Here is a 72,089-nt window from a genome sequence, read left to right on the forward strand (position 1 = left end):
GAATTATCACAACACTCTAAAGTTTTCATAAACAGTTTCTGGTCACTACCAAATACCATTAACACTGGACCATAACGAGGAAGTAATCCCAAAACTTCATCTTACACATAATGCGAAAAGTTACATCCAGCATAACCGCCTCCAATCAAAGCTACCTCGCGACTCCCCTCCCTCGCCCAAACTCGAAACTATATCTCCTCGCTAGGCGGCCAACCGTCTCGATTCTCATTGGCAGTCAGCACTTACGACCAATGAGAACTCACTTCTTGGGCGCGGCTCGCGCCAAAATCTAGCAAGCACCAACCACTTCTCTGGGTTCATTTACGTCATCAAATTAGGTAACACAAAACTCTCTAATTAAATAAACAAAACAAATAAACTATAAGCTTTACTCTATATCTGGAAATTTATTATGTAGTCGCGAATGTTCTGGCTGTCTTGTACATAAGCATACATACTTGGACATCCAACATTGACTAGTAGGGAAACCATTAGTGGATTCGTTCCCACGTTACAGAGTTGGAACACTTGCCAGTTCATTTAGAGAATTACATGAATGATTTTTAATAGTGCCGAACTTCCCACATACTCTCACGCACTCATTCTCATTCACACGCACCCTAACACACAATACACATATTTACTTAGAACTCTTGAAATTATTATAATAGAAAAGTCACAGAGGTTTTCTGAAACTAAAAACTTTCCCAATTTATATATGAACACTGAAAGTGTTATCAGATCATCGTACATAGTCACTGAAGGTGAACAATTGCATCACTGTATTTATTTAAATTATTGACTGTCGGAAAATTACGTTTTTTTATGGAATTTTACTAGCCTCCAAAATACAACTATTTTTGATCTCAGACTTTGACATATTGTTTATTTTCACAACAGAAGGATGTACATCAAATATGACATTCCTCAGGTTATTCCTTTATTAGTTATTAATATTTTTAGTTTCGTATAATGTAAGTGGCCTGCCAGTGCTACTCCACTGCTTTCACACGCACAGATGCAACAGATGGTCGTGACGTCAGTCTGCAGGACACAACTGGTCCGTTACTGAACGTATAATACTCTACCGGCTTACATTCCAGCCCACATACATTCTGAAGTATAGCTTTTAATAGACAAACGGACGATCGCGAACTATTTGTGACGCCACGGGCCGAGCAGTTCTAGGCGTTTCAGTCAGAAATCACGCTGCTGATATGGCCGCAGGTTCGCATCCATCCTCGGGCATGGATGTGTGTGATGTCCTTAGGTTAGTTAGGTTTAACTAGTTCTAAGTCTAGGGAACTGATGGCCTCAGGTGTTAAGTCCCATAGTGCTTCGAGCCATTTGAACCACTTGAAAAAGCGTTACAACGAAAGGACTGGACAATATTTTGAAAATAACTAATAGGAGTGTTAGTTGAATGAGCGCTGACGAAGAACATACAACAAAAGAATTAAACATTGCAAAAATTGATAGAGTTGTGATGTTGGAAACAAAGAAGGAATTACGAGGCTCAAAACTAATTAATAGATGCGTTGTGAGACACAGCTGAGTAAACAGAATCGAATGGGTAAGAACTGTATTTGCATTTATGATATAAAGTACCTATAGAAAATTGATGCAATCCAATGGCTGGTAAATGAAAGATTGATACTTGTGAACTTAAGGATATTGAGAAAGATGGTGAAGGTAGTTTGTGAATATACTCCATAGGACGTGAGTGGAGGGAAATGCTTGTAACCTACTAATGCATGTGACAATGATAAATGGAATATTTGAAGCAGATTATTTTATAATTGTTGGGGATTTAAATGCCAAGATAGGTATATTGATCATCAAAGGAATCTTGAGGCCACATGCAGAACATACTGAAATTAAAAACTGTAAGTGTGTAATTGAGAGATATTTCTGCCAAACATTTAAGAATAACAAATTAGTTTCTGCACCAAAATTTCATAAATTTACGTGGAGTGCTCAGGGTACTAGGTCTTTAACAGACTATGTTATAAGAAACTGGAAAACTGCTCCTTTAGCAGAAGCCCCCTGAGTCTACGGAGGAGATAGCGTTTGTACTTACCGTGAAACGTAGGTGTTTCTCTGGACTATCATTTGTTTACAGAATATTTTACCTTTTTTCTGTAAGTCATGATATTTATTTCGCTATAATCTTTGACATCTCACTCTCAATACCACCTATTTCGCAACATCCTTACTTAGTGACTTTGTCAGTATGAAGTCTTTGGCAAATAAATAACAAACAGTTAGTAACATAGCTTATACAGACTCCTGCACAGGAAGCTGTTTAAATGATTCAAATGGCACTGAGCACTATGGGACTTAACTTCTGAGGTCATCAGTCCCCTAGAACTTAGAACTACTTAAACCTAACTAACCTAAGGACATCACACACATCCATGCCCGAGGCAGGATTCGAACCTGCGACCATAGCGGTCGCGCGGTCCCAGACTGTAGCGCCTAGAACCACTCGACCACTCCGGTCGGCATCTAGGAGCAGGTAGATTGCTAATTTAAATCTGTTTCGTAGCTGGTTAAGGGGTTACTTACTACAGATTTGGTGTTTAAGCGGAAAAAATATAGACTAAATATCTCAGATCCTATCCATACTTCTACATCCAATCTACGCAAATTGCAGCAAGGTGTGTGGCAGACGGTACTTTTTATTGTATTGTATAGAACAGTTTCCTATTCCATTAACGAATGCTGTGTGGGAAGAACGTCTCCTTATACGCCAGTATACGATCTCCTATTCCCCTAATTTTATCACAGTGATATTGATGGCTTTGATACAGATGTGGTTGAAGAACGTATGTAGCTTCAGTCCTAAGGTCTGAAGTCTGAGTTTTTTCTAAAAATTAGATTTTGGCGAGATATGCGCCACCTTCCTCCGTTGTAACCAGTTCAGGTTTCTCAACGTATCCATCACCCTCTCCCCACAGTCAAAATAAATCTGTTACCATTCATACTGACGTTCTTTGTACAAACGGTATGTCCTCCGTCAGTCTAGCCTAGTACGAGTATCCTATCAAGGAATATAAGTCTCATGTTTCCTATCCGACAGTTTCTCACAAGTGAGGGAAGGGAGGGGTTTACTAGTTATTGGGAGCTCTAATGCTAGGCTCGTTATGGAGCCCATTACACAGATAGCGTTCAGGGCAGGAATCAAAGACAATGTGCACTCGGTTATGCTGGAAGAGTTCTAGAATAATTCAAAGTAAGTCTACGATCAATGGTGTAAATACCCAGATCACGGAATTTTGGTTGCAGGTGGCTTTAAACTGCCGAGTAGAGACTGGGATGTCTATGGATTCATGCGAAATACTTTTGAACACGTTTTCTAAAAATTATCTTGAGCAACTAGGTCAGCATCCCGTAGGCAATGGAAATATCTTAGACTGTGTAGGTACAAGCATGACAGACCTTATCTACGATGCCAGTATAGAAACGGGTATTAGCGATCCCATGTTAATATAGCAACTATGATTAGAAAATTTATGATGGTGGAAACTGAAGAAATGAATTAAATTTGTGGTACGGCCGTGCAGCAATGTTGACCACAGTGCTGCGGTGGTGTAATGGTCAGCATTTCTACCTAGTAATCAATGAGACGCGGACTCGAATCCCGACCATAGCACGAATTTTAATAAATTTCTTAAGCTTCCATCATCATCGTAGATAAAGATGAGACTTAAGTGTCTCGGGGAAAATTTAATTTTATGTTTACGAAAGTTAATAAATAAGTCAAGAAGGCTAGGAGAGTGTTTCTGATAAATAGAGCAGATAAGCAGTTATTAACATATTACTTAGACAGTGAATTACCATCACTTACATCCAGTAAAATGGATGTAGGAATTGTGAGCAAAGTTTCAGCAGATTGTAGATCTTTATCTGGAGAGTTATGTGTATAGTAAGTGGATAAAGGGTGGGAAAGACCCACCATGGTTTCATAACGAAATTTGGCGGATGCTGAGGAAGCAGAGGCTGTTGCACTCTCGGTTCTAAAGGGAACGCACAAATGACAAGCGAAGCTTCCTAGAGATTCATACGTCTGCTAAAAGATCTGTGCGCGAAGCATACAACAACTACCACCTTCAAACCTCAGCAAGGGATCTGGCAGAGAACACGAGATAATTGTGGTGTTACGTAAAGTCGCTAAGTTGATCTGAGGCTTTCCATTCAGTCCCTTGATAACCATTCTGACGAGATAGTTGAAGACGGCAAAACGACAGCCGAAGTTTTAAATTTCACGTTCAAGAAATCATTCACACAGGAGCATCGCACAAACATACCGTCATTTGACCATGGGAGAGACATCCTTATGAATGAAATGGTAATAAGGATCCATGCTGTAGAGAAACAATTGAAAGATTTGAAACCAATTAAACCTCCAGGTCCGAATTGAATCCCTGTCTGATTTTATAAAGACTACTCCACGTCATTGGCCCCTTACCTAGCTTGCATTTATCGTGAATGTCTAGCCAAGCGCAAAATCACAAGCGACTGGGAACAAGTGAAGGTGAGTTCAGTACATAAGAAGTGTGAGAGAGCGAACACGAAAAATTACAGACCAGTATCCCTAACTTCTGTTTGCTGCACATTTCTTGAACATATTCTCAGTTCGAATACAATAAATATTCTTGAGATTGAGAAACATATGTCCACGGATCAGCAAGGTTTTAGAAAGCATCACTCGTGCGAGACGCAGCTTGTTCTTTTCTCACATGATATACTGAGAATTATGGATGAAGGGCGACAGGCAGATTCCGTACTTCTGAATCTCCGGAAAGCATTTGACACGGTGTCCCGTTGCAGGCTGTTGACGAAGAAATGAGCATAAGGAATACGTCTGCAGATATTTGAGTGGCTCGAAGACTTCTTGAATAGTATAACCCAGTCAGGGTGTATACGACCCGGGACAACCGGGAAATCCGGGAAAAACCCGGGAATTTTTTCATCCGGGAGAAAACCGGGAAAAACCCGGAAATTTTTCGGAATTCCGGGAATTTTTCATTGTTTTAGCTTTCGGTTAAATTTTTGTAATTTTGACTGCAGAATTGATTTTCTAGCAAAGATCGTTATTGTATCCTGCTACTGGAGAATGATACTGCAGCAATAAAATATAAACGAGAGGGAAAAAAATTTTAGTGGCAAAAGAAAATGTGCAATTTACAACGAAACCCCGTGCACGCACAAGCGTCTGCAAATAGCAAAAATATGAAAAAGGCAGTAGGGCGCAGACTGTAATTCTTCGTAACAATGAACTGCTTCCTATGAGCATTGCGCATGCGTATTTGACTCGCGTATAAGTAGTACCTTCTCCCGCTCCCCGCTACGGCGCTACTTGTAGTTTGGCTGTTTGAGTTGTAGTGGGGAGGGGGTTAACCTGCACGTGACCCATGTTTACGTTAAGTGATTTCGCTGCTTCTCTTCGTTTACAGCTCCCACGTCACATGAAAACAAAACGGATTTCTGTGGCCGTGAGCTATCAAGTGAATTAAAATACATTCACATGATTACGGAGGGCAAAAATATATTATTATTTTATTTCCAAGTTAGTAGCAGTCAAGCATTAATCGCCTTGCAGAACAATATTTTTGCAAGTTCGCTAAAGAAATTTGGCTTGATTAATCTTTCCGCTGAGGCGATCATTTTATTTGAAACGAAGTGTTTCATTCTACAGTATTGGCTAGTTCCAACTGTTCGCTGAATTTCAAGTGCACGTTATCATCTTTTGCCATGTATGGCATTATGCCATAATAAAGAACCAAAAATGAGATCGCATAGTACTGGTACTCCAAGAAAATTTACATCCCAAAAACCACAATGAAAAGCTTAATATCAGATGGGACCTGCTTCATCGTGAATCTGGAAAAAGCCAATTTGCACTTCAAGCTGAATTATGCATTTTAGTATGGTTTACAAAATTCCGATGCTCTTTGGAGTATCGTCTAATGCCCTGTTTCTTTGATGGTGTAATCTAAGCTCTCTTAGTGCTTTATACACACGAACATGCGGGCTTCCTACACCACTGCAGTTACACACGCACAATAATGTCTGTTTTCTGGCGCTCTCTGGCAACTGGTAAATCGAACCTATTTCTAACAGTCTCCGGGTAATATTGCGAACGGTGGTTAGAAAAGCGTTACTTTCAAAGTAAATTTCTTTTTACCCAAGATGAATTATGTTACGTGTGAGAAACAGGGATGGATATCTAAATCACAGAGCGTTCGAAACTGAACAGTTTGAGGACCAGCCACTTACAAAAATTTCGAGCCGCGAGACATTTATGTCATAATTTTAAATTTACTGGCATATTTGTGTGATGTATCTTAAAGTATAACACACGCAAAAAAAGATCAATATTACATGTGAAAGCTTAGCTTCTGTTGTAGCGTGTTAATCTTAGAGACCAATATTATATGTGAAAGCTTAGCTTTTCTTGTAGATATGCGGTACTGTGTACATTAATGTAAACCGTTAACTTTTCCTCTTGTGTGTTCGCGCTATGTAACAAGTGATGGTGCTATTGGCTGACTAAAACACGTGTCCTATGCTCTGAATAGCTGCTGTCGTCGTCTGGCGAGATTTCGTGGCTTGAGATATGACTCGCTTACAAAAGGACATATCAACCTCGGTTTCAACGCTCCGGAAACTAACGCGTTGTGTTTGGTGCAATTCGAATTTATACTTTCGTAATGCGAAAATATGCAGCGTATATGTTGCTGCAAAACAAAGGTCTTTCCAAAACTTCTCTGCCCCGTCTTTTCTTTTTTTTCCGGGAAGATCTACGCGATTGTATAAAACATTAACCATTCCAAGGATTGATAAGTTTTACAGTTGCGAAGGAAAATCTACGGAAAACGTACTGTCATTTAGCACGGAAAAGGTGTATTTTCGCCCGGGAAAAAGCATATTTTTTTAAACGGGATATCCGGGAGAAATCCGGGAATAATCCGGGAATTTTTTTTCCTTGTCCCCGTATACACCCTGCCAGTGTGTTTTACCTGTGGCGACTGATCATCGGAGACAAGGGTATCGTCAGGAGTGCCCCAGCGAAGTGTGATATAACCGCTTTTGTTCTCTATATACATAAATGATTAGGTAGCTTGGGGTAGGGGGGAGGGGGTGGAGGCTCAGTCTGCGGTTGTTTGCTGATGATGCCGTGGTGTACGATAACGTGTCAAAGTTGAGTGACTTTAGGAAGATACAAGACGACTCAAAGCAAAATTTCCAATTAGTGTGATGAATGGCAGATATCCATAAATGTGGAAAAATATAATGCCGATGAATAGGAAGATCAAACCTGTAAGTCGTTTAAATATGGGGGGAAGTGGGTAAAGTTGCAAAGCGATATGTGATGGAACGAGCATGTGAGACCATTGGCGGGAAGGTGAATGATCGACTTCGGTTTACTGGGAGAATCTTAGGAGCCGGCCGGATTGGCCGTGCGGTTCTAGGCGCTACAGTCAGGAACCGAGCGACCGCTACGGTCGCAGGTTCGAATCCTGCCTCGGGCATGGATGTGTGTCATGTCCTTGGGTTAGTTAGATTTAATTAGTTCTAAATTCTAGGCGACTGATGACCTCAGAAGTTAAGTCGCATAGTGCTCAGAGCCATTTGAACAATTTTTTAGACTCTTAGGAAAGAGTGGTTCATCTGTTAAGGAGACCGCTTATAGGACGCTGGTGCGACCTATGATGAGTGCTGCTCGAGTGTTTGGGATCCGTACCAGGACGGATTTGAAGAAGACATCGAACCAGTTCAGAGGCGGGTTGCTACATTTGTTAATGGTAGGTTCGAACAACACCGAAGAGTTACGGAGATCCTTCGGGAACTCAAATGGGAATCCATTGGCTTGTGGAGTATCAGTGTAGATGATCTCTACACATAGTTTCTCCCAAGTATTTGTATGACAATTGTGAATCCAGCTATGAACCATTTATCTTCTTATCAGACGTCACTACACTTTTACGTTTCATGAAGCGCAAAAATTTGCGTTTGTCCACGTTTAGTGCTTGTTAGCAGTCACTGCAGATTTTTTATGCAGGTCTAACTGGATACTACTACAATTCTTCTCAGATAGAATTTAGGTAAAATTATTAATATAGTCCCTAACATCAATAGCCCTCCAGCTGCGGGTGGTGCATACTTATGTGTTTGGATCTCTCCATACAATTATGTGGGACTCAGTTGTAACATGTCAGATGTAATCTCTGATCCACATGTACACAGAAAGTAACTGTTTTCTGTTGCTCTGGAACATCGGGAGTCTTATTTTACGCTTTCTCAAGTCTCACGGCTAACGGAATTAAATACCTTATGACGTGTTGGGTTTCACTGTATTATATACACCAGGTATCATGCGGTTGTAAGCAACAAGCTGTTGCTAGCAACTTTTAGTGGCATTATGAAATTTATCTTTAAGCAGTAACAGAAGTCAATAAACATGATTTTAACTGTAGTACCATGAGTCATGTCATAAGAAAAAATCATATTTCACAGAGTAAGCCACACCCCCACCCCTCCTCGTACCAATCGCCATCGCCATATTTAAACGACTTTGTCAGGGAAGACACTGGTAACACCGTAGTCGAACATTACAGGTTTGATCAAATGGCCCTAAGCACTATGGGACTTAACATCTGAGGTCATCAATCCCTGAAACTTAGAACTACTTAAATCTAACTAACCTAAGGACATCACACACATCCATGCCCTAGGTAGGATTCGAACCTGCGACCGTAGCAGCCGCTTGGTCCCGGACTGAAGTGCCTAGAACTGCTCGACCACAGCGGCCGGCCAAGTTTTATCTCCCTACTCATTTGCTATACAACTAATGTAATTCTTTTCAACTTCGAGATGTCAGCTGTGAAGGACGCCATCGCCTGATACCACTAATGGCAATAAAATAATGCAGTTGTGTCTAAACTATTTCTTCAATTACTATTCAACAAATGTGCAGTCTCAACAATGTAAATATTTTAACAATTTAATTCAATTCTGCCTAAGCAGTGTTGACCATAAGCCTCTACTCTGAGTATGTTGAAATGTGCTCTATATTCTGATGATGTTACTAATGCCCCTGAATATAGCGAAACTAGTGAATATTCCCTGAATTGTGAAAGTGAAAACAAGTTCTCAGGAAAGCTTCAGCGATAGCGATAAAGAATTGAATGAAGAAGAATGCATATGCAATGAAATTGGTGTAAGTAATTTTCCTCCTCCACCAACTTTCCCTTTTTATTTCAACCTCGAGGGCATAAAACAAATTTAGATACAAATGCTGAATAATTTGAGAATTTAGAAATACGTTTTGATATGGTTACTGGTGTTCTGGTAACTGAGGCCACTATGTACGCTTACCAGGAAACTCCAAGCTGTCCAAAAATACAAACTGCAAGTCAAAGAAGAGGGTGAATGTTAGCGAAGATGAAATGACAGTTTTCATAGGTATCTTTTTCTTACCTGAACAATAATCGTACTGGTCTGCACGTGAGACATTTCGTGTTACGAGTTTTTTCAGTAATCATGCTACGAGACTGATTAAGGCAGATTGTGAAACATTGACACTTTTCGGATAATTCTGATGTAACCCGAGACAGGCAGCCAAGTTACCGAATATTTAAAAAAAAATAATTTCAGTTCAGCTTTAGTTCCAGGAAGAAATATTAGCATGTATGAATGTTTACTACTAACAGTATTGACAGATTGCCACTCACTACGCAGCAGAGATTCTGAGTACCACCTAGGCAGAACAAAAATACAGCCAAACAAACAAGCCTCTGCCCAAAACGGCCTTCATCGGAACCAGACGCAACACAAGCACACGAATTCGCAACCTACACAAACACTTTCACAGCTCCGGCAGCCACAGATGGCAGACACGCCTGCGAATGTGTGTGTGTGTGTGTGTGTGTGTGTGTGTGTGTGTATGTGTATGTGTATGTGTGTGTGTGTGTGTGTGTGTGTGTGTGTGTGTGTGTGTGTGTGTATGTATGCCGTCCAACTCCGATGAAGGCCCCTCTTGCCGAAAGTCCACTTGCCTGACAGTTCCACACCTGTTTCTATCAACGACTCAGCATCTCCACCACATGGCGAGCAACAGTCCATCCTCTTCATAATACTGTTATTATTCCATCCTCGGTTTTCCATTTTTAAAAGTTGTTTATTGTCATTATAATTATTACAATTCAAAGTAAGGCCTTCCCGGAAACAGTAAAAAGAAATGAAAAGATCTCGATTTGGTATAAAGTCATTTGTTGCATGAACTGCAATCAGATCACACGTGGAAGCCTGTGTTGGCAAAAGTACACCATACTTCGATAATATAAGGAATACCTTGTCTGCCAAAACTACCTTGCATCTAATGGATTCTCTGTTAGAGAGGCCACTGTCTAACAACTGACGTTTTTACGTATTTTACACGGTAAAATCAGAAAAAAAGCATACGGTAGGAGGGTTAATACAACATGAATAGCAAGGGTCAAAAGTACCCTTCTCTGGGCACACCAGAAGTTGCTTCTAATTGTGTTTATTATTGTTCATGCAAGATTCTTGTCGATATCCGAATACTGTATATACATAAAAATGGTTATCTGATTAATGTTTCACTATATTATGTGACAGATGTTGATAATCCAAACATGTGAAAAATCAAACATCCCTTCTTTCAATATTTTTTACCTCCTTTAAGGACCTCAGACTAAATAACAATACAGAAGTATTAGTCAAAGAATGATGTAGTAACTGGTTTCCTGAATGGGAGAGTTAAAATTTACGCAGAATTTTTCTTTGCATCATCCACTCAGAGAATTACATAGTCATTCCACTTTTAACTGCTCCAAGTAGGTTTTACCTATAAACCCTTTGACTGACCACCAGTTCGAATATATGATGGCCAGTCATATAGTCAAAAAGTAGTAGTTCTATACCTCCCTGTAAACAACTGTGTTGCCTGAAAGAAACCTCAGAGCTTAAAATATTATCTGCCGCGTGGTGTGTACATATCGCGAACACTAACAGAGCTGGCAGACTGCCATGAAACACATATTGTACTTTGCTTCCACGTCTGACAGTCTTCGTTAGTAAATACGTATTGAGTTCTGTGGGTCAGCGAGTCATCTATTTATCCCATACCCATTCAAATATTTTGCATTATTTTGTGTACTAAGAGATCATGTAGGACTGCACCAAAGGTTTTCCACATGTCAAGGTACTGGAAATTAAGTTGGGCTTAACTACCTTTGGATGTCATGATCTTGGTGCAATGACATACATATAACTAATTGTGTTCGATGACAGGGATGTTTGAAACATTTAGTGTATGACTGCTGAAACAGAGTTATCTAGATGAAATATCTGCACAAACAAAACAATTTGGAAAAATAACGTCTTCCTACCCTTTGGACTTCTGGCAAACAAATATATGTTCATCTCGAACCGAGAAAGCATATTTTATTGGTCTATTGTACTATGCTGTTAGGGTCTCGGGAAATTGTTGCTGGTCCCTCCGGAGGTTTATCTCTTCTCCTGGAAGGTTATTGAAGGCGCATGTTACGTCATGCTGCGTCTCGTTGCCGTGATGAATAGCCATGATGAATAGTCTCTCGGCCATGCAGGCTCACAGATCTTGATTTGATGTTACTAATGTCAATGAATTCAGCATGTGCCACAGCTCCTCATTTCTTATTTGTTATAGACTGTACTACCGGATACGTTCCTATCCTGTTCTGTTACATCTTATATGATGGCAGATTTTCAGACGACGGTCCAGAGTGCGTATGTGCTGCAGTGTCGTATTTTCAGTAAGTAGCTGTACAGCTGCATCGGTGATGACAATTTGGATCTTTCTTTTCAGTTAGGAAGGAATTGAAAAGTTCTCCTCTTGTCCCAGCTCTCTAGCCAGTCTATCAGTTTTTCTTATATTATTTTCTTCTTCTTCTTCTTCGATGAGGCTCTAGTGCCCAGTATTTTCTTTACCTTATCGTATTCACTTTTTGTGAGCCAATACTGTCCACCCCTCTTTCTTACGGTTGTCCTAGTGCCACCCGCAGCGCCTCAGTCGGTGTTCTATGCGCGCCTGTCAGGCGCAGGAGCGCACTTCTCTGTGCTCGCCGCACAGTGCTGTCCTCATATTCCTGGTTCCATGAGCGCAGACGCTCCACCCATAGTCCACAGTAGTGGTTACGCTTGCGTTCTGGTACGTTCTTACTGCACTTAGAGGTGGTAGGAAACTTCTTAAGCCAATTGTTGCTATTTCTTTCAGGATTTTTAGGACTCTCGGGCAAATATTCCAGAATCCGAAACCAGAACAGCTGTTAGCATGAGTGACATAAAAGTAGATATCTTAGGTGTTGCGTAACAACTCAAATCACTCAAGAAAGGCAACTCTTCCAGTCCACATGGCATATCAATCAGGTTCCTCTCAGAGTATGCAGACCCAATAGCACCTTTCTAGCAATCATATGAAACCCCTCACATTACGAATGGTTTGTTCCTAAAGTTTGGAAAGTAACACAGGTCACACCAATATTCAAAAAAGGAAATAGAAATAACCCATTGAATTACAGAACCATATCACTGACTTCAATTTGCAGTAGCATTTTGGAGCATATACTGTGCTCGAACATTATGAATCACCTTGAAGAAAATGACTTATTGATACATAACCAACACGGATTCAGAAAACATCGTTACTGTGCAACACAACTAGCTCTTTATTCCCATGAAGTAGTGAGTGCTGTCGACAAGGGGTATCAGATCGATTCCATATTTGTAGATTTCCAGAAGGCTTTTGATACCGATCCTCACAAGCGACTATGAATCAAATTGCGTGCATATGGAATATCGTCTCTGTTGTGTGACTGGATTCGTGATTTCCTCTCAGAGAGGTCACAGTTCGTAGTGATAGACGGTAAATCATCGAGTAGAACGGAAGTGATATCTGGCGTTCAGCAGGATAGTGTCATAGGCCCTCTGCTGTTCCTGATTTACATAAATGATCTAGGTGATAATCTGAGCAGCCCCCTTAGATCGTTTGCAGATGAAACTGTAATTTACTGACTAGTAAAATCATCAGACGATCAATTCCAATTGCAAAATGATCTAGAGAGAATTTCTTTATGGATCAAAAAGTGGCAATTGGCGCTAAACAAAGAAAAGTGCGAGGTCATCCACAAGTGTACTAAAATAAATCCAATAAAATTAGGGTATATGATAAATCGCACAAATATAAGGGCTGTCAATTCGACTAAATACCTAGGAAATACAATTACGACCAACTTAAATTGGAAAGACAGCATAGATAATATTATGGAGAAGGCGAAACAAAGACTGCGCTTTGTTGGCAGAACACTTAGAAGATGCGACAAAGGCACTAAAGAGACAACCTACATTACATTTGTCCGTCCTCTGCTGGAATATTGCTGCTCGGTGTGGGATCCTTACCAGGTAGGATTGGCGGAAGAGGTCGAAAAAGTGCACAGAAAGACAGCCCGTTTCGTGTTATCGCGCAATAGGGGTGAGAGTGTCACGGATATAATACACGAGTTGGGGTGGCAGCACTTAAACAAAGGCTGTTTTCTTTGCGGTGAGATCTATTTACGAAATTTCAATCACCGACTTTCTCTTCCGAGTGCGAAAATATTTTGTTAACACCCACCTACGTAGGGAGAAATGATCATCACAATAAAATAAGAGAAATCAGAGCTCTAACGGAAAGATTTAGGTGTTACTTTTTCCCACGCACCATTCGAGAGTGGAATGATAGAGAAGTAGTATGAAATTGGTTCGATGAACCCGCTGCCAGGCACTTAAGAAGTGTGAATAGCAGAGTAACCATGTAGATGTAGATGTGATGATGATGATGATGTTTGGTTTGTGGGGCGCTCAACTGCGTGGTTATCAGCGCCCGTACAATTTCCCAACCTTTGCTCAGTCCAATTTCGCCACTTTCCTGGATGATGATGAAATGATGAGGACGACACAAACACCCAGTCATCTCGAGGCAGGTGAAAATCCCTGACCCCGCCGGGAATCGAACCCGGGACCCCGTGCTCGGGAAGCGAGAACGCTACCGCGAGACCACGAGCGGCGGACAGATGTAGATGTAGAACGATTTGGACATGTGCATGAATGTTCTGTTTTTCGTCAATGTTTATACCAAGGCACCTATACACTTATTTCACAGCTTGGTCATTTACTCCAGTTGAGGGGTTTCTCGACCTGTATTTTCCTTTTAGTAAGAAACTTCTGTGTTCTGCTGTCCTTAGTTTCTTTCCTACGTACATACCACATAGTCATACAAGAGCTGCCCTTTTATTTTCCTGTAATTTAGCCTTTCTGCCAGCAGCTGCTATAATTAGCAGATCGACTGCGTAGGTGATTCAGCCTCTAGTGTCTGTTATACTCTGCAACTGGTTCAGTAAAGGCACTATACCAGGTTGGGAAAGTAGCGGCCCGCGGACTGCAAGCGTCCCGTTAATGGTTTCTTTGCAGTCCGCCAAGACAGTAATAGTTACTTGTAACCATTTATACGTCTTCTCAAATGCAAAGTTAACTAATGGCCGTATCATTTTAAAACTTGCGGGCCTCCAGTAACCTCTGCTTCAATAAACTGGCCTCCGGGCTAAAACGATTGCCCATTCCTGCTCTTTGGGAACGTCTCAGAGCTCTGGACTACAAACACAGCCCTATGGGCAGCCTTGGGTGACGTTTCCTTTCTGGGACATTCCAATTGCATCTGCATGTCTGTGCAGCAATCTGGAAGGCTGTTATGGAGACATCTGCACAATCCATCTGCTTCAGTCTTTTGAATAGGCGAAGCCACCATTCACTATCGAACACCCGAACTGTTCAAATGGCTCTGAGCACTATGGGACTTAACATCTGTGGTCATCAGTCCCCTAGAACTTAGAACTACTTAAACCTAACTAACCTAAGGACATCACACACAACCATGCCCGAGGCAGGATTCGAACCTGCGACCGTAGCGGTCCCCCGGTTCCGGACTGAGCGCCTAGAACCGCTAGACCACCGTGGCCGGCACCCGAACTGTATTGATCTTATATCTAAAACGTACTTGCCGTTTGAGGTGTTCGCGATACGCATTGTGTTATTTATTGCATCCTCGGTAATATTACGTGCTGCAAGGGGGTCATGCCTATTATCTGTGATCCATCAGGCAGCGTTACAGAAGCTTTTCTCGTGCTAGGCGAGAACGTTAACGAAACTAATCTGCCTGTAAGTTTTCGGTTCTCTCTGGTTCTTGCGTGTCGTTTTTTTAGTATAATAATATTTGAATTTTCCAGATTCTGAGTACCCGTCACTGCCAAAGACATTTATTTTGGCGTCAGCGTCAGGTCCACTTCTTTGCAGTGGTGGTATCATGAATTCTCCTTTTAGAAGATCCCAATTCGCTTTGCGTAGAATGTGTAGTTGCTCGGGCTCCATGTTAGTGTGTACGTCAATATCTGCGTCTGTAATTATGGAGTAAATGAGATTATGGTAATTCGTAAGTCTGTCCAGGCCTGCAAAGCGGTCATTTTTAGTAAAATAATGTTAGGATTCTGTATATTCATCTCTGCCAAATACATTCGTTTGATAACAATGTTGTATATGGTGCAATGTGATGAACTAACTGATACAAAATTTGTGCCATAATTCTTTCTGGACTCTTGAGCAAATGGAATTATTCACGTGCTCCTCTAGTAATTCATTGCGAAGATACTAACGGTACTATGTGTATTCCAGAGACGCATCGTCCGGCAACAGTGTAGGTACTGCACAGGTGTCTCTCAACCTGTCGTCACCGTACCTTCTGATTTAATAAAATACGAAATTCTTTGTTACTGAAAGTGTGGTAGTATTGTGCAGCACACAATACGGACGTTCCGAGGAAAGCTGTGAGGAATGGGAAAGAACCACCATGACAGTCATTTCAGAATTATGCCCGAAATCAGAGCTTTTTCCCAGCAAGATAGCGCGTAATGTACGTTCCATAAGCTCTAAGAAGAAAAGTTTAACGCTGCCTCATGTATCCGTTAAATTTTTCTTCCTCGATCTTTCGGAACGCACATTTTGCACCATCTCATTCAAAATCAGTCGTAAATAATCTATTAAACGGTTTGAAGCTAATGATGGACTCAGAGGGTTGGAAATGAATCATGTATGAAAAGTGTTTTGCCAGGGGAAAGGTAAAGGCCAACACAATGGCTGTGGTGTGGTAAGGGAACCCAGGGGTAACACAACAGCAACACCACTCACAGTTAAAATTTTTGACTGGAAATTTATTTAACAATTGGCAAGCCCAATGCCCAATTTGATACAGCAGCCTTAATTAATTGCATGTATTTATGATAATTAAATCTTAAGAAAAATTTCTTTTTCACATCTCGCTCAGCTTCAACAATCTCAGATACATTTAAAACAATGATCTCTTAGAAAAGATGGAAATTAGCTTAAACAAATCTCAAGAAAATATTATTTTAAGTAAGATGTTTCCTTTACATATTTAGCAATTATTAAGGCAAGCAACATCTTGAACGTCTAGCAGCTCCCTGAATTCGTGCTTAAACTTGAGGCTAACGAATAGTGACGTTAAGAAAATGAATGATGAAATTTATAAGATTAAGAATGACAAAACAAATCAGAGAGTTAGTCACTTTATTTCTGAAACAATCATTTCTGTAGACACACAAGTGGTTAAACTTATAATACATACGATCGGTACTGGCTAGTAACAATTACAGGTATTAAAAAGTTGCTTAACGAATTTCGAGCACTCGCACAGAATGTAAGAATATTCTGATAGGGACACACTTAAACACACTTCTATTGCCATATGGCAAGCAAATTAAGCGGGACAGTTTAAGACACTTTAACACAACAGTTATGTACATAATTTAGTCCGCAATAATCCAGGGCCAAGGCGGCGACCCGTTATTCTTTGTGACACCAACATTACAAATACGGATGCTGCACTGAGCAGTTTCCTTCGTCCATCAACCGATCGGCCCGGACCATTTGGAGCACCATCAACAACTTGAATTGCTTGCCCAACACCATGGAGGGAAAGGCGACCAATTACAGGACCCGAGAGGTAGTTATTAAAAGAGACTGAGTTTATAACACTACTAAAGAGCAATAGTTAAAAATGGTTCAAATGGCTGTAAGCACTATGGGACTTAACATCTGAGGCCGTCAGTCCGCTCGACTTAGAACTACTTAAACCTAACCGACCTACGGACAACACACACATCCATGCCCGACGCAGGATTGGGACCTGCCACTCTAGCAGCAGCGCTGTTCCGCACTGAAGCGCCTAGAACCGCCCGATACCAGTGGCCGGCAGCTTTAGTTGGCAACACTGGAAGACTTATATTGCTTAAAGGATCGCCTGGCTCATGAGCATTGACTAATGGTTAAACTCCGTTGTCTAACAATAATAAAACAATCTGCCATGTTACTGCCAAACAGCACTTATAAGGTTGAATGTATGTAACTACAGGAAGCACGACACAAGGGAGAGCCGGCCGGGGTGGCTGAGCGCTTCTAGGCGCTACAGTCTGGAACCGCGCGACCACTACGGTCGCAGGTTCGAATCCTATCTCGGGCATGGATGTCCTTACGTTAGTTAGGTTTAAGTAGTTCTAAGTTCTAGGGGACTGAAGACCTCAGAAGTTAAATCCCATAGTGCTCAGAGCCATTTGAACCATTTGAACCACAAGGAAGCGTTTACAGTCCTGAATGCTAACAGTCCAGATTATCACAAAGCCACATGCAAACGTATGCTTGAGCGTACTACACTGTCCAGGCGGCACAGTTCAAAGGATTAAGCTCGATTCATAGGAAACATTTATAACAAGCTTCAGATCCAACTCGTCCCTTAATAATCAGTCGTTACATTCTGTTCTGTGCGATGGACAGCAAGTCTCACCGTTTTCAACCGTCGGAATTGGTCCCACCCGGCATCGTTAACAGTGATGTGAATAAACACGAGGCCACCACTTCACAGCCGGCCAGTGTGGCCACGCGGTTAAAGGCGCTTCAGTCTGAAACCGCGCGACCGCTACGGTCGCAGGTTCGAATCCTGCCTCGGGCATGGATGTGTGTGATGTCCTTAGGTTAGTTAGGTTTCAGTAGTTCTAAGTTCTAGGGGACTCATAACCTCAGATGTTAAGTCCCATAGTGCTCAGAGCCATTTGAACCACTTCACAGCTCCATGAACCACGTCAGCGAAGGATAATCGTAGCCGACCTTGGCAGCAGGCGACTGGCTCTTGGCCGGCCTCGAGACACCGTCCTCGAGACCCACATCAAAGAGAGCCTGTACACAGAGAGAGTGGCCATAGGTGAAGTTGCCCGTGATTGGTTGATTAGCTTTGGCAGAAAAATGGCGCCAAACGTATCTTGCGCTTCCTAAGTTCGCTGTGCTTTTGAGTTGAATGGAAGTTCAGACGACTTTTGGAAACGATTAAATGGTATTTGAATTATTGAGAGACTTGTTATGCGTTTTGCATCAATGTTCGATTTAGTTATATATCGTTTTTACTACGTAATTAGCGTTTGAGATCTTAAATACGAGTTGAAATTATGAAGCGTTTTTTGATGAAGTCGGTAGGCCTACATGTTTGAAGCAAACACGTTAGTAATTGTACAGTATTGTTTTTGACATATGTAATTCATTCTGCGGACGTTCGTAAACGATGCAAGGTTGTGCTGCATTTTGTTGTTCCAATAGAGGCGAAGGTGGATTTCGCATGTTAGCATTTCCACGCAATGAAGAAAGACGAAAGCAGTGGGCAGTCGCAGTCGACAGGGCTGACATAAATGAAGCAGGAGCCTTGTGGAAACCAACCAAGTACTCTCATCTGTGCGAAGTAAGTCGTTTTTGCTTTTTACTACATATAAAACAACTTGCAATATACATAGTTAAATTTGAAAACAGACCTGTAAATTGGCTGTGTGAAAATTAGTATAACACATTATACTTATAAACAAAGGCTTTTAACGAATGATTTCGCCATATTGTCTTGTGCTTTTGATTCGATCAGTGTGTACTCCACTACTAAACTACTGGCCCGCAGTTTGGCAGAAAAATGGCCGCCGTATCGTCCGGTTGGCTACTCTCTCCCTATACAGGCTCTCTACCACAGCACTCCTCTCGACTCCCTCTCGCGACCGCCGACCTCACGCGTCTCCTCGTCCGCGCCGCAACCCCAACCTCTCGCGTCTAATTTCTCAACTCGACACCTCAAAATTCTCCCAATGATTTCCGTTCCTAAGGTAGGCGTCCCCTCATATTGCACGAACTTTTTACCGACCGAGGGATATATCATTCATACTTCCAGCGTATTTAATCGTCACGACCACAACTGGTAAGTATGGATAAAAGCATATACAGTTCTTCCATTTATAATTCACATTTTCAACCTCACAGATGAGTAACTCATGTTTATGAGGTGATTTTACTGAATAGCCGGCCGCAGTGACCGAGCTGTTCTAGGCGCTCCAGTCCGGAACCGCGCCACAGCTACGGTCGCAGGTGCGAATCTTGCCTCGGACCTGGATATGTTTGATGTCCTTAGGTTAGTTAGGTTTAAGTAGTTCTAAGTTCTAGGGGATTGATGACCTCAGATGTTAAGTCCCATAGTGCTCAGAGGCGTTTGAACCATTTTGCTGAATAATGCTATCTTATGTTTTGAGACATGTGCAATAAACGACAGTTTGTCACTGTAATTCATATGGCTGTTGATAATTTATTGATTGTTTACACAAGTATTGCAATATTGTAGTATTCTTGAGGAATCTTTGCACTATTATTAACGGTGTTACCTTTACGTTTTCCGCGTTATGTAACGATAAAAACACCTGAAAGTTTTAATACCACAAGCGAACTGCCTGAATGAACCTGACAGTATTTCTTCTACTGACTCTGGAATTATATGACTTAAACAACTGTACGAGTACATGGCAGAGACATTCTGGAAGTTGTCACCAACATCAATAATTCGCCTGGAAAGGAGTGTGCTCTGTGTGTTGGACCGTATCACAAGTCAGAAACTTTTCTCTCTCTTTCTCTTCGCAGCTTAGAAATCCGGACAACGTTCACAGCTCAATAAAATGCTTCTGTCTGCAGGGACCTGCCTCCAATTCTTTCAAATTCCACAAAAACTCTCCTGTTTAACTTGCCAGCCTAGCGCTCCTGAGGGAAACCGGATGGTGGGGAACGGCGTGTCCATGTCCAAGACGGGTTGGTTTTAGTAGAAATTTTTGCATTGAGCTCTCTGATCAACGGTGGTTCGGGCGTAAAATTTACTTTCCAAAGAAAGAATCTTACCATTCACTTACTGCTCTTGGCTCATGTCCAGTAATCAGGTTGCCACTACTCTCCACCTTTCCCAAACTCTACAGAAAGTTCACCTGCCAGACCGGGAAACGCTAAGACTACAGTTTTAAACCTAGGTTTGAAACTTCCTCAGAAGTTTGAGTCAAACTTCTCAACGACAGTGTCGCTGTCAGACATGGCGAAAGCAAACTGCAAAATCGACGAAGATACAATGTTCCTTGTATGTGTCTGAAATAGCTAGCGGAAAACGTAGAAAAATGGGATATTTGTCGATCGAGCTCCACTATGTCTATAAATATAAACAGCTAGCCACTGTACTGCGCATTGTATGGGGTACTCCTTTCCATTATTGGCGATTTTCTGTCATGTTACGTTGGTGTAATGAGCTGGAATAGACTTTCTGTGCCGGTACGTATCGCAGTGTTTCTGATCTCATCCTCTTTGCCCAGACGCCAAATACACACACGTGCAAAACTGTAAGACGATAATAACTTCCACGTGATGTGTCATGGCCAAGTAGCATAGTTCAATGAAACCTGGGCTGCACATAGAGAGAACTCCTACAGTGTACAAAGACAATTATTACACTGAAGACACCGCGGCTTATGCTAGTCCCCTCGACATTACAAATGGTTGGACATGGCTTTTAATAGGGTGAGTGGGCGCTGGGGCAAACTTGGGTTAGAAGTTTTTGTGTTAGGGCGTTCGATTCCTCCACCATCGCGGTAGAAAAATGCTGGACGAATTGTTGGTGTATTTGAACGTGCTGCAATACTTTTGCCCACGGCATACTGTACGTGGTCTATGAATTTTTTTGTTGGTTATGTGAACGTGCAGCATCCTGTACGTAGTCTATGGGATTTAAATCGAGGGAACGGTCAGATCAGTCCACTGGCTGAATATCCTCTCTTTCCAAGAGTCGTGCACCTGCGCTGCTCGAAGTGGTCGCGCGTTGTCGAGCAAACAAATGTTGTCAGAGACGAATCCGCCACGAGAAAGACACACACATTGAAAAAGTGTAGTGTAACGATAACGTTTACTATGTTGAAAGATTTGGAGATCAGTACGCTTATGCAACATTATGTAGCTCCGCGCCTTGACACCCGGGCCACCAAAACGGTTTAGTTCGAGTGCGTTCCTGGCTGCATTGCGTGTTACAACCTCCCGCCGTATGAGGGCACGTCAGAATGGCTACTAGACTGAATCTGGTCTCATCTGAGAAGAGCATATCCCACTCCTTATTGGACCAGCTCCTATGGTCTTGTCATCATCACAAACAGACTCTCTGCTTAAAGGGCCACAACTTACTGGTCGTCGGGGAATGTGACCACCCCCATACAGACGCCGTGTCACGGTAGAAGGTGAGATGGCGTGGCACGGAGTCCTGATGAAAGTAGTCGCAATTCCACACAGTGTTGGACATGGGTCCCTTCCTTTCTGTGGCACTGTGTAGCGGTCATCTGCTGCTGTCGTTGATAGCAGTCGACCGCCTCCTCTCCTTCGGACAGCAGTGCAGACAATGCAGTATGCAATAAAAAATTCCTGCCCTACGCTCGCCATACTTGGTTATCTGTCCTGTTCCCCTGTGATTCTTCCCCGTGTGAAGCCATGCAATTGTTGTCTTCGGACCATGTTATAATGGAGAACGCCACCACGATGCTTGGTGAACGACACATACTGTCTTTCTCCACACAACCAACCGCCTCGTGTTGCAAGGCTAGCCCATTAGACGCTATAGTCTCGCTGACGTCACTTCATATGACGCCCAACTTTCTCTGCACGACTAAGAGACCTGTGGTAGCACGTTCCCAGAGATCATTTACCTCATATAGCAAGTGCATGTCCACCCCATTAGCTGAATAACCCCACACTCGGGTACCTGACGACAGAGCTCTCCCGACTCACCCTTCGCCATCACATTTCTCGGTTACACGTTACCAAAGGTCATTTACCTCATGTAGCTAGGGTATGTCCACCCCATTAGCTGAATAACCCCTGCATTGGGGTACGTGATGATCGAGCTCTCCGGACTCACCCTTCGCCATTACATCTTTCGCTGTCGGGCATACGCTGACGACCTCCTCCTTGTCGTCCGCTCCCGGTCCGAGATTCGATCAGACCTCGAATTGATTACGCATTATGGGTTCCCATTTATAACCTCCCTACATAAATTTATTCACATTTAACGCACCAACAAAATTCTTTTCTCATTTAATGTAAGCTCGAAACAGAAAAATTCCTAAACCTCGTAATAAAAAATAAATTCAGTAACCTGGTAGAATTTGGACGACAGCAGCGCTGCGTCATGGCCCTGTAAGATCATTCTGAATAAAAAAGCAAAATGTTCTTACCTCAATAAAAACGGCGAATATATCTGCTCTTATATAAAAAATTTTCCGACACAGCTCTGTGCAATGCTGGCCGATAGATTTGTCATTTATGAAAGGAAGCAACTGATTTTACTTTTGCAACAATAGGTATGATGATGGATTGAAGAAATTAGTAAATTCTTTAAATTGAACTACATGTTTTTTTAATTACTTTATATCACGAAGATTATTATTAGGACATTTTTAAAGGATTTACATGGCACTTTACATAACATTACTAGATATGCGCGAGGCTGCTTTCACCTTATACAATAATACTCAGGCTCTGGCATCGCTGCACCGCGACCGGCCCAGCCAACATGGTACACCAGACCAGAGCAGACAGGCGACTGCTCGCTAGCAACAACTTACTGCTACCGCTAGACAGTTCGTACTGCAGTCAACACTGCACTTTGGTCTCAGATTCTCTTATACCTTACATATCGCAGGCAGCACGTACCTCTTACATAACCCTCCACAGAGGGGGCAAAAATTTGGCAGCGATGGTGAGTCAATTGGACTTGCCATGAGCAACAAATTTTTCTAAAATCTACTTAATGAACGAAGTTAGCAGTCACATAGTGTATACATATATATAAGTGCGTAACATGAAATGAAATACAGTGCACATGCACTGAGTACAGAACATATCAAGCAATGACAAAATGTATACGCAATGAGTACAAATCATATTAACAAATGACATAAAGTGCATACGCAAGGTAGAACAGAACATATCAAGCAATGACAAAATGTACAAAACATATTAACAAATGACATAAAGTGCATACGCACTGTAGTATTTTTTTTTTACCATTTTACTAGAACTAGGATAGGAAAGGGTAGGATTGCATCATGGTTGTAGCACATGAGGTTGCACGTAGCTGCACTGAAAGTCCATATCTTTCTACAGAAGCACAACACCAAGTGAGACAATCTGAAGTTCTCTTCCCTGAAGTATTAATCAGTGTAGCCAAGACACTGAAATGTCGTATGAATATTCCATGTTATCATTTTGGTAGTACATTAGGTACACCAAACAGTGGAACCATAATAACAACTCCATTGTTCAAGGTGGTGGACACCATGATGTGTCAACACCACACTCATTCACCAACGTAGAATTAGTGCAGAAACCAAATATAGTGCTCCATGATCATAAGGATAGACAGGACAATCGTATATTGCAGTAAATTCTGCTAATTAGGTCAGAAAGTGAAGGACATTAAGTCTCATGCTAGTCATCATTGTGAATTACACTAGTCTATCAACCGATTTGACTAATTGTTGGCACTCATTGCCTGGTTACAGAACACTTCTGTACTACGTATGAAGTATTACAGAATAATGTTCATAAGTCATCTGATTACAGTGAACATCCACACTCATCGGCCAGTTACAAACCATTTTTATACATCATTAATTGCATACCATTTACATAATTCATCTAGTTATAGTAATCATTGGCACTCATAGGCCAGTTACAAACCATCTGAAGTCATCATTCAAAACAGGAGCTAATGAATGGCATAATATTAACATAATTCACCTAGTTATAGCAGTCATTGGCACTCATTGGGCAGTTACAAACCATCAGAAGCCATCATTCAAAACAGGAGCTAATGAATGGCATTGTATTAACATAATTCACCTAGTAATAGTAATCATTGGCACTCATTGCCTACTTACTAAACGTATAGCAAGTATTGAGTATTACAAAACATTTTTATCATTCAATTGACATATGACATATTTAAAATAATTATTGGCACTCTTTGGCCAGTGACTAAACATATAACAAGTATTGAATATTACAAAACATTTTTCATCATTCAAGTGACATACGACATATTTATAATAATGGTTGGCACTTTTTGGCCAGTGACTAAACATATAGCAAGTATTGAATATTACAAAACATTTTTCATCATTCAAGTGACATATGACATATTTAAAATGTAATACACTGTAACTATTACTCAAGGTCTGAGGTTAGAAAACATCATTCAGAACTCATCATTCAAGTGACATAGGACATATTTAAAATGTAACACACTGTAACTATTACTTAAGGTCTGTGGTTAGAAAACATCATTCAGTATTACTGAGAACTCTCTTCAACTGGTAGCATTATTTGGGACTGGTAATACATTTTTTTGTGCTAGCAATGCATTGCGTTGGGATCGATAATTAATTGCTGGGGCATGAAAATATTTGCTTTTGACTTATTGCTACAAATGAGGATAGGTAACGTCATTCGTCATGAGTCAGCTGTAGCAAGGTTATGAAACAAGTAGAGTATATGTGATCACATTCATGAATGACACACACAAATGGGTAAAGAAAAAATGCAAGTACTAGAACAGGTTTAATGACTAACTGCTTATAACACATTAATTTCATGAATAGCTTCTCCTGGAAAAAATACGAAATGGATTATTAAGCTGAAAGAAGAAACGTATATTATGCTGAAAAGTAGTGAACTTCGAATTAACAGATAATGAAATGTGTACTCAATATGTATGTACTCTAGCTGTCCTTTCCAAAACATTCAGTCATTATACCATGCGATATAAGTCATACTGTCAAAACGAACTGCAACAAATACTTAAGTAACTACATAGCATTTCTTAACTAATAGTAAATATATAAACTTCATCATTATTCTCATCTGCAAAGAAAAGCTTCACTATTCATATTACCATAACTTCATTACTATCATCACCTGCAAAGAAAAACTCCATTATTCATATTAGCATATTCTTCAAATAACTATTCATCACCATTCATTATCATCTGCAAAAAAGACACTTCATTATCCATTATTCATATTACCATTTACTTCATATAACTATTCATAGTATAGAGTTCCTTATTTCTAGCATATTTCATCACTAAAACTAAGATGTGTAGTTCTGTCTCACAGCCTGCATCAATCGCCTCGTATTCTGAAAGAAAAAATTGGTTAAGACTGCTATCATACGATGTGCATAGTATATTCTTGTTAATGCTTGTTAATTCTGATCCATTTACTCTTCATGACGAGGTATTGCATCTTCTTTCGTTCATTCCGAATGTGAAATTCCAATTTCATAGTAATCCACTGTGGTTTGTTTAATTTATTTCTTTTACACGTTATTGCTTTCTGAAAATGATGAACAGTGATTAATGTCTTGCATGTAAATGATATACCCATTAAATAAAAACTGGTTTCTAGTGATATAATTAAGCATACAGCATAGCATGATAGAAAACGTATTATGTCAAAAACATAGACAGTTTTCAACTGCAAAAAAAAATGTACACAGAGTATCATAATGTAGTAGCAAAAAAAAAAAACATGTAAAATAGTCACGATGCTGAGATATCATAAGGCAAAATGTCAAAGTCAACTGGTGTTTGTTATATATTAAAGATTTCGTAGTGCGTACAAACAAAACAGGAAAACAATCATACATACACGAAAAATGGAAAATGTGCACGGTCTGATGTGTAACGACAAGAAAAGCGACCTGCTAACCTTACCTTGCCGGGCACTTGCCAAGAAAAAATACGATAATCATCAGTAAGTAGTCACATAAATATAATACGTAAGTGGTCATATAAAAATCAGGAAATGGTATTATAGTGTGATAAATCATAAAGTATGTTCATTCAATAAAGTGTTTAATATTGGAGACATGGTGATTGGCTTTACATTTTCTGATTCTCAGAGTTTCGACGTGTACTACATTGGGGTGAGGAATGCTGCGAATTCGATATGGACCTGCCTGTAGAAGCTCAGATTTACTGTATCTACTTTTTCCTTTGTTGGATAAATAGTGTGTACGTACTAATATCTTCTGTCCAATGTGAAAGTCACGGCGTGTACAAACCTGTTTTTGCTGTCTTCTCCGGCGCTCTGCTGTACGTTTGAAGTTGTTCAGCACAATGTCAATTATTTCATGGTGTCGTAGTCGACGAGGTGTAGGAAATGATACTAATTCTTTAATTTTGTTAGGTGGTTCAACATTTTTCATTATAACAGTCGGAGATAGCATAGTAGATTCATTTGGTATGGAGTTAATTACATCCTGGAATGACAGTATGTGTGTATCCCAATCAATATGATTTTATAGCAGTATATTCTACACAATTTACCAATCTCTTTCATTAGTCCTTCACAAGGGTTCAAAGAAGCATGGTACCTGGATATATACACTCCTGGAAGTGGAAAAAAGAACACATTGACACCGGTGTGTCAGACCCACCATACTTGCTCCGGACACTGCGAGAGGGCTGTACAAGCAATGATCACACGCACGGCACAGCGGACACACCAGGAACCGCGGTGTTGGCCGTCGAATGGCGCTAGCTGCGCAGCATTTGTGCACCGCCGCCGTCAGTGTCAGCCGGTTTGCCGTGGCATACGGAGCTCCATCGCAGTCTTTAACACTGGTAGCATGCCGCGACAGCGTGGACGTGAACCGTATGTGCAGTTGTCGGACTTTGAGCGAGGGCGTATAGTGGGCATGCGGGAGGCCGGGTGGACGTACCGCCGAATTGCTCAACACGTGGGGCGTGAGGTCTCCACAGTACATCGATGTTGTCGCCAGTGGTCGGCGGAAGGTGCACGTGCCCGTCGACCTGGGACCGGACCGCAGCGACGCACGGATGCACGCCAAGACCGTAGGATCCTACGCAGTGCCGTAGGGGACCGCACCGCCACTTCCCAGCAAATTAGGGACACTGTTGCTCCTGGGGTATCGGCGAGGACCATTCGCAACCGTCTCCATGAAGCTGGGCTACGGTCCCGCACACCGTTAGGCCGTCTTCCGCTCACGCCCCAACATCGTGCAGCCCGCCTCCAGTGGTGTCGCGACAGGCGTGAATGGAGGGACGAATGGAGACGTGTCGTCTTCAGCGATGAGAGTCGCTTCTGCCTTGGTGCCAATGATGGTCGTATGAGTGTTTGGCGCCGTGCAGGTGAGCGCCACAATCAGGACTGCATACGACCGAGACACACAAGGCCAACACTCGGCATCATGGTGTGGGGAGCGATCTCCTACACTGGCCGTACACCACTGGTGATCGTCGAGGGGACACTGAATAGTGCACGGTACATCCAAACCGTCATCGAACCCATCGTTCTACCATTCCTAGACCGGCAAGGGAACGTGCTGTTCCAACAGGACAATGCACGTCCGCATGTATCCCGTGCCACCCAACGTGCTCTAGAAGGTGTAAGTCAACTACCCTGGCCAGCAAGATCTCCGGATCTGTCCCCCATTGAGCATGTTTGGGACTGGATGAAGCGTCGTCTCACGCGGTCTGCACGTCCAGCACGAACACTGGTCCAACTGAGGCGCCAGATGGAAATGGCATGGCAAGCCGTTCCACAGGACTACATCCAGCATCTCTACGATCGTCTCCATGGGAGAATAGCAGCCTGCATTGCTGCGAAAGGTGGATATACACTGCACTAGTGCCGACATTGTGCATGCTCTGTTGCCTGTGTCTATGTGCCTGTGGTTCTGTCAGTGTGATCATGTGATGTATCTGACCCCAGGAATGTGTCAATAAAATTTCACCTTCCTGGGACAATGAATTCACGGTGTTCTTATTTCAATTTCCAGGAGTGTAGATCGGAGAAATGTTTCTAGCTCGTAACATACGTGTCCATAACGCAGATCGAAACTGTGATTCATTGTCGGAAATTACTTTCAATACATGCCCTACATGGAATAGAAAATGTTTTTCAAATGGTTTCGAAACAGATTTAGCAGTAGCTTTGCGTAACGGAGTGGACGTAACAAATTTTGAAGTGAGTTCAACAGCGACAAAAATGTAGCAAAAACCTCTAGTAGTTCTGGAAATCGGACCAAAAATGTCTACCGCGCCCATGTGTCTCAATTTAACAGGTACAATGGGACGTAATAGAGGAATATGTGAAGTCGTATCTGGCTTAGCTTTCTGGCAGATTTTACATGACGCAAAAACTCGTCGAATACGTTTCTCCATGTCGGCAAAGTAACAGTTCTGTCTCAGTATAAGAAAACATTTTCTGGCTCCGTAATGTGCGTAACTTAAATGAGTATACCAAATTAATTTGTTAACAAGTTCGTCAGGAATGCATAGTAACCAGTTGTTGCTGTCAGGGTGAGAGCGGCGAAACAGAATATTATTGCGTACAGTGTAATGGTTTCTAATGGTAACATTATTTCTATCTTGCGAAAGGTGTTTAATTTCTTTCCATACGTTGTCTTTACTCTGCTCTTGTGCTATGTCTCGTAAGGGCGACGAAAGGATATTTTCAAATCCAACTTGTTGAATATACGTGACGCTGAAATTTGCTTTGCAGAAGTTGGTTGCGATGTCTTGCTGATTGTTGCTGAGAGAACGGGATAGTGCGTCTGCTACAATATTTTGTGTACCGGGAATGTGAACAATTGTAAAATTAAATTCCTGTAAATCAAGTTTCCATCTGCTTAACCTGTCGTGTGTAAATTTAGCGGAAAGTAAAAACGGGATAGCTCTATGATCTGTGTAAACGGTAGTGTGTCTTCCATAAAGAAAATGCCGAAATCTCATAAATGCCCATACAACACATAATGTTTCAAGTTCTGTGACAGAATAATTGCGTTCAGCAGGTGACAGAATGCGACTCGCAAAGGCGATGTTTCTAATTACAGTACAACCATCTTCTTCAATTTCCTGAAGAATGTGTACGCCTAAAGCGGTGTTAGATCTATCGGTGGCAATGGAAAAATTTCTAGTAAGATCTGGATGTGATAAAAGTGGTGCATTCAACAAAGCTTGTTTCAGATTACGAAATTCACAATGTGCTTGGCTATCCCCGGACCAAATAGTGTTTTTAGCCGTCAATTGACATAATCTAGGGGTGTCTAAAGCAGAGTAAAGAATAAATTTACGAAAAAAGTTAATTAATCCCAGAAAGCTGCGTAATTATTTCTTTGTCGTAGAAACAGTAATGTCACGTAAAGCTTGAAGTTTTTCCGGGTCAGGCGCAATGCCTTCTGCTGAAATTACATGTCCAAGAAATTTTATAGAGGTTTTCCCAAAGTGCGATTTACTGAGATTATCTGTGAGTCCTTATGCACGAAAAGTTCGTAACTGTTGTTCAAGAATCAGATTGTGTTCAGACCAGTTGGCTTCTGCAAGAAGAATGTCGCCTACATACGTTTTGATTCTGTCTTTAAGTTCTGTCGGAAGTATAGTGTTCAAACCGCGAATAAATGCTGCTGAAGAAATTGTTAAACCGAACGGTAATTTGCAAAACTGGTAACAGTCACCAAAACAAAGAAAAGCAGTGTATTTTATACAGTTCGGATGGAGCTGAATTTCCAAATTCCCGATTTCAAATCGAATGAGGAATATATAGCTGTACCATCAAATTTCTGTAGAAGTATTTCTAGTGTCTGTGGGCGATCTGTTTCATTAATAAAAATGTCATTAATGTGACGCGAATCAAGTACAAGGCGAAGTGAACCATCCTTTTTCTTAACAATATGGAGTGGGTTTATGTACGGACTAACTGCCGGTTCAATAATTCCTTGGTCAAGCATAGCTTGCAATTCTTTCTTAACTTGTTCTCTGTGAATATACGGAATGGAATAATGTTTGGCTTCAAATGTGTCGTGCTGTTTAACTTGAAATTCATACATAAAACCGGACATAGTACCAGGGACGTTTTCAAAAACTGGAGCTTGCTGTAAAAGAATTTTGCGTAATTGCGTGCGTTCGTCGTCTGTATTTGTACTGCTCTGTTTAACTTTATCGGAAATCATATGCATAACCTCATAGTCGGCTTCGTCTGGTGTATTGTAGTTGTGTACGTACGTATCTGTGAACAATGTGGAATGACAGTCTATGTTACGCGATGTAGAAATTACCTCTGTTCGATTAATTGACTGTTCTTGTGCAGATAAAGCGTGCTGAAATTCTAATGCCAGTTGTATATTTTCATACTTTAACATTAAATACGAATTTTGAAAGTCAATAATTGCGTCGTGTTGTACCAGAAAATTCGTACCTAAAATAACGTCTGTTGTCAATAAGGGAACAATCCCAAAATTTGAGTGAAATGTATGATCTGCAGTACAAAATGATAAGTGTGTCTGTAATTTTACATCTACCCCTTTACTAGATACTGCTCCTTTTACTTTGGTTTTGTCTAATGGTAACGTAGGATAGGTATTCTCTTTGTTACATTCTTTGAAAGTTTCCTCATTTATAACTGACATAGGTGATCCAGAATCGATTACTGCTGAAAATTTGGATGATCCAATCTTTACTTCAATGACAGGGTGTGAATTAGTTTTTTGAATAACTGTTTTTTCCTGCAAAAGAATGTCTCGGATGTCGTCAAAAGTAATAACATTTTCGTGAACAAGATTCTCTGTGTCAAAAGTATTGCTTGCGTTGCTGGAAGATGCAACCTGTGCTGTATCTAGCCAAATTCTATCTGACGTGCTATTATTTTCGGGAGGATACTGTGGCATTTCAACTATTTGTACTGTTCTGTTACTTCGCCCTGACGTATTACGTTCGGGATGATATCTACTGTCTGGTTCATTCATGATAATCTGTTGTTGCGGATGATTTTGCTGCTGATAAGACCGACTGTTATTAAACGTACGCTGAAAATTGTGCTCATTACTTTTACGTCTGTCGTGGTAGTCATTGCTACATTTCGCATTGCGATATGAGTTGAAATGGTGTGTTTTCTGTACGTAGTTATTTCTTTGTTGCTGTGCGTTACTATTTGGTGGAGCCGACGCTATGCGTGTAGGCGGCGAAACATTAAAGCTTGCTTGACCTTGTACATTACATTGTTGGTTAGGTATGCTAACCGGATGGCTTTGATGCTGTTGCGGTGAAAAGCGTCTATTGTTACCAAAATGTGGTTCCTGTTGCTGATAATTTTGACGATACTGATAATTAAAATTTTGTCTGTTATTCTGGTGGTTGTCGTTTCTGAAGCGTCTATTAGCTTTGCTATTGAAATAGCGTGGCTGATCGTAATTGCTGTATCCTTGATGACCTTGGTTATTATGTGAAAAATTTTTGTTTATGAAAGAATAGTCTGATTGCTGAACTTACAAAGGCTGTAACAGATCTCTAAATGCCGAAATATTTTCTTTCTGCTGTCCTGTTAAAAGTGATACTCTTAAGGATCGTGGTAATTTAGAAATACATAATTGGATAAGTGCAGATTCACTGTATGGCTCACTTAAGTATTGGCTTTGTTGGACCATGTGTTCAAAAAATAGCGTGACAGTGGGAAAATTTGAGTTCTCGTAATTCGGTAAACTAATTACTTGATCCTTGATTCCGCACTGTGTCGTCTTCGACCAATTCGCTGACAGAAAAGCATTCTGAAAATCTTCTACAGAATAGCATTGTCTCGCAGTCGGTCTCATACGAGTTGCTGGTTCGCCTTCCAAAAAACTGCAAATAAATTCATGTTTATGTGTTACGGGCCAAGTCGGTGGAAAAGCAAAGCTAAATTGTTGTATCCAATCCAATGGGTGAATCTGTGTTCTGTCATTTTTAAAAACTTTAAATTTTCTCACGGATTGAAAATGCTTGTAATCAAAATTATCGTCTCTGTATGTCTGAACAGGTTCAGGATTGTATGAGAATCAATTTGTCTGTGACTGTTCGGAATCTAACTCACGTACTCTCTGTAAATTACGTAAATTATACTGGCTGTGTGAGTCTGACAAATGTTTTCAAAGTGGCGTATGCTGTGATGTGTTAAAGGCTGAAACATTTTTCATCTCTCTTACCTCTTGCTGTAAAGTTGACAATTTTCTACGTAATGTATTATTGGACGAACCTATCTCACTGCTTGTCTGCTGTAAATTTTGGAATTCGGGTGTTTGATTAAGGGAAACTGGTGACGTATCGTCTGATTTGGTGTCATTATTATTTTCGATAACATCAACACGACTGGCCAATTCATCATATTTTTCAGTCAGTGCTTTTACCTGATCATCGTTTTTATTATCACAAGCATTAATTTGTTTTTGTATTTTACGTGTGGTTTCGTTCAATTTTTTAACGTCTGCTTTGATGGCATCGGGATCCTGCATTAGTTACAACCTTTCAAGTCTGTTGGTCATTGTCTGAAAGTCTACTGTGTGTGATTGTCTGTTTTTGTTTTAAGATCAGAGATTTCACCATGTAATTCGGTGTTCAACTGTTTGACAGTATTAATTTCGTCTGATACTGTAGCAATATTGTTGTCTACGTATGTTTTTGCTTTCGTAAACAATTTATGCTTATCTTCCTGTCTCTGTGCAGTAATTGTTTCCATGACTTGTCGCTTTGCTTTATTCTGATCCTGTATAAATTTACGGTAACGCGTTTCACTGTTTTGTAGGTGGTGATTAAAACGTTCGTCAATTTGGCTGTTCTGTTGGTCAAATTTCGCGTCTACTTTTGCATCCAGTGTGCGTGAAAGTTCTTCTGACATTAATTTAAACTCGTCGCGTAACTGTGTTGCGTTTTCAGAGCATTGTTTAGCGACTGCACTAATTTCATCTCTAAGTAATTTCGTTGTAGCTGCTTGCGTATTCCTTAATTCTTGAGCCACAGATCTAATTTCTTCATTACTGCTCCTAGCACAAGCCTTAATTTCCTCTCGTAATTGTTCTTTAGTATCATGACATTGCGCGGCAACGGCTCTAATCTGTTCACTAAGTTGTTTGTTCTGTTCATTATGTTGTTCTTTCTTAGACTGTTCGGAATTGTTGTCTAGTTTTTCATGAAGTTGTTTATAATTGCTCTCTTGTTCTTTCTTCGGTTGTAGCAATACTGCCATAATTTGATCCAAGCCAAAATTACCGACTCTATTTTCTATGCTGTGTGTTGGTGTATCTGCATCTGTCACGTTTTCTGTAACCATTTGGTCATTCTGTAATTCTTGAAAAGGTTTGCCAATCGACTGTGCACTATGGGTCACTACCTCGGAATCAAATAAATCTGACGTATTTTGACAACATTGTTCATCTTCGTGAGAAAAATTTATGTGTTCACAATGCAAATTTAGCAAACCGGGTGTGTCCAACTGCGCAGCGTTCATTGTATCGGAACATGACGCGTCACCAATTGTTACATTTACGGTGGACATAGTTGAATTTGTTTGCTCATCGTTAGCATTAAAATCATTACTTGTGATCGGCACACACTGATTGTCTGTAAATAGGGGATTATCACTAAGACACTGAGTGTCGCTAGTATTATCGGTCAAATTATTCGAGTTGTCTATTTCACTCATTGCACATCGCGATGTACTGTTAACAGTTTTTCGTGGCATTTTTCACAAATCAAAATTAAGCACAAAAAATGAAACAAAGACAAAGCAAAAATGGAACAAACACAATTGCAACAAAGAGCAATAAATTGCCGATGATCTGTGAAAGAAAAAGTGACAAGATAGTAAATGCGTTGCGCCAGATGCAAATTACATTTAAGTAAATAAGAGCAGATATATGACTACTTCTCAGAGATTCCAAAGAAATACGATCCTGGCCGGATGTCGCCAAGTGTAACCTCCCCACAAAATAATAATAATAATAAAATATAACAATTCCTATTGATAGCGATTCTAATTTTTGTGTAACCTCCCCACAAAAAAATATAAATATAATTTAGTTAATGATTCCAATTTTAGTGTAAGCTCAGAAAATAATTGGTTCCCATTTATAACCTCCCTACAGAAATTCATTCACATTTAATGTACCAACAAAATTCTTTTCTCATTTAATGTAAGCTCGAAACAGAAAAATTCCTAAACCTCGTAATAAAAAATAAATTCAGTAACCTGGTAGAATTTGGACGACAGCAGCGCTGCGTCATGGCCCTGTAAGATCATTCTGAATAAAAAAGCAAAATATTCTTACCTCAATAAAAACGGCGAATATATCTGCTCTTATATAAAAAAATTTTCCGACACAGCTCTGTGCAATGCTGGCCGATAGATTTGTCATTTATGAAAGGAAGCAACTGATTTTTCTTTTGCAACAGTAGGTATGATCTTGGATTGAATAAATTAGTAAATTCTTTAAATAGAACTAAATGGTTTTTTTAATTACTTTATATCACGAAGATTATTATTAGGACATTTTTAAAGGATTTACATGGCACTTTACATAACATTACTAGATATGCGCGAGGCTGCTTAACCTTATCCAATAATACTCAGGCCCTGGCATCGCTGCACCGCAACCGGCCCAGCCAACATGATACACCAGACCAGAGCAGACAGGCGACTTCTGGCTAGCAACAACTTACTGCTACTGCTACACAGTTCGTACTGCAGTCAACACTGCTCTTTGGTCTCAGATTCTCTTATAGCTTACATATCGCAGGCAGCACATACCTCTTACAAGTTACACTCGTCCGCCCAGGACCAAGAATATTTCCAGCCTACTATTGCGTAAGAGGCCGGAGGCCAAATATTCTTCCACCCGAAAACCCATAATGCGGCGTACCAACCGTCAGCCCCTACTCCCAAAGGACGTCTTGGCACTGTGGCATTACATAGGAAATTTTCCCCGAAGCAGCGGCTGCGCAACATCCTTTTCTCCTTTACAGGCAACTTGGCACTAAGGAATACCATCTGACCTGCCTCTCTTCGCATTACGTCCGGCATTTCGTGTAGCTACTGACTGACTGATATAACCGAGTGCCACTGGATACGATCGAACCGCGAGTGTTTCTATACCCAGAGGAGACGTTCTTTCCCATCAGCAAATAACATTACGGGGTAAATAGGTGGGCAGTCAGTTATCTTTCCCGATAGGAATCGAGATACTTACAAACATAGCATGCAGCGCTTGCACACGCGCTACATTGCCGACTTTTAATTGCCAACTATATTCGATCGGTCCACTGCTGTGGCCGCCCCGGGTACTGCCTGCACTGAGGTTGATCCCTCACCCTTGGTCATTCCAAAGTTTGGCAGTCAGCGAAAGCCTTTCCGAGGGGCCCATCATTTGACGAACAGGTTTTGGCCGTTATCTGTGGCTGACGAAGTCTCAGAGCCGAATGCAGTCGTCCACCCTTTTCGAGAGGAAGCTTCTCCAACCGTAAGATCTGGGCATTCACAGAGGATCGGTTTGCCGATAGTTGGGAGCTACAGCGTTAGGCGCGTAATGGGGCCACTTAGGAACATGGCTGCCAAGGAGAGGAAGGAAGCCAGTGTGCACTCCGTGTGCATACCTGGGGGAGTCATTCCGGATGTCTAAAGGGTACTTCCGGATGCCGTGAGGAGTATATGGTGCAGACAGCTGCAGGTGGTGGCCCATGTCGGTACAAATGACAAGTGTCGCTTTGGATCGGAGGATGATTCTCTCTGGTTTCGGGTGGCTAGCGGAAATTGTAAAGACTGCCAGTCTTGCTTGCGAGATTAAGGCAGAGCTCACCGTCTGCAGCATCCTCGATAGAACCGCCTTTGGTCCTTTGGCGCAGAGTCGATTGGAGGGTCTGAATTAGAGGCTCAGGTGGTTCTGCGACCGTGTCAGCTGCAGATTCCTTGGCTTGAGCCATCTGTGGTGGGTGTCAGGGCTCCGCTTAGCAGGTCAGGAGTCCACTACACACAGGAAGCGACTACACGAGTAGCGGGTACTGTGTGGAAGGGACTGGACGGCTTTTTGGGTTAGAGGGTCTCAGGGAACCACAGAAAGGGTGTCCGTTAAAAAAGGGGGTTGGGGGCAGGTAAAACAGAGTAAGGTAGTATTAGAAACGATCGGTGTTGTAGTTGTAAATTGTCGTAGCTGTGTTGCGAAAGAACCAGAGCTCCTTAATAGAAAGCACTGAAGCTCAAACAGTTATAGCTACATAAAGCTGGTTAACGCCGGAAATAAGTTCAGCAGAAATTTTTTCAAATGATCTAACATAGTTCAGGAAGGATAGATTAAATGCAGTTGGTGATGGAGTATTTATTGCTGTCAGAAGTAGTTTACCTTGTAGTGAAATTGGAGTAGATAGTTCCTGCGAAATAGAATGGGTAGAGGTTACTCTTCACAATCGGACTAAACTACTAATTGGATCGTTTTACCGACCCCTGGACTCAGAAGATACAGTTGCTAAACAGTTCAAAGAAAACTTGAGTCTCATTTCAAAAGGTTACCCCACTCAAATAATTTTAGTCGGTGGTGACTCCAATCTGCCTTCGGTATGCTGGAAAAATTATAGTTTAAAGCCGGCAGAAGGTACAAGACGTCATCGGAAATTGTACTGAATGCTTTCACAGAAAATTATTATGAACAATTAGCTCATGAGCCCACTTGAAGCGTGATAGTTTGCGAATGCATACGTGACCTCTTAGCAACAAATAATCCTGGACAAATAGGGAGTATCATGACGAATAGGGGGATTAGCGACCACAAGGCTGTTGCTGCTAGGCTGAATACCGTAACACCTACAACCATCAAAAATAAACGCCAAATATATCTATTTAAAAAAAGCTGGTAAATATGCTCTTCACGCCTTTTTAAGAGAGAGTCTCGACTGCTTCCGATCTGATCATGTAAGTGTAGAAAAGCTATGGAATGTTTTCAAAGAGATAGTTTTGACGGCAATTGAGAGATACATACCACATATATTAGTAAGTGATGATACTGATCCCACATGGTACACAAAACGGGTCAAATCGCTGTTGCAGAAGCAACGAAGAAAGCATGCCAAATTTAAAAGAACGCAAAATCCCTACGATTGGCAATGTTATGCAGAAGTTCGAAATATAGGACACACTTCACTGGGAAATGCTTTTAATAATTTCCACAACAAAACTCTGTCGCGAAATTTTGCAGAAAACCCGAAGCGTTTATAGTCACATAAAGCACGCCAGTAACAAGACGCAATCAGTACCTTCACTGCACGATGCCAATAATGAAGTCATTGATGACAGTGCCACTAAAGCAGAGTTATTAAACACGTTTTTCCAAAACTGCTTCACCAAAGAAGACGAAGTAAATATTCCTGAATTCCAATCTAGAACAACTGCTAAGATGAGAAACATAGAAGTAGATGCCCTCAGCGTAGCAAAGCAGCTTAAATCACTTAACAAATGCAATGCCTCTGGTCCAGATTGTATAACTGTCGGATTCCTTTAAGTGTATGCTGGTACAATAGCTCCATATTTAGCAATTATATACAACCGCTCGCTCATAGAAAGTTCCGTACCTAAAGGCTGGAAAACTGCTCAAGTCACACCAATACCAAAAAGGGAAATTGGTGTAATCCGCTGAATTTAAGGCCGATTTCACTAATGTCGATTTGCAATAGAGTTTTCGAACATATACCGTGTTCGAACATTATAAATTACCTCGAAGAACACTATTTATTGACACATAGTCAGCACGGATTCAGAATACATCGTTCTTGTGAAACACAACTAGCCCTTGATACTCATGAAGTAATGAGTGCTGTCGACAGGGGATGTAAAATTGATTCCATATTTTTAGATTTCCAGAAGGCTTTCGACATAGTTCCTCACAAGCAGCATCTAATCAAACAGTGTGCCTATGGAATGTCGCCTCAGTTGTAAGACTGGATTTGTGATTTACTGTCAGGAAGGTCACTAATATGCGGCGTCCCCCAAGGAAGTGTTATATGACCTCTTTTGTTTCTGATCTATATTAAAGACGTAGGAGAAAATCTGAGTAGCCCTATTAGATTGTTTGCAGACGATGCGGTCATTTACCTTCTCGTAAAGTCCAAAACGAATTGAAAAATGATTTAGATAAGTTATCTCTATGGTGCGAAAAGTGGGAATTGACCCTGGATAAAGAATAGTGTGAAGCTATTCAGATGAGTACTAAAAGAAATCCGCAAATTTCGATTACGTGAAAAGTCACACAAATTTTAAGGCTGTAGATTCAACTAAATACTTTGGGATTACAATTACAAACAGCATAAGCTGGAACGATCACATTGATAATGTTGTGGGCAGAGCAAACAAAGGCCTGCGATTCATTGCCAGATCGCTTAGAAGAAGCCACATGTCTACTAAAGGGACTGTTTACACTACACATGTCCGCCCTTTCCTGCGCGGTGTGGGACCCACATCAAGTGGGACTGACGACTGAAGTCGAAAAAGGTCAAAGATGGGCGTCTCGTTTTGTACTATCGCTAAATAGGGGAGACAGTGCCACAGACACGATACGTGAATTGTAGTGGAAATCATTAAAACAAAGAAATTTTTCCTTGCGACGGGATCTTCTCATGAAATATCAATCATCAGTTTTTTCCTCCAGTTGCTAAAACGTTCTGTTGGCACCTACCTACATAGGTAGAAACGATCATCACAACAAAATAATTGAAATCTGAGCTCGCACACAAAAAAAAAATTAAGTGCTCGTTTCTCCCGCGCGCCGTTCATTGAATCCTCTGCTAGGCATTTTATTGTTAATAGCAGAGTAATCACGTAGATGTAGATCTTTCTTAAACTTTCACTTAATTCGGAAGTGCCGGAAGCTAAGGGCAACTCCCCACCTCTTGCGATGTCTAGGAATCAGTTAACTGTGATCGATCCTACCCAAGTCCTTGCCAGCCGAAGTGGCCGTGCGGTTAAAGGCGCTTCAGTCTGGAACCGCAAGGCCGCTACGGTCGCAGGTTCGAATCCTGCCTCGGGCATGGATGTTTGTGATGTCTTTAGGTTAGTTAGGTTTAACTAGTTCTAAGTTCTAGGGGACTAATGACCTCAGCAGTTGAGTCCCATAGTGCTCAGAGCCAAGTCCTTTGCGAACTGGAGAGGGCACCGCAAAAGTGTGGATGTTTTTCACACATTTCTGTTGTTTTATCTGTGTAGGTGGCGTCTACACACATAATAACCGTAAAACTTAAGAAAGTAAATAAAAAATAAATAAATGCCTTCCACTGCTGTTGATTCCCTTGTCTCCCCACTTTCCTAAGTCTAAGAGTCACGGTGGCGGTGAGGGTGTCATTGACAAGGCGTGAGGAATTCGATCCATTCCACTCTGTCCCCAGAGTGGTTATGACAACCACTCGGTGAAGAAAATGTGGTTAGTTCGCCTGGCTCCCATGTAGCTGGCCCGCGTTTGATTCCCTGTCAGGTTGGAGATTTTCTCCGCCCAAGGACAGGGCGTTGCGTTGTCTTCCTCATCATTTCATCATAATCGACAATCTGCCCAATGCGGCATCAACTGAGAAGCCTTGCAACTCGGCGGCTGAACTTCCCCAGGTGGGATGTCACCGCCATCAACGATCATTTCATTTTGTACGTTATCTGCATAGTCTAAGTGTGGCAGAGCAGTATATAACACAAAGGCATCGTAATTCATCAAAACCTTCCCCGAATACTGGAACTATAAAATTACTCAAAAAAATTTGATAATCTCAAATTTGCTTTTGTAATATCTGTATGGATCACATATGCGTTCCATTGTTTCCTGCAATGCGAACTCAGTAGGGACTGTGAACACTGGAGCATTACTGTAGAAGAAGTTGCTGTAGACTAATGATTGTGGTTTCCCTTGCCGATGTATTACAGTTTTCTAGGACCCTTCCAGGAATGTTACGTTTTCCATTTGCACCGAGGACTACGATTTTGCGTATGTATCCCCTTAAATATTGCCCCTTAATATTCGTCCTAATACACTACGTAACGCGTATTTTGTAATGTACATCTACATCTACATGACTAGTCTCCAGTTCAAAGTTAATTGCTTGGCAGAGGATAGGCAGGATCAGTTTGAGACTATTTCTCGAACGTTTCACTCTCGGTTAGCATACCGCAAAAATAAACACCTAACCCTTTCTGTACGAGGTCTGATCACATCAGGCGTATCTCACTACGGAAGTGAGAGTCAACATAATACTTTCAGCTTTTGGAGGAGAATGTCAGCGACAGAAATTTTGTGGAAACATCTAGCTGCAATGAAAAACGCCTTGTTTCAATGATTGCCATCCTAGCTCGATTATTATTATCATGTCATTCTCGCGACTATTTCGCTGTTATACAAAAGTAGCTTGAACATTTTTCACCTCCGCCGATCCTTGTGTAATTATTTGAAGGACGCTGTACCACGCAGCCATGCTCCACAAGAGGACGGACCAGCGTGATGTAGGCAGCCTCTTTACTAGATGTGCTACGTACTCTAAGTTTTCTTCCAAAAAATGCACTTTTGTTGCCCTTCCCGCAACATTTTCTGTGTGATGCTTCCAATTTCAGACGTTCATAATTGTAATCCGTAGGTAATTAACTGAATCGGCAATCTTTAAATTTATATGATTTACGGCGCACCCGAAATATATGAATTTTTTTTTAGTACTCGTGTAGAGGACCACACAGTTTTTCAAGGACATTGCCATTATCGTCTCTAACTATTCTGCAACAGCCAAAGTGGAAAATGGAATTATCCTTCAATAAACATGTGGCTGTGGCACCCTAAATAAACAAAAAGCAAACACTTTTTATGATCGAGGGCTGATTGCAGCGTTTCGCACCGTGCACATATCTTGTGTAGATAATTTTTTAATTCGTACTGTCCTTTACTTGATGGTAAACTACAGCGTCATCCGCAAACAAGGAGCACAATTCCGATCGTCTCCTAAATCAATTCTTTTTTTCCATCAATCTTTTGACTTGTTTGATATAGCTTGCCACGAAATCCTCTCCTGAGCCATCCTCTTTATCTCTAAATAGCTCTTGCAACCTGCGTCCACAATTATTTGTTGGGCGTATTCCAGTCTCTGTCTTCCTCTGCAGTTTCTACCCTCTTTAGCTCCCTCTAGTACCACAGAAGTCTAAACAGACGTCCTACCATCCTATCCCTTCCTCTTGTCAGTGTTAGCCATATATTCCTTTCCTCGACGTTTTTGCGCCAAACATCCTCATTGTTTGCCTTATCAGTCCACCTAATTGCCAACATTCTTCTGCAGCATCATATCGCAAATGCTTCAATTATCTTCTGTCCCAGTTTTTCCATAATCCTTGTTTCACTACCACATAGTGCTGTGCTCCAAACGTAATTTTTCAGAAATTTCTTTCCCATAATTCTATATTTGATACCAGTAAACCTTCCTTGGCCAGGAATTTCCTTTTTGGCAATGCTAGTCTGGTTTTTATGTCCTCCTTCCTCCGCCCGTCATTGGTTATTTTGCTACCTAGGTAGTACAGTTCGTTAACTTCATCTACTTCGTAATCACCAATCCTGATTTAAGTTTCTTGCTATTCTCTTTTCTGCTACCTCTCAGTACTTTCGTTTTTTCTTCGACTTACTCTCACTCCATAATCTACACTCATTACATTCTTCGTTCCGGTGAGCATATCCTGCAATTCTTCTTCACTTACACTGAAGATAGCAATGTCATCAACGAATATCATTACTGATATGCTTTCACCTTGAAATTTAGTTCAGCTCTCCAACCTTTATTTTATTTCCGTCATTGATCGACGATGTATAGATTGAAGAGTATGGGCAGAAGGCTACATCCCTGTCTTACGCCCCTTTTTACTCTGAGCACTTCGTTACGGCTCTTCCCCTCTTCGTGTCAGCTATTGTCTCTTGTCTATTAGTGTATTATCCGTCTTCCCTTACAGCTCACCCCTATTTTTCTCAGGATTTCGAACATCTTACATATTTCCAGGTCCACAAATCCTATAAACGTGCCTTGATTTTTCTTTAATCATGCATCAGTTATCAGCCGCAACGTCAGAACAGCCTCTCTGACAGTTTTATCTTTCCTAAAGCGAAACTGATCATCATCTAACACATAATTTTCTTTTCTGTTGTTCTGTATATTACTCTTTAAGCAACTTGGATACATGAGCTGTGAAGCTGATTGTGTAACAATTCCCTTACTTGTCAGTTTTTGCAGTCTTCGGAAATGTTTGGATGACGTTTATCAGAAAACAGATGGTATATCGCAAGACTCTCACGTTCTACACATCAAAGTGAATAGTCGTGTTCCTGCCACTTACCCACATGGCTTCAGAAAATCCAATGGAATGTCTTCCAAAGCTCTTCTACAGTCCTATTTTAACACTGAATCTCCTGTATTTTCTGTATCGGCTACTTTTTCTTACTCTGTCACGTCTTCAGACAAGCTTTCCCCCTCACAGAGGCTTTCAGTGTACTCTTTCTACACATCCGCTATCCACTTTGCATTCAACAGTGGAATTCCCATTGCTTTGTTAATGCTATTGTACAATAGTATAGCGTTGTTGTTGTTACACTACCACCCTTGCTTTTAGTATCACCAAACCTTATTCTGACTGTATGCTGTGTCAGTACTTCCAACAACCATTTCTTTTTTGATTTCTTACATTTCTCATGCAGCCGTTTCGCCTTAGCTTTCCTGTAGTCCCTATTTATTCCATTTCTATGCGACTTGTATTTCTAAATTCCGAAATTTCCCGGAACAGTTTTGTACGTTTTTCTTTCTTGGATCAACTGATGTGTTTCTTCTATTACCCATGGTTTCTTCGTAGTTACTTTCTTTGTACTTATGTTTCTCTTTCCAGCTTCTGTGATTGCCCTTTTTAGAGATGGCCATTCTTCTTCATCTGAATTGTCTACTGAGCTACTTCGTATCACAGCATCTAGCCTCAGTGAACTTAAAACGTACCTCTCCATCCCTTAGTACCTCCGTAGCCCACATGTTTGCGCATTGATTCTTGCTGCCTAGTCTGTTAAACTTCAGTCTGCTTTTCATCACTACTGTATCATAATCTGAGTCTGTATCAGCTCCTGGGTACGGCTTTCAATCCAGTATGTAATTTCGGAATCTCTGCCAGACCATGATGTAATCTAACTGGAATCTTCCATTACCTCCCGGCCTCTTGTGAAAAGTATTCGGTACTATTAGCTGAAATTTATTGCAGAACTCAATTATTCTCTTCTCTCATTCTTACTGTCACGTCCATATTTGCCCATAAACGATGCTTCTACTCCTTCCCCTACAATCGCATTACAGTCCACGATTACTATAACATTTTCATCTCTCTTTACATACTGAATTATTTCATCAATATCTTCGCATACTTCACCTCTTCATCTTCAGCCTGTGACGTCGACATGTGTACCTGAATCGAATCTCTGCGCCTTTGTCCCGCATTTCATATAGCAGGTATTTCGGCTGCATTGAGTGCAGGTATTGAAAATAAGTACATCTGACAGTTAGATTTCGTAATTTTACTAGAGAGCAGAACAAAGGTGGTCGCTTTTACGATTACTGAAAATTATTTTAGTGTAATTTTTTACTCGTGACACAATATTTTGTAGCCGCAGTCTTAGGAAAAGAACGTGATATTAGACAGCAATGGAATGTTCACCGTCCTTCCACTCATTGGAGATGAAGAAGCTTGACGTACAGATTAAATTCAAAGACAGGAATAACATACGTGCCAACAACACTATATATAAAATAGTGTGTTAGAAAATCATGATTAATTAAATAGCAACATTATATAGACTTCAGTTTTTGAAATAGAACCAGAGGGAAAATCAGATGGTATATTTTGTGTCTCCATCTCCGAATTTAAGAGCTTATTTTAAAAGTATCGCACCATTGTCAATAAACAAATTAATATTATTATAGAGACAAAACGCATAAATTCGAGAACTGGACTGTCGGAATAATATAATTATTTCATAAATTAGTAGGACTTATAATGTAATTTTAAATTGATCGCTCTTTGCGGAGAATAAAAAAAACAATATTACAACTTTTTGTACCATGCCTACAGCGTAAGGAAAATAAGTCTCTTGTGTAATGGTTTCATCCCTGTAAAAAGTTTATTGATGAATGTGTTTTGTGGCTGTTTACGCTTTGTGAATGGTATTTATATAACTGAGTTAGTTCCTATTGTTATCATTCAGCTTATAGAAATTTTATCCAATGTAAATGTAGTAAATGGCATCAGTCTGCCAACAGAGCTGACGCGATCTGTCAACGGCAAGAAACAGAAAATGTAGATCAGGCCAGTTTACTTACCACTATGCCGACATTTGTCTGTCTCTCTCTATAACAGTGGTTCCTAACTCGCGGATAAATATCAAAAACCAAATCGGTTTATTTGGGTTTCAATCATGAACCTATATTATTTTTAAGAGGTCAATGCTATAATCACAATTTTGTAGAACTGTAAGGTTGTTTATGTAAGTTAGTAGTAAACACATTTTCTCAATTATTAGCAGTAATGCGTGATACCATGCGGTGTAGGTTACAGGTACCTCACATTAGGCCACGCTTTAGGTCATAGGTAGCACATGAGAAAGAAACGTGGCATTTAGGATTTGTATACGTAAAAGTAGATTTTCACTAAGATAGCAGTTAAAAAGCAACAAGTAACTGAATGGATTTCAAACACGATTAGAAACAAATATAAATAACACTGAAGCTGAACCAATTGACCCATTGATCATTAGTTCGTGGCTTAATCTTCCAAAACTAAATATTATTCATGTAACGTAGTTTTAAAAGTAAAATTTTCCAAAGAAAATTATTTCTCATTTTAATGTTTAGTTAGGTGCTAAATTTGATGATGATGGGTGGAATAGTGTTAGGATGGGTCAGGGGGTTCTAGCTAATACATGTTTGCACTCAGGGGTAGTAATGTAAGGAAGGTTGAGAATCACTACCATATAATCTTCCCAGTAATGTCCTTTACGTTCTACCTGACAAAGTTTCGCTTTCCTGCGAATGTTGTGTGCCACAGATTTCTACGCGAACGTCAATTTATGTGCTTGATAGCACCGGGGGCACGTAAATACCCCCGGAAATGGCTTCACGTGAGACGGAGACAGGGACTGTAGTATCTCGCGACAGATCGGCCCGTAGTTCAGGATACGGTAACGGCTGGTCTGACCCATTGATCACCAGGCGCGCCTGGGGGTTAGCCCCCACCCTCACCTCCGCTGCACCTCACGTACGGGCCGTAGGGGCGTAATGGCGGGGACGTGCTGGCTGCACCTCCCAACCTCTCGCCCACACCCCTCCCCCTCACACACACACACACACACACACACACATACACACACGCTGTCCTAATCTATACGGCGCGGGCCTCGCTGATAGGCTGCGAGACGAAGTTACCCACTTTTCTTCTCTCCCGTTGTTTTCTCTTGTCGCGCGCCACTTCTGTCGCCCACCACACCCCCTTCCAGACAAAACTCGTGTCTGCTGTAGAGAGAAAAACAAACTTTGCTATTTTGTAGAGTTACGTCGTCCTGATTCGGTTAACAGCAGCTCTCACCTATGTCACAGTGGAATATTACTCTTATTTTGTCTGTTGGGTGACGAGAGAGGGTGAGGGGTTGAGGTGGAAAACTGAGAGTCGGAGGCAAGAGGGATGCGCAGACAAACGTTGAAATGAAAATTGGTGGAATATTTGTAATCACACGGAGCGAATCTCGTAAACTCATTAGGCCTGGCGGTGACTGTGGAAATTATTTTTTTCTGTGTTTTATGTTTTCGCTGATAAGAAGATTATGAAAAGTACTCGACAAACATGATTACAATCGATTTCAATTTGGCAAGGCTTTATGATTAATCGCATCTCAATGATCTAAAAAATTCTGGCGTACCGAAAGAGACCTGAACTTCTGAAAATGAAAATGACATGCTACATATATATGAAGGGTTCGGAGAGATATAGTCATAGGCCACATTCAACTAGTTTTGAGATACAGCGACTTAAATGTTTCACGGAAGTATAAAAATGTTGAAATCCAAATAGACAGTTCCTTTTTGCTTTTACTTATGCTTTAATACATTGCAAACCTTGTGGTAAAATAGACTATCCTCTTTCTGTTATGTAATATTGATTTGAGAGTCATTTTAGTTGCGACTGTGTCTCCCTGAAAATAATTTAGAACACAAAATATGTTTTTAAGGTTTTATTCTGAAAATTATATAACAATTAGTAATTTTTAACAATTTTTGCACTTTCACATACACACATACATACCAGATTAGTCAGTCTAATAATATATTTTACACTGTAAATGTGAAATCAAGGAAGTTCTTCTACGTCATCATCGTTCACATTATTTGCAGCACATGACCGGAAAAAAGCTTTGATATGCTGCAGATATATATGCCATAAGAGACAGTATGTCATCAGTCTTTTTCTGATTAATTTGAAGTGGCTTTTTATATTTTATTGGCAGCTGAAATAGGTCTTATTCAGTAGGTCATTCTTTCCGCTTGTTACGTAGATCCACTGACCTGAAGGTTTCTATATGTGAGTAGCAGTGCTTCACACGTAGCGTGAAGGGATCTTTATAAACTTCAATTGAGTTGCTTCACTAAAATGAATGGAATCTCCAGATGTGAATAGAGTGGGTATCGAGATTAATGAATTCAGAAACGCCCAAGCTCCTAAAATCTTGTCTGGTCATTTTCGTCATAACGAAATTTTTTGGACCAGCTGATTTTACTACTTCTGCCCATTTATCTGGCGTATGAGACATCTGTTTCTCGCATAAATTTCAATGCAGCCAAAATCACGATCGCAAGGAAGTCTAGCATGACCTGCCAGGGGGAAATAATGCTTCACAGACTGAAATTTTTTGGTGGCGACGAGAGTCCTTTCCAGGACAATAAGAAACCAATGCTTTGCCTGGCCCTTACAGTTTTCTCTGATTATGTGGAGACTTTTGGCTTGAGTGGTAGTTATCTCCAAGTTCCCAACTTCATCTGAACCCCTTCCTCCGTTCTTCTCACTCCACGGAAACATGTGTTTCTCATTTGACCCATAATCGTGGATACCTTAGTTATACGTACATATTTTTCTCTTGTAGAATGCTGGGCCAACTGTTAGTTTTGGCATGGGAAACGTTTGTTGCATGTACATTGCTATTACGTAGTGTTATTTCACATTCTACTTAGCCAGAGAAGTTAAAGCCTTTCTTAGATGCAACTCATGTTTCTTTTTTTTTTCTTTGTGTAATTTCTTCTGAACATAATTCTGGGTTACTCGTTGCTGTTAGAAAGGCTTCACATGTTGAACAGGTCTCGCTTTTCGGCAGTTTCAAGCCTATGTCAGATTCGAACACAAAAATCTTCTTTTGTAACTGAGTGACACTACTTCATTTTCTGTTGCAAATTCCTCACTCCTCTTGTGTGGTTCTGTAAGCCCTGAACCCTGAGGAAAGCTTGCTTGCAAATCATGACTTGCATTCCATTTACTTGCATATTGTATGAAAATGTCACAGCTCTAGATGAAATTTGTTTCGTCGTCTTTTTTGGATAGCTGTGAAAGAAAGGAATATGAATCAGAACAAGGTAAAGTAAATTTGTGGCAGATGGTCCATTCGTGTTTTAAAAAAGTGAAACGAACCTTCTGTTTTTTCGGTACCATTTTCATACAACACATCAGGTAAGTATTATTGGCATTAAGGTTTCCTATGTCCCAAAACGAGTGGAAAATATTTTCTTCTTCCCCGAGTAGTTTCGTATAGCACTTATTTGAACAACTACAGAGACTTCCCATAGATGCTGCCTGTACAGTCTTGTTGGTTTTAGAAGACACATACTTTTGACCCGCGTTACGTCGACGTTTGGCCTTAATTTTTTTCCACTCATCGATATTACGCTTTCTTTTCCTGGAAGACCTTGGTTTCTGGGGTGATACTTCATTTGCTCTACCTATTTCAAGATGTAATATAAATAGAAAAATAGTCACAGGACTTCCGTGAGATATAATCACAAGTCACACAAATCATTATGTGCCACTGAAATGGCATTTATAATTAAAATATTCTTACATGTTAGTAGCCATGAAAACTATATTATTACCGCAATCAGTGGTCATTAAAATTAGTGTCTAAAGGTTTCTCATTAACACAAAAGACGACGATCAACTATGAGAGCAATGTTACGAGAATCAACGTCACAAGCCACTGAACAATGATCACCAGTTAAAAATGTTTTTGTATACTTACCGAAACATCTTCTGAGCTAGTACTATTGCTTGATGAAAATCAAGACTCATAACCATCACTGTCAAGAGGCTCAGAACCCTCATTAACACTAATGGCACTGCCATATACGCCTACAACGTGCGAAGAACCTTCAGATGTACGTGAGCATTCAGCCATTTTTATATGGCTTGTGACTATGTCTCTTCTGAAAAAGACACCAGTTGGCAGGGTATAGAACTACACTACATCATCACCTGCCCCCTGTTGGAGAAAGATGACACTTCCTCAATCCGAGATGAGGAGAGCATCTTTCAGAATGTCATAGCATGAGTATCTCAATATCGACAAAAGTGTGGCTTATGACTATATACCTCCGACCCCTTCACAACGTGAGGAGAGGGGCTAGTGTAATTGTTTAATACAAACCATACAAAAATGCACGGAAGTATGTTTTTTAACAGAAACCTACTTTTTTTTAAATGGAACCCCGTTAGGTTTGTTAGCACATCTCAACATATAAACAAATACGAAGTCAGTGCCGTTTGATGCATTGTAAAATGTTAATTACATCAGGAGATATTGTAACCTAAAGTTGACGCTTGAGTACCACTCCTCCGCTGTTCGATCGTGTGTATCGGAGAGCACCGAATTACGTAGGGATCCAAAGGGAACGGTGATGGACCTTAGGTACAGAAGAGACTGGAACAGCACATTACGTCCACATGGTAACACCTTTTTATTGGTCTTTTTCACTGACGCACATGTACATTACCATGAGGGGTGAGGTACACGTACACACGTGGTTTACGTTTTCAATTACGGAGTGGAATGGAGTGTGTCCCGACATGTCAGGCCAATAGATGTTCAATGAGGTGGCCATCATTTGCTTCACACAATTGCAATCTCTGGTGTAATGAATGTCGTACACGCCGCACTACATCTGGGGTAATTTCGCCGCAGGCTGCCACAATACGTTGTTTCATATCGTCTGGGGTTGTAGGCACTTCACGGTACACATTCTCCTTTAACGTACCCCACAGAAAGACGTCCAAAGGTGTAAGATCAAGAGAACGGGCTGGCCAATTTATGCGTCCTCCACGTCCTATGAAAGCTCCGTCGAACATCCTGTCAAGGGTCAGCCTAGTGTTAATTGCGGAATGTGCAGGTGCACAATCATGCTGATACCACATACGTCGACGAGTTTCCAGTGGGACATTTTCAAACAACATTGGCAGATCATTCTGTAGAAGCGCGATGTATGGTGAAGTGCTCTCCGATACACACGATCGAACAGCGGAGGAGTGGTACTCAGGCGTCAACTTTAGGTTACAATATCTCCGGATGTAATTAACATTTTACAAAGCAGTAAACGGCACTGATTAACTATTTGCTTATATGTTCAGATGTGCTAACAAAACTAACGTGGTTCCATTTAAAAAACGTAGGTTTGTGTTAAAAAACATACTTCCGTGCCTTTTTGTATGGTTTGTGTTAAACAATTACACTAGCCCCACTTCTCACGTTCGGCCTGTGGAATCGGTTAGTCAGTATTTGATGTGGTTTACGAAATGTATCCAGTGTCCGGAAATGCTTACTTTCCATGTTAGAGCTCATTTTATTACTTCTCTTCAAATCACCTTAATCATGGAATGGAAACACACAGCAACAGAACGTACCAGCCTGACTTCAAACACTTTGTTACAGGAAATGTTCAAAATGTCCTCCGTTAGCGAGAATACATGCTTACACCCTCCGTCGCATGGAATTCCTGATGCGCTGATGCAGCCCTGGAGAATGGCGTATTGTATCACAGCCGTCCACAATACGAGCACGAAGAGTCTCTACATTTGGTACGGGTTGCGTAGACAAGAGCTTTCAAATGCCCCCATAAATGAAAGTCAAGAGGGTTGAGGTCAGGAGAGCGTGGAGGCCATGGAATTGGTCCGCCTCTACCAATCCATCGATCACCGAATCTATTGTTGAGAAGCATACGAACACTTCGACTGAAATGTGCAGGAGCTCCATCGTTCATGAACAACATGTTGTGTCATACTTGTAAAGGCACATGTTCTAGCAGCGCAGGTAGAGTATCTCGTATGAAATCATGATAACGTGCTCCATTGATTGTAGGTGGTAGAACATGGGGCCCAATCAAGACATCACGAACAATGCAAGCCCAAACGTTCACAGAAAGTCTGTGTTGAAGACGCGATTGCACAATTGCGTGCGGATTCTCGCCAGCCCACACATGTTGATTGTGAAAATTTACAATTTGATCACGTTGGAATGAAGCCTCATCCGTAAAGAGAACATTTGCACTGAAATGAGGATTGACACATTTTTGGATGAACCATTCGCAGAAGTGTACCCGTGGAGGCCAATGAGCTGCTGATAGTGCCTGCACACGCTGTACATGGTACGGAAACAACTGGTTATCCCGTAGCACTCTCCATACAGTGACGTGGTTAACGTTACCTTGTACAGCAGCAACTTCTCTGACGCTGACATTGCCGGCCGGAGTGAATGGTTCAAATGGCTCTGAGCACTATGGGACTTAATATCTATGGTCATCAGTCCCCTAGAACTTACAACTACTTAAACCTAACTAACCTAAGGACAGCACACAACACCCAGCCATCACGAGGCAGAGACAACTGGTTCTCCCGTAGCAGTCTCCATACAGTGACGTGGTTAACGTTACCTTGTACAGCAGCAACTTCTCTGACGCTGACATTGCCGGCCGGAGTGAATGGTAAAAATGGCTCTGAGCACTATGGTCATCAGTCCCCTAGAACTTACAACTACTTAAACCTAACTAACCTAAGGACAGCACACAACACCCAGCCATCACGAGGCAGAGAAAATCCCTGACCCCGCCGGGAATCGAACCCGGGAAACCGGGCGTGGGAAGCGAGAACGCTACCGCACGACCACGAGTTGCGGGCGCCGGCTGGAGTGTCCGTGCGGTTCTAGGCGTTACAGTCTGGAGCCTAGCGACCGCTACGTTCGCAGGTTCGTATCCTGCCTCGGGCATGGATGTGTATGATGTCCTTAGGTTAGTTAGGTTTAATTAGTTCTCAGTTCTAGGCAACTGATGACCTCAGAAGTTAAGTCGCATAGTGCTCAGAGCCATTTGAACCATTTGACGCTGACATTAGGGTTATCGGCAACTGCACGAATAATTGCCTCGTCCATTGCAGGTGTCCTCGACGTTATAGGTCTTCCCCAGTCGCGAGTGATAGGCTGGAATGTTCCGTGCTCCCTAAGACGCCAATCAATTGCTTCGAACGTCTTCCTGTCGCGACACCTTCGTTCTGGAAATGTGTCTCGATACAAACGTATCGCGCCACGGCTATTACCCCGTGGTAATCCATACATCAAATGGGCATCTGCCAACTCCGTATTTGTAAACATTGCACTGACTGCAAAACCACGTTCGTGATTAACACTAACCTGTTGATGTTACATTCTGATGTGCTTGATGCTAGTACTGTAGAGCAATGAGTCGCATGTCAACAGACCGAACGTGAGGAGAGGGGCTAGTGTAATTGTTTAATACAAACCATACAAAAATTCATGGAAGTATGTTTTTTAACACAAACCTACGTTTTTTTTAAATGGAACCACGTTAGTTTTGTTAGCACATCTGAACATATAAACAAATACGTAATCAGTACCGTTTGGTGCATTGTAAAATGTTAATTACATCCGGAGATATTGTAACCTAAAGTTGACGCTTGAAACCTCCGACGTTCAGTTGCGTGTTGTAACAAACACGGGCCACGGTCGGCGAGCAGCATCTGCAGGGACATGTTTACGATGACGACCGTGTTTACGAGTGTGGCTGTAGCGCACTGCTGTGGTTTGGTCTAGCTGTCGCTGTGTCCGCATGTAGCGCTTACTGCTATTGTTATTCTGCATTCGTCTCCGCACGTAGACCAACTGTAGTACACCGTGTTACTAGACGTCTGTGATAGTGAAGTGTTGTAGGAACTGCGACCATGGTGTATTCGAACTCTAAAAAGTCGGAGATGATACTCATCTATGTTGAGTGTCGACGAAATGCAGCTAAAGCCTGCAGGGTGTATGCAGAACGGTACCCGGACGGAGAGCATCCAACGGTGCCGCACATTGCAAAACATCTACCGCTAACTGTATGCAACAGGTAAGGTCGTAGCACGCAAACAGGTCCGTAACAGGCCCGTCACAGGAGAAGCGGGCGCAGTTGGTGTGTTAGCTGCTGTTGCCATGAACCCACACATGAGTACACGGGACATTGCGATAGCCGGTGGACTGAGTCAAAGTAGTGTCATGCGCATACTGCAATGTCACCGCTTTCACCCGTTTCATGTGTCGCTACATCAGCAATTACATGATGATGACTTTAATCATCGAGTGCAATTCGGTCAATGGGCATTAACAGAGAATGCGTTGCAGTTCTACCTGTTTACCGATGAAGCGGGTTTCACAAACCACGGGGCAGTGAATCTACGGAACATGCATTACTGGTCCGTGGACAATCCTCGCTGGCTCAGACAGGTAGAGCGACAGCGACCGTGGACTGTATATGTATGGTGCGGAATCATTGGCGACCACCTCATTGGTCCTCACTTCATTGCAGTCGCCCAAACATCTACAACATACATCGCGTTTCTACAGAATGGTCTGCCAACGTTGCTCGAAAATGTCCCACTGGAAACGCGTCGACGTAAGTGGTATCAGCATGATGGTGCAACCGCACATTCCGCAATTAACGCTAGGCTGACCCTTGACAGGATGTTCGACGGGCGTTTCATAGGACGTGGAGGACGGCTAAATTGGCCAGCCCGTTCTCCTGATCTTACACGTCTGGACTTCTTTCTGTGGGGTACATTAAAGGAGAATGTATACCGTGATGTGCCTACAACCCCAGACGATAGGAAACAACGTATTGTGGCAGCCTGCGGCGACATTACACCACATGTACTGCGGCGTGTAGGACATACATTACACCAGAGATTGCAATTGTGGCCACCACATTGAACATCTATTGGCCTGACATGTCGGGACACACTCTATTCCACTCCGTAATTGAAAACAGAAACCACGTGTGTACGTGTACCTCACCCCTCATGGTAATGTACATGTGCGTCAGTGAAAAAGACCAATAAAAAGGTGTTAGCATGTGGACGTAATGTGCTGTTCCAGTCTCTTCTGTACCTAAGGTCCATCACCGTTCCCTTTAGATCCCTACGTAATTCGGTGCTGTCCGATACTCACGATCGAACAGCGGCGGAGTGGTATTCAAGCGTCAACTTCAGGTTACAATATCTCCGGATGTAATTAACATTTTACAATGCAACAAACGGCACTGATTACGTATTTGTTTATATGTTCAGATGTGTTAACAAAACTAATGGGGTTCCATTTAAAAAAACGTAGGTTTATGTTAAAAAACATACTTCCGTGCATTTTTGTATGGTTTGTATTAACCAATTACACTAGCCCCTCTCCTCTCGTTCGGTCTGTGGAGTCGATTCGTCAGTATTTGATGTGGTTAACGAAATATATCTAGCGGTAACGTTAGGTGACTCACCCTGTATATACACTCCTGGAAATTGAAATAGGAACACCGTGAATTCATTGTCCCAGGAAGGGGAAACTTTATTGACACATTCCTGGGGTCAGATACATCACATGATCACACTGACAGAACCACAGGCACATAGACACAGGCAACAGAGCATGCACAATGTCGGCACTAGTACAGTGTATATCCACCTTTTGCAGCAATTCAGACTGCTATTCTCCCATGGAGACGATCGTAGAGATGCTGGATGTAGTCCTGTGGAACGGCTTGCCATGCCATTTCCACCTGGCGCCTCAGTTGGACCAGCGTTCGTGCTGGACGTGCAGACCGCGTGAGACGACGCTTCATCTAGTCCCAAACATGCTCAATGGGGGACAGATCCGGAGATCTTGCTGGCCAGGGTAGTTGACTTACACCTTCTAGAGCACGTTGGGTGGCACGGGATACATGCGGACGTGCATTGTCCTGTTGGAACAGCAAGTTCCCTTGCCGGTCTAGGAATGGTAGAACGATGGGTTCGATGACGGTTTGGATGTACCGTGCACTATTCAGTGTCCCCTCGACGATCACCAGTGGTGTACGGCCAGTGTAGGAGATCGCTCCCCACACCATGATGCCGGGTGTTGGCCCTGTGTGCCTCGGTCGTATGCAGTCCTGATTGTGGCGCTCACCTGCACGGCGCCAAACACGCATACGACCATCATTGGCACCAAGGCAGAAGCGACTCTCATCGCTGAAGACGACACGTCTCCATTCGTCCCTCCATTCACGCCTGTCACGACACCACTGGAGGCGGGCTGCACGATGTTGGGGCGTGATCGGAAGACGGCCTAACGGTGTGCGGGACCGTAGCCCAGCTTCATGGAGACGGTTGCGAATGGTCCTCGCCGATACCCCAGGAGCAACAGTGTCCCTAAGTTGCTGGGAAGTGGCGGTGCGGTCCCCTACGGCACTGCGTAGGATCCTACGGTCTTGGCGTGCATCCGTGCGTCGCTGCGGTCCGGTCCCAGGTCGACGGGCACGTGCACCTTCCGCCGACCACTGGCGACAACATCGATGTACTGTGGAGACCTCACGCCCCACGTGTTGAGCAATTCGGCGGTACATCCACCCGGCCTCCCGCATGCCCACTATACGCCCTCGCTCAAAGTCCGTCAACTGCACATACGGTTCACGTCCACGCTGTCGCGGCATGCTACTAGTGTTAAAGACTGCGATGGAGCTTCGTATGCCACGGCAAACTGGCTGACACTGACGACGGCGGTGCACAATTGCTGCGCAGCTAGCGCCATTCGACGGCCAACACCGCGGTTCCTGGTGTATCCGCTGTCCCGTACGTGTGATCAGTGCTTGTACAGCCCTCTCGCAGTGTCCGGAGCAAGTATAGTGGGTCTGACACACCGGTGTCAATGTGTTCTTTTTTCCATTTCCAGGAGTATATATATATATATATATATATATATATATATATATATATATATATATATATATAATATATATATATAGCGATCGCTAACGTAAAATGTGGCTAACCTTAAAATTATACTTAGATTTTGGACCCAGTCATCGTGTTGTAAAACATAGGAAATAAAAACTGGGGTGTCTGTTCGGGGGATGAGCAGAAACAGGACTATTAATCTCATTTTTTTTTCAATTTATTGAACTTTGGAGTGAGTAATGACATTTCAAAATGTGTCTTGTACCTAAGAGAATAAGGAACAAAACATATCTGTTTCAAAAACGGTTTTATTGAACACAAAAACAAAAAGTATTGCACGAAGTGTAATTTTTCTATTTTCTAGTAATATTTTAATGATTACTAAAAATCACCTCACTTGTGTTATTACATATTAACGATTACTTAAATGGTCTGGCTGTCATGACTTTAGCAAAATTCGGTAACATGAAGATGTTCAATGAACGAAACCGATCGAAACACAATATATCTTGTAATAATACAGCTGAGGACCTTTTGGTAAACACTGACATTTGTGTCAGGTGTGGTGCTCAACATGACCAAGATTATTTGAATTAAAAGTCGTTATACACCTAATCACTTAGTTGTGACATGAAATTGATGAACTTCTCAATACATTGAGTTACGTTTAAAAATTATGACTTTGAAGCTACAAGAAGTAAAAAAGAGCTTTCCAAAGACTCCTTCACTATACATTTACTACTAATCTGTTAAAACAAACGTGCTTAACTGAATTTTTTTCTTTTTCTCCAAAAATCAACAACATAACCTGTGACTTCTAAATAACATATTTTACGTGCATACAGTCCAGATGACTGCGTACTTTTCCATATAATGATAGCATGATCTTCTGAGTTCAGAACAGTGCCAGATGTTTCTTCATTTCCGTCAAATTCTGCGTTTCGTTCTTAAGAAACATTGACGATTGCTGTTTATATTCACTCCAAAAATTCCGGAAATAAAATAATACGTTTTTCATTAACCAAAACATAAGCCAGATTAAAGTATACTTTAAAGAAAAATTTCTCATTAATGAAACGGATTTCTAAATTTGCATACCATATGCCTAAATTAAAAGCAAGGCAATTTATATAGGTAGATACTGATAAAGTTCGAAGTAAGCAATTGCAACATCCGATATCTTTCATAGAATGAACCAAACATCACCTGCCAGTGTCACCAACTTTGAAATCGATAATTTTCCTGTTGGACTGGCTCACTACCAACGCAAACAAACAGATATTTGAATGATATTCTCATTTGTTTCTAGACATAACATTATTTTTTTACAAAAATCCGTTTCTGTTCACACCATTGTCTCTAGTCACCTAATTTTATGGCATTCTTAAAGGACATCATGTTTTCCTACTCAGGGAATTATGAGGTGGTTTTGAAGTTAACAGAATTATCTTTTGTCTTCTTGAGTTCATCTTCCTCTAGCTTTCGGTATTTACAAATTAACTGAAAGAAGGTGTGGTATTACGTGTCGATACCACTGCATGGGTGTCACAGCAAAGGAGTTGCTAGTTTCAGTAAGACGTCGTTGGCTGTCGCGTGGAATTTGCCAGACCCACTGAGCCACGCCTGTAGCGGCTCTGTACCTTGAGCGCCCTCGGCTGCCACAATATGGGATAGCCTGCTGCAGACGCTCAGCGCGCTCGGACGCACTTCTCAATGGAATGCTATGCAGGAGCCAAAGAGTCCCTGACTGACTCCATCGTTGTGATAGCTGGACTCTGTTGTTGCGTTATTTATATTGAGTCGACGTATGCTTGGAGAAATTCAAGTTAGGTAAATCTTGTGATTGTTGTTTTAATTTGTTGGCTACTCATTTTTGCTTGCATTCAGCTTTTCTGCGGTGATGATAAACCACTCTGTAGCCACCTCTTCTTACCGTTGTGTAAGATGTTGTCCACAGCAGAAGAAGTCAGTGGATATGATGTAACAAGACAAATTGATGATTAAATAAATCGTCTGTTGATGCAGGAGTGTGTGGAGAGTAAAAATTTCAAATGGAGATCGAAGCACCACTAAACGTTCTTTGTTTGGCCACCAGTCTTCTGACCGGGGCGATGCGGCTCGCCAAAATCTTCATCTTGGAGTAACATTTACACCCAACGTAAACAATTATTTGCTGGAGATATTCCAGTACCCACCTTCCTGTGCGGTTTTTTTTTCATTTAGAGCTCTCTCCAGCACCATTCAAGTTATTCCTTGATGTCTTCAGAAATACCCTGTTATCCGGTCTCTTCTTCTTGTCAATGTTTTCCACATATTCCTTTTTTTTGTCAGTTGTGTAGTGAACCTCCTAATTTTTTGCCTTCTCTGTCCACCTAATTTTGACCATTATAGTAAATTTAATATTGCCAGAAATGTCGTCTGCACCAGTGATGCTCTGATTTAGTGTCCTTCTTGCTTCACTCAATATACTTTATTTTGCCTCCGAGGTAACACAATTCCTTCTCTTCGTCTCTTTCATCGTCATTCAAAAGGCCAAGTAATTGTTTTTCACTTTTCTAATGGTAGCTGTATCATCAGTGTATCTTATCGTTGATATCCTTTCACCGTTAACTTTATTCCCACTCTTGAAGCTTTCTTTTATATCCGTCATTGCTTCCTCGTCTTACTGGTTGAACAGTAGCTACGAAAGTTTAAATCCCTGTCTTCCATAATTTCCAATCTGGACACTTCGATCTAGGCCCTCTTCCGTTTATATCGTTGCCTCTTTATTATTATATCACGTGTATCTAAATGAAGAGGAAACTACGATTCTATGTAAAGTGAGTTTATTAACAGTGCTATAACTGCAGTTCATACGGAACAGTGGCTACGTATAGCACCGCCTCCTCTCTGAACTTCATGAAACCATAGGGGCTGAACGGGGAATATACCACGAAGTCGCACAACAAAGTCCACGTTTTTTTCTACCGAATTCGGTCGCGAAAAAAAAAATCTGTTCCATTACTTATTGAACTCACCTCGTATATTTCAACTGAGAAGACCGTTATATGATACGGAAGGCACATTCGTGTAAATGTTGGTTTTTCATGTTTACTGTAACGTTTTGCTTCTGTTAACGTACACTTATACAAGAGTAAGACACGTCCTGAAAGTACAAAATGCCTATTATTTATCAGATATGAGATGCCTCGGACTTCTTCGTGTTGTCTTACGATATTAGTTTAGGAGAGTCCTTTTCACATGTATATGAACCTGGAAGATAGCAGTGTCGCAGACCGAACTTCTACTGTAACAATAGTGTATAGGGCAACAGAGCAATTTGGATCACGATGCGCTTCTACTGCAAATCTCAAATGCTGTCACTTTTCGCCTTCCTAAAAAAAAAAAAAAAAAAAAAAAAAAAAAAAAAAATCTCTAAACGTGAGATACAAACTACTAATGGTGTTCGTAGTAAGGCTGCTTCATTACTCAAACGATAGTTTGGTTATCTACTATAGATCTGTCTAGCTCTACACACACTGGTCTCATATTCGGCAAGAGCAAAATCCATTCAATTGTATGTCATCTTCAACGAAGGTTCTCACTGTTTCCCTCACACTGCTGATGTCAATACCTGAATGTTTCAAATGGAAACAAGATAGATTTCCTTCCAGTCCTCTTTCTGGCCTCGCTGTAAGGTGGCATGGGGAATACAGATATAGCCGTTATTTAGTTATCTGCCTCCCTCGGGAATATATTAACCGTTCTTGGGTGGTGCATACGCTAGAATGTGATGAATGAAAACACGAAATCGAAACTCCTAAAACTCCTGAATCAGGCCATCAAGACCGCTTGATGCCGACAGCCCGCCGCTTCGTCCTTTGCCTTAAGGCGTCTTGTGGATGCGGTATGGGGAAGCAAAAGGTCAACACACGGGTCTCCCGGCTGTAGTTGGCGTTTTGACCTTGGAGCCGCTATCTCTCAATCAAGTAGCTCCTCAGTTGCCATCACGAGGCTGAATGCTCCACAGTCCAGTCCTTCCACCAAGGAAAATCTTTGGCAGTAACAGAAATCGAACACGGGCTCTCGCCATAGCAGCCGTCTACACTGACCACTCAGGTACGGAGGCGGACAGAATTTAACTAAAAGTTGATTAATTTATCTCAAGAATTGTATCACAAAACTTCCTGTCTTCAAAATTGAGTGCAAAACCGAGGCACGAATTCAGTTTCGATTCACTGCCTTTTGACGGCAACTCTCCTCCCAAATAAACCACGCAATCAGGACTCACAATCCATGACGTATAGGATTGCTAGTTCCATTTCGACCTAAGACACTACATCAAATTGTCCTGATAGGTAGAAAGCTAGAATTTGTCCTGCATACAGAGTCATCCTCTGAAACGGAAGTATCTAACTATTGGTGTGCCGCAGTGAAGTATAATATCACTGTTACTGCTCATGTGGCTTATTAATCATTTAGTGGATAGTATTAAATGAAAATTTAGCTGATACAGTAGTGTTTCGCCATATTTGACCTTACAAAAAGTACACTGAAGTTCTCGACAACATGTCCGACTTGTTTAAAAATTAGGAGCAAATTTTCGATCTATTTATATAAAGTTTGTCATTTCCCGAAATTTAAAAGAATGTTATTCAATCGCTATAGAATTTAAATTTCACAGTAACAGTCGGTAACGTCAAAAACATTTTGGAGCAATAATGTGTGGATACATGAAGTGAAAAGTGCGAAAGGCCTGGGGATAACTCTCCGACGCAGAGGCGCGAGCATAGTGCTCAGCAAATTGTTCGGCAATCGCTTTTGCGTCGGTAGATAACATGCCATTTACGTAAACACCGGGAACACCTGTTGGGATCTGGTACCCAAAAACTACTTTTATCTTTGCCCAAATTTGGGAAGGAGACGCATGGCATCGAAAGGTCGAGACGTATCCCTCCCAGCATACCTGTTTCCGTATTTTGATAAGCTGGCGAACGCGGGCACGGAGCCGTTTCAAGGCTATGAGGTGCTCCAGGGAAGGATGCCTCTTTGTAGAGCTCGCCGACGCTCATTAATTGACCCCGCAACTTCTGGGGACCACGAAGGGACTGTCTTTCACCAGGGACACCCTAAAGAACGAGGGATCGCGTTTTCCGCCGCAGAAACGATCGTTGTAGTTATCTGCTCAACCAACACATCGATGTTACCATGCGGGGGAGATTCAACGGTGACAGCGAGGTGAAAAAGTCCCAGTCTGACTTGTTTAAAGCCCATCTGGGCAGGCGTCCGTGAGCCTGACGCTGGAGCAGTGACGGGGAATTGGTCACTAAAACACACGTCGTCATGTGCTCTCCGGTGGATAGATGGGAGAAGGCCAGGGCTGCAAACCGAGAGATCAATGGCCGAATATGTGCCATGTGTTACACTGAAATGCGCGGGGGCACCTGTTTTTAAAAGGCAGAGGTGATCGTAAATTTTTGACATCTCTGCCTCGACCAGTAAGCACACAAGGGCTTATCAGCTATAAAATGTCTCAAAAGTAGGAAAGGTTTAGGGAGTTGATCAATCAGTGCAGCCAATGCATTTAGCGGTATTGCACCATCTGGAGGAGGATACACATTGCAGACAGTTATTTCCTGCATCTTCCTTATCCTTACAGCCACAGCTTCGAGAGGGTTTGAAGGGCATTGTTTCACTGCATACTGAGTTCAGGACGTAGGCACGAACTCCACCTGACACTCTATTATAGTCATTACATCTCTTGTAATAACCCCTATAACCGCAGAGGGCAGGAGTCCACATTTCAGGGAATCAGGTCCCCTGAAGGGCAATGTAGAAAGCAGGTGTAAGGCCTAAGTGTGGCCGTAGCTCAGCCAGGTGATGAAAACAGAAGCCGCAATTCCACTGTAGTATGACGTTATCATGAAGCTGGGGAGGTCCAGTGAGGAACGTGGCAGGTAATGCCTCAGGATCACCTGCTGCCACCGATTGAGTATTTGTAGCCATTTCTATGGTGGATGAGGCATCAGAAAGATCCAGGTCCCCAGGGGACGCTAAGCTCACCACTCCATCCTCAGATGCATAACTGATAGGGAGTGGTGGTGTTGGGGCTACCAGAGGGTCCTGTTTCTTAGCAGATTTCTTCTTAATTTTCTTGTTCTCTCGCTTCCCTTTAGGGGATTGCTGGGAAGATTTCTCCGAAGCAACTTCAGGCATAGAGGAAGACCGTCAAGCTCTTCGTCTTCACTCCTTGAGCTCCTGGCGAGTGTCTGCTGTGGCATTAGTGAAGACCTTTCGATAGAGGACTATAAGGGGCCCCTTTCACATGAGAGGGGCTGTAGGAGACAGTTGCTTCTCTGGCAGGGGGGGGGAGGGCACCGATGTTCCCTGTATTTTTCGGTGGGGGGTGGGGGGAGGGCTTGCTCCCACAGGAGGTGCTTTCGGAACAATGGAATGAACACCCCGCATTTCTGAATTGGCGTGCAGCTCGTCGTCAGATTGCAAGAGTAGATCGCGATGGAAAATGATCCCCTTGACCATGTGGGGCTTTTATGGGCAGTGACGGAAACAGGAATATCACCCAGCTTGTCACAGGCGAGTAACGCTCTGCATTGGCCTGGGGATGCTGTCTTAATCAACCGTTTCGCATCTTGGACAGCGCTGTCACTTCTCCAAACTTATCCTCAAGGTGTTCCACGAAACATTGATGGCTTCGTAGGTAAAATGAAGTCCCCACAAGTTCTGCTACCGATTAAAAAAGGCGAATGTAGCCCTCTCTGTTCTGTACCCCTACAGTCCTCCCACGGTGTAGCGAGGGAGGGAAACGATTTAGGGCCATACCTGTGGGCACTTTACTCGATCTTGCCCTTCTTAGAGACTGCTGGTGCCGTACAGTCGCCAACAAGAGATTACTTAGTCCGCTTCTTTGCAGGTCATCCGCCCTCATGCCACCCTCTCCGATCATAGGCTCTCCCCATGGGCACCACTCAGCCACAGGAAAGGTCAACTTGCATGACGGCTGTTGCTAGGAGTCCTGATGCCCCTGGTAGATAGGCATCTACTCCTTAGTATACGTGAGGAGTTTACAGCTCAGGCATCAGGAGTGTCATTCCTGTGTTGTCATGGGGCTACCACCACAACGAACTGGCTACTGTGTTGGATATTGGAAGAGGAGAAATCCAATATTGCCATGTGGGCGAAGGAGTACAGGAGACAACGGAAGAAGATGACATACCCCGGAAAGTGTCCTCTCCCGCCGGCCGCTGTGGCCGAGCAGTTATAGGCGCTTCACTCAGAAATTGCGCTGCTGCTACGGTCGCAGGTTGGAATCCTGCCTTGGGCATGGATGTGTGTGATGACCTTAGGTTAGTTAGGTTTAAGTTGTTTTAAGTCTAGGGGACTGATGATCTCAGATGTTAAGTCCCATAGTGCCTATAGCCATTTGAAACATTTGTCCTCTCCCAAATAGTTGAATCGCAGGTGGAGATGCATGGCAAGAGATTCAGGAGATCGAATCTCCAGGTACTACAGATAACTCGTGGACCACGTAAGGCGTCTTTCCGCATACGGCACGCACTTCTGTAGAATTTTTAAACTGGCAGGTGAAACCAGAAAATGGAACCTGAACTCATAGGACCGAAAAGTGTGAGACTCCTATTAGTCGCCTCTTACGACAGGCTGGAATACCTCTGGCCTATTCTCACCCCCGGACCTGCAGGGTGGTCTAAACGAGTGCAACATTTTATGTCGAAAATAGCTATGCCTTGAAGAGATGAACTTTTCGACACTTCTTTTACATAGGTAGCAGGCTCTGTTCATGAAATATTTCAGTTTTCCCTATAATAACCAATTACGTTTCGTAAAACTCACCTCGTCGTGATCAGTTTGATAACTAGTTTGTTCATCATCGATTCCTTTGTTTGGCTGTGCGTATAAAAATTCAGTGGGTGCCCATTTTTTGTCCCACAATGGCCATACTGATACGCGCTGGAATACAGAACAATAAATTCGCGATAGGTACACAGAATCTCGGAGAACGTTATGTGGAGGCGATAAATATAGGTGTGGGTGACATACTGTTGAATGCATCACAATATGACTACGCTGCGCCTGCCAAGTAGTTTACTACGTGGCACCTCATCCAGCAGAAAGCAACATGTCTTGTGCGGAAAGATCACTTGAGAAAGTGTGTTGTTGACGCTATGAATCAAGGTGTATTCGGGAAACTCCACTTCCTCCTGTGATTACCTGATTCGCTACTTTTTAGTAACAGTCAATCTTGCAGCTCCCTTGAGTGTAAATATGTAGACTGACAAAACCACTTCGTTATGGTGTTTCAAATATCTTTTCTCTTTTTCTAGCCCAGATTAAATTCAGGGAGCGGAAAGTAAAATATGGTGTGCCGCAACGTTCATTTTGTGACCCGACCCTGTTCTTGCTCAACATAAATGATTTACCAGTAAGACTGGAGAAGTCCTCAAAAACTGTGATGTTTGCTGATGACACATGCATACTGACGAAGTTTCGAGACACATCTATACCAGACACTTTCAGCGGAATAACCTCATAACTCCCAATGTTGAAAAAATTCATATTACGCAAATACAAACACATAAAAATGACTTTCAAGTACCAGAAATAGATATCTATTGGTAGCCAACGCATGAGGTTCCACGCGCCATGTTCCTGCATATCCAAATGAATAATATACTAAGGTGTCACTAGCATGTTGATAAGTTAATCTCTCTCACTGTCTTAATCTACAGAGAATGTTGACATATTCTGTTCTCTTTCACCCATTTCTGTCGTACGGCATAGTCTTCAAACACATTGCAGATAAATTGGAAATATTCTTATTCCACAGATGCGTGCAACATGAATATTGCGTAATGCTGATAACTAATCATCTTGCAGAATACTCTCCAGTGACCTAAGGACTCGTACACTTGCAGGGATATTCATAAGTACCTGTGGGGTTGCCGAAGACGACTGCACGAAAACTACAGGACATATAAAGACAAAAATGGCCACGTGCGAGTAGGACTTGAGCTTTCAGGATTTCTTTACAGTTTATCCATCCCTAAAATCGAGAACACAACGATTTTTGCTTGCTATTGATACTGATGCTGGCAAAATGTTAGTCCCGAAAATTCCAAGACTTTCTCGAACGTTTTAACTGTAGGCATCACAAACGTCCATAACTTTTGACTTGGTCTGACTTAGAAGCTTAAACCGTTCACACCGCCAAGGGACTTTAACTTGATACCTTGATATGTGACAAATTTTAATTTGATACGTCTACCTGTCTCACAATAGAAGAAGTCTTAACAGACAGATAGACGATTGAATAACATATGACGAAACTTACCTTTTTGGTATGATGTAGTTACAAATTAATAATTTTTGGACATTTTTCCTTGATTTAAATTGTGAATCATTGACTCTTGCCAAATTTCATGATTATAAGTCGAAGGGAAGCACCCTATAAATTATGATGATTAGGTTTCCCAGTATTAAAATATTTGGCATAAAAAGCTGTTATCTTTTGATTTCAATATCTTAGAAGCTTCAATCTATTACACTGCAAAAGGCCCATATAACTTAAAAATTGACGTAAATTTTAACATTACAGTTTAAGAAAAGTGGTCTTAACAGGGTGGCAGACAGACTACCGGAGAACAAAGCAAAAACTAAATTTTTTCGTGTGTGTAGTTACAAATTAACAATTCTCGAATTTTTTCCTCGGTTTGTACTGTGAATCCTTGCCTCTTGAAAAATTTCATGATTCTAGGTCAACGGGAAGTAAAGTACAGATATTGATGAGTGAATATGGGAGTATCAAAATGTGTGGCATAAATGGTCGTATCTTGTGACTGTATTATGTGACATAAAATTCAGCTTGTAACGTCTATCCGTCCCTGAGAAAGGGATGTTAACAGTTCGATAGACAGACAGACAGACAGACAGTTGCCCACTCGACACAAAGTTACCAAATTTTCACATAGTTGCCAACTATGCCACTACCCTTAGCGTCCAGAATTTCTGTACTATGAGGCAAAGATTAGTAACAGATTGCTATTGGACCTCAGGTGGGAAACCGCAAATACTCAAGCAATGTAATAGAAAGTAAAATAATACCTCTTTAGCCACTCCCACAATATATCCGAATACATGGATTCAAGAATATAAATTCTACCTACCTCTTGTTTGTATCAGACAATCCATATTTTTCTGGCCATAGAAAGGTAATGGAGATCTGTATGATATTCAAATGCTTTGCAGTATTAAATAATAATATATAAATAGTATGGGAGATGCAGAGACTCTTTCCAAAGTAACTGTTTTTCTCCTAATATACACATTGAGTCTAATCCCGTAACTGCCATAATTATAATTTTTCGGGTGTTTAGTGTTAGCCATAACTTCTTGTTTGTATACTTTAGAGGAGAAGCCAGCAGTGGTTGCTTCTGCCTTTACACGACTTGTTCTACATCCGCGAAGGACATATCCTTCGTGATGAGATAGACAGAACATGATGTATGAATCGATGAACATTTTTGGAATGATCGATCAAAAAGCTATATCAGTTAATTGCAAGATCTTAAAAACACTGATGCTAGACGAAAATACGTGGATTCCTATTTATAACTTTGGTATCGTACTGAGTGAACAATGTCGACATTTCATACTATTTCTTAATTTGAAGAAAACACAGTCGAGATGTCACAACATACGATCTACTTGAAAATGTAATGTTAATAGTCCGTATATTCTCTGAAAGTTGAACTTATGGAGGCGAGTAATGGGATTAGGTTAGTTGTTCAAATGGCTCTGAGCATTATGTGACGTAACACCTGAGGTCATCAGTCCCCTAAACTTAGAACTACTTAAAGCTAACTAACCTAAGGACATCACACACATCCGTGCCCGAGGCAGCATTCAAACCTGCGACCGTAGCAGCAGCGCGGTTTCGGACTGAAGCACCTAGAACCGCTCGGCCACAGTGGTCGGCGATTAGGTTAATGTAAAATACAAATTATATCAGAGTTTATCCAAAATAAGATATATTTTGAAACTCTTTTCCAGTAACCTGGAGAATGCTGATGAGTTGCTAATGCGTCAGATATACGAGTACCAGTCTCTTTCGTGAAAACACGCAAAAATTGGGTAGCAGAATTCTAGACAGATACTGTGGAGATTTTGAAACACACGTCGGTAGTAATTGATGTTTGAGATACTATTTCACCATCCACCGTTATCATTGTTGTTAGTGTTGTTGCTGTTGTTGCATTTGTTACTTTTTGCCATTGAAAAACATTCTGTAGACCTGACCCGTTCCCATCATTCGTGGGTTAAGTGTCGTCGTCACAAGTTTTATGACTGTTTGCTGTGGTAACGTTGATGACGTAAATCGTTTTTATTCGCTTTCAGTGTGATAGGCGTTGATCACATATGAGTCAATAAGCAGTTAACTAGTTTGACATACGGGATGGAATCCTATATCAGAGGATAGTTTTTTCCGTGTGATTACAACCTACCAAACGTTTACCTCTCGGATTAAACTGGCGGTTACAGTTTATTGCCCTTTAAATTTGCGGGAGAAAATATAGAAACGATTCTGGACAATTACACGTTCTAAAAGTTACGTCTAGTGCCCAGTGATCCCATTCACCCAAACAAGCTGCATTTTCGTAGTACAGAGCTCCTTTTATGAGGTTCTGTTGGTGTTTAATCTCGACCACAGAGTGAGATAATCTCTGGGAATGGGTCGAGGAGCCCTTCAGTTGCCGCTTAAAGCAGATTTAAGGCTGAAAATCGACGTTATACCGTAAGTGGAGAGTTGCGAATAATAGCGCGCAAATTTCAGTAGTATCTGCTTCAAGTACTTCCTGTAGAAGCAAAACATGCCAGTTCATGTGTCCTACAGTTACCATATCGAGATATTTTTGTAAAAATGGAAAATATATTTTGTAATGCAACTGCAGTCAAGCGCTTCTTTGCATGGAAGGGTGGTTTTAATTTCAATAACTGCGTGCGAGGCTAGCCGTGAAAACAATAACATTGAATTTTAGACTTTTTCATTCCTTTAAATTCCTTTTTTTTTTTTGTAGTAGGTTGTATCAGTTTCATTAGGCGATCAAATTTGCCTTAGATGCAGCAGCATCCGTTGAAAAAACTGCGTGGTCAACAAACTGTTCATTATTGATCTTTCTCATAACGAACTTCCAGTCAGAGGATAATTTTTAAATGTTTTGTAAGGACAAGGATATGCATAACTTACTCAACATCCAGCTAGATCTAAGGGTACAACAACGGCTTCCTTCGTTAATGTCGTAAAATAATCGTTCTTAGAACTTGTATTCGTCACAGGATATAATTTGATTGTAGATGCTGAAAGGGAGGAGGAGAAAGAGAATAGGGAAAACGACATGGAACAAATAAAAAGAAAAAGGGAAGAAAAACGCAATTGCTAATGTGACCCTAGTAAAGTCCTCCATTAACGGTCTCATACAGAACAACGAGTATGCTGTAATACAAATGGATTATTATATCTCTCCAGTCCTCTCTCTCTCTTTTTCTTTTTTTGTTCCATCTGCGAATATGACATGAAAATAGCGAGAGGCAGTGAAACTTTGCGTCACCTCGACTTTCTCTCATTATTCCGTTGTGGCCATTTAACGACGTGAAAGCTGCTGGTATAAATAGCCACCGATTACTCAAACATGACGTGGTGTACACTTCGCAGATCTTTCGTCACGATTCTGTGAAAAAACAGTAGCCGACACTGTTTGCGAGTCTGAAAAGATATTGACGCTTATACTACCGTAAGCGAATCTAGAACTGTACTGAAGCAAAAGGTAGAGTACATTCTATTAACAAATTGTAAATATTTTTTTATACTCATGTATAAACTCGCACCGTTGACATTACTCTCTCTGCATGTTTCGTGTTTGGCCACTCAACCAGTTAGCTCTCGTAAAGTCTGTTCCAATGTTGACTTCACTTATTTCAAAGTTTAGTATTTTTGTTGGCACAGAAAAAGAGAGAGAGAGAGAGAGAGAGAGAGGGAGATCAGGGGCGGGGTTTAGAAAGGCAACAAAAAAATATATGGCAGAGTATAAATAGGAATATTATACTTGAGTTTCAATTTGATTAACTACATCAAATTGCGTAGCCTCTAGCAGTCACAGTACAAAATGCGTATCACGAAAAATCCTTGACAGATGTTATGCTGGATGAATAAATTGAAATTAGATGTGTTTTAAGAAATCTAACACTACTATTGTAAACCACGTATTTAACGATGCTCCTCTGTGTGGTACATCCGCGGTTTTTACCAACGGTACTCTTCACGTGTTAACTTTGGTAAACGTTGAAGACAAGGTCATAAGTGAAATAAGTCCAAATCTATCTCCTTCCGGTAGTGCCTCAAAATACTCACGTTTCAAGAGAAAATTAGATTCTGTTATTCTGGATACGGTATGTTCATAATTAGCATTTCAATGATCTTGCAGTGCTGACCTTGTGACTTGCATCACCCATCACGGCATTCATACTGAGTGCCGTCGGCATTGTATCAGTCACTCTCTCTGTCACGAGAACGTTGAAGCTGGTGGCAGCTAATGGTAACGTTTTTGAGACAGTGGAGGCATCATCTGCCGAGATACGCCCAGTAGGTGAGACACTGCTCGCCAGAACCCCGGCCGTGATGGCGGTGCAATATTTACACCACAAGAGAAGAAGTAGCTTAGGTCCTGCACGCTAATATCAACAGCCGAGACACATCCAGTGTTCAGTGCAATAATACTGTTTCTGGATTCATTACATTAAGTTTCCAACAATACTGGAGAACCCCTAAAAATTATGGTTATACAGGGTGTTCCATTGATAGTGACCTGCCAAATATCTCACTAAATAAGCATCAAACGAAAAAACTACGAAGAACGAAACTCGTCTAGCTTGAAGGGGGAAAACAGATGGCGCTATGGTTGGCCCGCTGGATGGCGCTGCCATAGGTCAAAAGGATATCAACTGCGCTTTTTTTTTTAAATAGAAATCCTCACTTTTTGGTACGTATTCGTGTAGTACGTAAAGAAATATGAATGTTTTAGTTGCACCACTTTTATCGCTTTGTAATAGATGGCGCTGTAATAGCCACAAACGTATAAGTACGTGATATCACGTAACGTTCCGCCAGTGCGGACGGTATTCGCTTCGTGATACATTACCCGTGTTAAAATGGACCATTTACCAATTGCGGAAAAGGTCGACATCGTCTTGATGTACGGCTATTGTGGTCAAAATGCCCAACGAGCGTGTGGCATGTATGCTGCTCGGTATCCTGGACGACATCATCCAAGTGTTCGGACAGTTGGCCGGATAGTTACGTAATTTAAGGAAACAGGAAGTTTTCAGCCATATGTGAAACGTCAACGAAGACCTGCAACAAATGACGATGCCCAATTAGATGTTTTAGCTGCTGTCGCGGCTAATCCGCACATCAGAAGCAGACCAATTGCGTGAGAATCGGGAATATCAAAAACGTTGGTGTTGAGAATGCTACATCAACATCGATTGCACCCGTACCATATTTCTATGCACCAGGAATTGCATGTTGATGACTATGAACGTCGTGTACAGTTCTGATACTGGGCACAAGAGAAATTACGGGAAGATGATAGATTTTTTGACGCTTTCTATTTATCGATGAAGCGTCATTCACCAACAGCGGTACCGTAAACCGGCATAATATGCACTATTGGGTCACGGAAAATCCACGATGGCTGCGACAAGTGAACATCAGCGACCTTAGCGCGTTAATGCACGGTGCGGCATTATAGGAGGAAGGATAATTGGCCCTCATTATATCGATGGCTATCTAAATGGTGCAGTGTATGCTGATTTCCTACGTAATGTTCTACCGATGTTACTACAAGATGTTTGACTGCATGACAGAATAGCGATGTACTTCCAACATGATGGATGTCCGGCACATAACTAGCGTGCGGTTGAAGCGATGTTGAATAGCACCATACCGTGGCCCGCCCGTTCGCCGGATCTGACGTCCCCGGATTTCTTTCTGTGGGGAAGGCTGAAGGATATTTGCTATCGTGATACACCGAAAACGCTTGACAACATGGGTCAGCGCATTGTCAATGCATGTAGGAACGTTACGGAAGGCGAACTGCTCGCTGTTGAAAGGAATGTCGTTACACGTATTACCAAGTGCATTGAGGTTGACGGACATTATTTTTAGCATTTATTGCATTAATGTGGTATTTACAGGTAATCACGCTGCAACAGCATCCATTCTCAGAAATGATAAGTTCACAAAGGTACATGTATCACATTGGAAAAACCGAAATAAAATGTTCAAAATTTCCTACGTTCTGTATTTTAATTTTAAAAACCTATCTGTTACCTACTGTTCGTCTGAAATTGTGAAAGGTGGCTACACTGAGCCACAGCGCCAAAAATCGCGCCAGAGAGAGTATTGTTCCGCCGCCTCCACTGGCAGTGCGTGTTGAGAGGTAGCGGCAGACAGTTCTTGCCGAGAGTTCTTGCCGAGCAGTTGTGGTGGACACAGCTTGTAGCTGAAGTGGGATGAGATGTGGTAGTGCAGAGTGTTGTTCCATGTTTTATGCAGTTGTTGATGGGAGAGATAGCAGATGTTGTTCCAATGCAGATATTGTAATGATCTGAGTGCTTTTCGTCAATATAAATTAAGGTAACTAACTACTGTTCTTTATTTTCTTATTATTGTGTGTCCTGAATAATGTGCCATTACAGGTTCAGTCAACAAAGCATCTGGCTTGTGTTCTTGTATTAGAGGGTAATTCTGATTTTCTTGCGCAATTATAGTATTTCTAATTTTCTTCTATCAAGTCAGTATAATTGGTATTTAAAAATTCTTGTTTTGTTGAAGAAGGACCGTGCCAGATGTGCGTTGAGTCATACTACCACATACAGAACAGCTACACTTGTGTTTGGTTGGTTTCGTAGGTTTTATAGTTGCTGGGGACTTAATTAATTAATTGTGTTAACGAAAATTTTCATTTCATTCTTTGTTGTCATTCTATGCAGTCAGATAGCGTAACAATTAGTTGTCAGGGCCAGCCGTTTACGAGATTTGCGTAATCGGACATACAGCAACTAAAAATATTTGCATTATTTTCATATTATTAAGCCCCCATGCACGTGGCGACCGCTGCCAGGATCGTCCCTTGGAATCTTCTGATTGTAGAAATAGTAGACAGTAGTATTGTAGTAGTAATTTGTAGTTTAGTAATTGTAGTCTTTTTGCATGTGTAGATTGGTAATTGTCATTGTTCTATTGTTCGTTAATCGTGTTTGAAGGAAGCATTTCTTGTGATTGATATTGTTGGTGATAAAGTGTCATTGTGTGTAATTTTCATATAGTGACGAGTTTTGTATGTTTTGTAAATGATTACGCGATCGATGAA

This window comes from Schistocerca cancellata, chromosome 7, assembly GCF_023864275.1.
Source record: "Schistocerca cancellata isolate TAMUIC-IGC-003103 chromosome 7, iqSchCanc2.1, whole genome shotgun sequence".
Classification (NCBI taxonomy): Eukaryota; Metazoa; Arthropoda; class Insecta; order Orthoptera; family Acrididae; genus Schistocerca; species Schistocerca cancellata.